Source organism: Pleurodeles waltl, chromosome 3_1 (genome assembly GCF_031143425.1).
Source record: "Pleurodeles waltl isolate 20211129_DDA chromosome 3_1, aPleWal1.hap1.20221129, whole genome shotgun sequence".
NCBI classification, from domain to species: domain Eukaryota; kingdom Metazoa; phylum Chordata; class Amphibia; order Caudata; family Salamandridae; genus Pleurodeles; species Pleurodeles waltl.
Genome location: NC_090440.1, coordinates 920,457,456 through 920,529,544, shown reverse-complemented (window position 1 = coordinate 920,529,544; position 72,089 = coordinate 920,457,456).

Here is a 72,089-nt window from a genome sequence, read left to right as displayed (position 1 = left end):
ATGCAGCGTTTCGTCCTCCTGGTCGCCTGGTACAGGGGCTTCCGTCACACATATCCAGCCTTCTCCTCAAGTGCAATACTGGTTCCGCTGTCTCCAGATCCTGTTCGGGCTCTGCTCTTTGTCTTCCTCGTTCGCCTCTCTCTCTCCAGTTTCCTCCTCCGAGGGGTGGTTCACGGGTGCTTTCTCGCCTCCAACTTCTTCCTCACAGCCTCCGAACGCCGTATGTTCTGACAGTGGCGCTTTTGACCTCCCGGCGTCCCGCCACTGCCGATCTTCCCACAAATCATGGGATGGGAGGCCAAGAAGCCTGGGATTACCAGTGGCAGTGTCAGCAAAAGTGAGGGCCATGTGCAGGCGAACGGGTTCCAGCCCGCCACAGTGCGCGATTCATTCCTTACATTTAACTCTTGCAGTTCAGATCGGCAGAACGTGCAATTGTAATCTTGGCATTTAAACTTTGATGTTCGAATTGGCAGCAGTGTGCATGATTCATTCCTGGCATTTAACTCTTGCAGTTCAGATCGGCAGAACGCTCAATCATAATCTTGCCATTTAAACTTCGATGTTCGAATTGGCAGCAGTGTGCATGATTCATTCCTGGCACTTAACTCTTGCAGCTCAGATTGGCAGAGCGCGCAATTGTAAGCTTGGCATTGATACCTTGATGTTCGAATTGGCAGCAGTGTGCGCGATTCATTCCTGGCATTTAACTCTTGCAGTACAGATCGGCAGAACGCGCAATCGTAATCATTGTATTTAAACTTTGGTGTTTGAATTGCCAGCAGTGTGCACAATTCATTCCTGGCATTTAACTCTTGCAGTTCAGTGTGTGCAATCAGTGTGTGCGATCATTCCCTGGCATTAAAACATTGATGGTTGAATCGGCAAAAGTGTGCGTGATTCATTCTTGGCCATTAATCCTTGTAGATTAGATCGGCAGATTGTGCGATCATTTCTAGGCATTGAAAATCTGGATGCACAGTTTTGTATTGAAGTAATTAATAATTTCGAGTCAATTGAATCGTGAAATTCAAGACAGAGTTTGACCTTGCAGTATCATTCATGAGTCTATCGCAGTTCATTTATGAAAATTAATGTGATTATTGATTCTTGTTATAATGTAGTCTCTACTCTGAGAACTAACTTGAGACAGTTTAATGTTCAAAGCATAATATGGTATTCTAAGAACGTTCATAGAAAAGTTTGCATAATCCTTCTTCATTTTCCAGGTATCCAGAACTATTAATGTCATGTTAAAGAAAAGCTTTTGATTATTCATGGTATCAATATATAAATATTTAGGAACAAAGTTTATGAAAGTCAATGTGCATACTTTTGCTATTGTGCTCTTAACTCTTGCTTCCGCACTTCTCCTTCCCCGGTGTTCCCAACCTAAAACCCCACCCCCCACTTGGCCATTGTTTAACTCTGTGCTATAATAGCAAGTAGACTTTGGAGCTGCCAGGAGGTGGACATAATGGGATCAGGCGCAAACCCAAAGGATCCGGTCTCCCTGACAATTCTTTGGAACATAACAGGTAAGAAGGGGTGTAAATGTTGAATTTTGTTCTCAAATATACTGGTGCTTCTCCATAAACAGCCTTAAACATGTTGCACAGAGATTTAAAAATACTTTTCTTATGCACGGGTATCCAATGTAGATGTTCAAGGGCCTTGATAGATTAAACAAATCTTGGGAGACCTAAGGTCATGGTTTGAGTCTTCTGCAACATCTTAAGAAAACCCACTGGAAGTGCCAGATAGAGCGAGCTTCAATAATCTAAACAACTGAAAATGGCAGTCTGAATAACAAAACGATGAGCAGATCTGGGTAAAAATGGTTGGATCATTTTTGTAGTCCTTAACAGGTGAAAACAAGTGGATGCACAGTGATTAATTTGCCTTGCAAGGAACAGTTTTGACTCTAAATAAATACCAATTTTTTAACTGCTTTAGTGGAGCATGGAGAGGAATTCACTAAGAAAGGCCAGAAGTCAGCAGGGAGAAAACAGGGTATTTTAGAATGGTATTTTCAGAGGACTAGTCTTATTTCAATCACATTTTAAGGTGTTGCCTCTGAAGGAGAAACTGGGCCACTCTTCTATATTCGGTCAGCCGATGGACTTTTTTTAGACGATCTGAATGATGTTGGGAGCTAGCATCAGTCAAAATAATTTCCATTTAACAGTGTAACACATTTGGCTACACAATGAGTACCAGAAATTGGGAATAAATGAATTGTATTACACGTTAACAGTCAGGCTAATGTAACCCAATCTCCAAAACATGCTGTAAAGGTACAAGACCACAACAGGATAACCTTCTGAAGAAGTTTAGGCACAGCAGCATAAGGCATACAAAATGTTTAATCACAACAATACAGAAAAGTAGCAATGAGATTTGGTGTTCAGAGAACAGTCTTCGATTATCGATCCTCAACATGAGTAACATCCAAGATTCTCTAGCTAAGGACCTAGATTAGTTAGAATTCCTAAGTCTAGGGAAAGATCTTCAATGCCTGAAAAAGGCAAAGACTGAAAAAAATATGCTCACGCATATTGGGAAGATGTCGGCATTTAGGAAGCACGGTGAGGAGTCTTCTTAAATCAGAAATTAAGTGTTAGCCTATGCCACACTTAGCAAAAAGGGGACAGAACAAAGGGGAAAGGACAGCGGTCTGTACCTCTCAAAGCCCAAGGAGATCTGCCTAACAATATATGTGAACACTAATTAATATCACTCAAATCCTTCTAAGCAACACCCTTTGTTCCCACCATCAGGGACTCCATTGTCTTTTCCATTCTCACGTTGTAAGCTGAAACATCTACAGTTTCTCTCAGAGCAGTCCTGAGAAAGATATTGTCATTGAGCACCTGCAGCATTACTGAAGAGAGACTGTCAGCTCATGCCCTGTTTCTCGTTGTTCCTCCATCAAGGTCTTTTTCACAAGCTCTCTATTACTAAGACAGTGTAACATCTACAGTATTCCCAAGCTAGGCTTTCATGTGAACATTTCTGCTAAGAAAACGACATGCCAGCAGAAGTGACAAACAGCATTTAGGTCGAGAGAAATGCAAGCCTAGTCCATTCAATTTAAACACATGATTCAATAGTGCACATTTAATATGTGTGTTAACTGTGCACATGTAACTACAACTAAATAAGAATGTCAGTATATAAGTTCAAATTAATGTAAATTTTCATCATAGTAAATGCAATGCAAATCGAAACACATCAGTATAGATGCAACTAGGAACTACAGTTTACATATGAAAACATTAGTACACATGTTTCCATTACGGTTTCTTGTTTCTGATGTTATTACACAACATTGTTTAATTTCATCTCTAAAGAATACATCTAATTTAATAAGGTTAAGGCACACAATATATATGAACCTCTAATCCTACAGTGAAGTAACTTCAGTATTGGATTCAAGTGCAACACTTTACATTAATAAATTTAGAACGTATGTAGTGCTAAGTGCACATACATGTTGCTTATTTGTAACGTGTAGGGGTGGAGTCAAATTCTAAGTTTCTCCAACTCTAAGCCAGGCAGGAACTGTGGCTATGTATTGGTTAAAGCCCTCATAAGGAATGGAGCTCAGCTTATCCATGGCAATGACCGCTTGAGTGTCGTCAGCGTAATTCATACAACTGAGGCCAAATGATTGAATTCATTGTTCCAATGGGTGACTATAAGTATTAAAGCTAAGTTGAGCTTAGCACCAAACCTTGGTGTGCACCTTGATTTAGAGGTTTAAAATCAGACCTACTAGTGGGCAAATTATCTGCTTGGCACCAATCTAGGATTAACACCACTAGACGACCACCTCACAAATCACAGTTTTTCTTGCATCCTGAATGGTATGAGACACCACATCAAAGCCCAAGAAGCCCAAATCCCAGTGCCATATTAACAAAGTGGTGCAATGCATGCATTGAGACACTTTGTAACCCTTTGCACAACTTTATGCCGTACCAGGCATAATATATGCAAAGGGTGCTTTCCCTCTTTAGGGGGCCCGAAGATTTTTTGCAAGGAAATCTAACAGATTTCCTTGCATCATTTTTTTCAGCACTTTTAATTAATGCCTGTTCAGAGCAGGCATTAACAAGGGGCACACCATTGTTTACAGTGGGCCCCTATGTACTCTGCAGTAGTAGCACCAACATTTTGGCGCTAGTCCTGGTGAGTACATCAATAGCGTCATACAAAATGACGCTATTGCCTCACCCCTGCGCCATAGTGCGTCGTATTTTAAATACGGCACACATATGGTGGTGGTAGGGAAGTGGTAAACGGTGCAAGAAAAGTGGCACTGCACTAGGTGCAGTGCCACATTTCTTAAATTTGCCCCCAAATGTGGCAGATGGGCCCAACAGCACCAGTGCTGGGGCTACAGAGCTGTCTGTCAACCTTAGTAGACCATGCTCCACTGACACTCAAGCTGTATCAGTACTGTGATGTGGTCAGAAACCTGACTGAACCAGATTTAGAATCAGATTTTGGTTCAGGAAAGAGAAAATAAGTTTATTTACGTGTTTCGACAATATCTTAACTGGAAAGGGCAGGAGCAAAATGGGCTTCAAATTAGACATCATCTTTGGGTTAGTGTTTGATTTCTTCAACAAAGGAAATAATAATGCTTTTTTTCCACTCAGGTGTAACAAGTTTCTTTATTAAGGACTCATTTCAAAAGTCCAGCAATGGAGGGCAAGAACACTCAAAATCTTCTTCCGCTGATCCAGAGGAAGGGAACTGATAGGAGGACCTGGCGAGATAGATGCAATATTATTTGTAAATTAAACTAATGTAAAGGTTCCACCTGCTTCAGCTTATGGAGAGCAGTGGTCGGTCCCTTGACTGCTGTAGCTTTCAAAAATGGCAAGATTGAACCATACCCTTAGCCTGAATTGTTAGTCATCAGCAGGGGTTGGACCTGCAGAATGGCATCCATACAAGTATTCGTCAAAGACTTCCAAATGATTGTAATTTTCTCCTCAAAGTAAGAAGAAAGTATATTGCACATTTAGGAGAGGAGAGTGAGTGGACAATCTTAAAGATCATTTTGGAATAATTTTCTGCCTAGCAGATCTTATAAGAATAAAATTCCTTTTATGTTTCAATGATCATTTTTTTGTAGTTTGCACATCCCTTTTTCAATTCTAATTTGGCTATGCAAGAATAGTCCTTTTTTCAGGTTCTTTCAAGCTTTTTACTGCCCAGTGTATCATCCTTTAGCACGAATGAATGCCATTGGGCGGAAGAGCTCTTCATGCTTGGTTTAAAAAATTTCCTTGCAATCACTGCTTCAAGAGAAGATGCAATCCATTGAGTATGTCTTGTAGCTCACAGAGCCAGTGATTTGGCTATTTATATTGGTCTTAGTATGAAGACTACATGCTAGATATAATGCGTCTAATTTAGATTACGGATGCCTTTTCTATTACATCCCTCAATTGCATTCACTGTGAGAAGTAGTGGGCCAGGGACATAGACTGAACTTACTGAAGAAGTGGTCCATCCACACTGTATGGTTTCCACCTAGTAGATGGTGTCAGTGGCACAGAAGATTTTTGCCCTCATTATAACATTGGTGGTAAAAACCGCCTACTGCTGCGGCGACGGCCACCAAAAGACCGTCGCCGCAGCTACCAGCCGTCCGCCATATTATGACCACAGCCACGTTTCCGCCACAAAAATGGCGGAAATCTGGCTGTGGCCATACCGGCGGGTAGCAGTAAGGTGGCGTTGCTGCCACCAGCAGCGCCACACCAGTAGACGCCACCAGCCGTTTTATGACAAATAATATGGGCTGGCTGTGTTCTGCCGGTGGGCACTGCTGGCGGTAGCAGTGCCCCGTCCTGTCTCCTGCCGGAGGACCCCCTGGATCCAGGTAAGTCGGGTCTCCGACAGGGGAGGAGGGTGGGGAGTGTTGTGTGTGTGTGGGGGGGTGTGCATGTATGTGTGTGCGTGAATGCGGGTGTGTGATGAGTGTTGAATGCGTGTGTGCATGTACGGACGTGTGAGTGCATGTATGTTGTGAAATGTGAATGCGTGTCTGCATGTATGTTTGGAAGTGTGTGTGGATGTGTGCATGATTTGATGTATGCATGCGTGTATGTATGTGTGAATGAGTGTGTGTATGCGTGTGTGTGTGTAAAGGGGATGTGAATGTGGGGGGGCAACTAGAGAGGTGTGGGGGAGAAACATATCAGTGACAGGGAAAGAATTCCCTGTCACTGATATGGCCTGCCACCATGGTTTTCATGGCGTTACGAATGCCACGAAAGACATGGCGGTAGGTGGGGTCATAATCCCGCAGGTGGAACAATGGCGGCCGCCGGGCTGGAAACGGATATCTCCAGCCTGGCGGCTGTTACCACAGTGGCGGTCGGAGTGGTACATTGGCGGTTTGGCTCCAGCCAACCCACCAATGTGGCGATGAGTACCGCCAGCCTGTTGGCGGGACTTAACCCCACATTATAGCTGAGCGCCGGGTTCGTAATCTCTTATGTGGCCTTTTTAGTGAGTTTGAGTGTAGACTTTCTGAAGCAATCCTAAAGCTTTTATGCCCTGACAAATCTACTACACATTAAGTTTTTGAGCTGGTCAGCCCAGATTTTAACGTTAGCCACTACCATAAAATAGGCATACTCCAAGGGCAGAGGAAGTGCACTGTCTAGGAAAGGAACAATTAATTTTTCCACCAGGGTTCTTGGCTGAAAGCAAACAATGCCACTTAAAGTAAGAGTTCCAGGGGATGAAATTACAAAACCCATTAGCGTTGCTAAGGAGAACTCTGGAATTGCTAATTCCTTAATAGAAAATGTGTAATTTATGATTGCTGCTACTCCCCCTACCATCACCCTTGTTGTTGCAAGTGGTAGATGATCTTAAAATCTACAGGGCTGCCCCAAGACCTCATGATCTAGATGTCATTATAAAACCGGCAGACATAGGTGGTGCAGTGGTTGCCATGAAAGTATGTGAATATATTGAGGAGGGAATGAGACAACTGATGGATACCAACACTTACAAACCATTAGTAACTGATCCCACAGAAGACTTGAACAAAGAAATCAAGAACATGGTTGCAAAGTACAGGAGCTTAAACCTCATTGATGAAACAGCAGATATAATTGTCCACCCTAAACCAAGACCTGGAAGATTTTATATGCTTCCCAAAATTCACAAAATGAACAATCCTGGCCGCCCCATCATCTCTGGCAATGATACAGCCACTGAGAGACTATCTTTATTTGTTGACCTTCACCTCCAGCCCATTGTCCAACAACTTCCATAATTTGTTAAGGACACCAGTCACTTTCTTCAGATTATTGAAAAATTAAACCAAACCTATACTTTTGATGATGACACTCTTCTAGCTACATTTGATGTTACATCATTATACACCAATATACCACATGATGATGGGCTTATGGCATTATCTGACGCTCTTAATAAAAGAACTGTGAAAAAAACATCAACAAATGTGCTTACCAACTGTTAGAAATGGGGTTTTTGGTTGGCAGTCAGGTTGCCCTCTGTCCAAGCAAGAACCCTCACTCTAGTCAGGATAAGTCACACACAATCCAAATTATCCTGTGCCCACCCCCTGGTAGCTTGGCACGAGCAGTCAGGCTTAACTTAGAAGGCAATGGGTAAAGTATTTGTGCAATAAATCATACAATAACACCATATAGTACCACAAAAATACACCACACAGTGTTTAGAAAAATGTAGAATATTTGTCTGGATATTTGTAGATCAACACAATAAAAGATGCAATAAGAATTTGTAGGAATATCACTGAAAAGTGACATAAAGGGGGTCATTCTGACCCTGGCGGCCGGTGACCGCCAGGGTCACCGACCACGGGAGCACCGCCAACAGGCTGGCGGTGCTCCCGAGGGCATTCTGACCGCGGCGGTTCAGCCGCGGCCAGAAAGGGTAAACCGGCGGTCTCCCGCCGGTTTACCACTGCCCTTGTGAATCCTCCATGGCTGCGGAGCGCGCTCCGCAGCCATGGGGATTCTGACACCCCCTACCGCCATCCTGTTCCTGGCGGGTCTCCTGCCAGGAACAGGATGGCGGTAGGGGGTGCCGCGGGGCCCCTGGGGGCCCCTGCAGTGCCCATGCCCATGGCATGGGCACTGCAGGGGCCCCCGTAAGAGGGCCCGCAAAGTATTTTTACTGTCTGCTAAGCAGACACTGAAATACGCGACGGGTGCAACTGCACCCGTCGCACCCCTGCAACTACGCCGGCTCAATTCTGAGCCGGCGTCCTCGTTGCAGGGGCATTTCCTCTGGGCCGGCGGGCGCTCTTTTGGAGAGCGCCCGCCGGCCCAGAGGAAATGTCTGAATGGCCGCCGCGGTCTTTTGACCGCGGTGCGGTCATTCAGCGGCGGTACCTTGGCGGACGGCCTCCGCCGTCTGCCAAGGTCAAAATGACCCCCAAAGTGTCTTAAGTCTTTAAAAAGCAAACAAAGTCTCTTTCAAGCACAAAGTACCTGGTTTGGAGTGGAAAATCTCCGCAGAGGGCCGCAGAGGAGGAGATGCCTGGAAAAATGGTGTGTGCGTCGGTTTCGCCCCTTCACACACGGACTTGCACCGTTATTTCTCAGGCGGGGAGACGTGCGTCGTTCTGCGGGAAGAAAAATGGTGTGTGCGTCGGTTTCGCCCCTTCACACACGGACTTGCGGTGTTATTTTTCACTCGCGGAAGACGTGCGTCGTTTTCCAGCACACGGGCCGACTCCTTCTATGGTTCGCGGTATTACCAGATGTCCCAGGGTCTGTGCGTGGATTCCTCGGCTTGATATCCGGCTGCGCGTCATTCCGGGAGGCTGTGCGTGGAATTTTCTTTCTCACCGCAGGCGTTGTGTCGATTTCCTCTCTGGAAGCAGGGCGTCATTGTCCATGCAAGGCCGTGCGTCAAAGTTCCGGTCGCCCTGTAGGTGTCGCGTCGGGCAGCGTCGGCGTGCGGCGATTTTCTCACCGTGGAGCAAACTGTGCGTCAAATTTTTCGGTGCACGAGGAGTCCAAATGAAAAAGAGAAGTCTTTTTGATCCTGAGACTTCACGGAACAGGAGGCAAGCTCTATCCAAGCACTTGGAGAGCACTTTGGCAGCCAGACAAGAGTTCATCAAGGCAGCAGGCCAACAGCAAGGCAGCAGTCCTTTGTAGAAAGCAGACAGGTGAGTCCTTTGAGCAGCCAGGCAGTTCTTCTTGGCAAGATGCAGGTTCTGGTTCAGGTTTCTTCTCCAGCAAGTGTCTGAGGTGGTAGGGCAGAGGCCCTGTTTTATACCCAAATGTGCCTTTGAAGTGTGGGAGACTTCAAAGAGTGGCTTAGAAGTGCACCAGGTCCCCTTTCAGTTCAATCCTGTCTGCCAGGGTCCCAGTAGGGGGTGTGGCAGTCCTTTGTGTGAGAGCAGGCCCTCCACCCTCCCAGCCCAGGAAGACCCATTCAAAATGCAGATGTATGCAAGTGAGGCTGAGTACCCTGTGTTTGGGGTGTGTCTGAGTGAATGCACAAGGAGCTGTCAACTAAACCTAGCCAGACGTGGATTGTAAGGCACAGAAAGATTTAAGTGCAGAGAAATTCTCACTTTCTAAAAGTGGCATTTCTAAAATAGTAATATTAAATCCAACTTCACCAGTCAGCAGGATTTTGTATTACCATTCTGGCCATACTAAATATGACCTTCCTACTCCCTTCAGATCAGCAGCTGCCACTTCAACAATGTGTGAGGGCAGCCCCAATGTTAGCCTATGAAGGGAGCAGTCCTCTCAGTAGTGTAAAAACGAATTTAGGAGTTTCACACTACCAGGACATGTAACTACACAGGTACATGTCCTGCCTTTTACCCACACAGCACCCTGCTCTAGGGGTTACCTAGGGCACACATTAGAGGTGACTTATGTGTAGAAAAAGGGGAGCTTGAGGTTTGGCAAGTACTGTTAAATGCCAAGTCGAAGTGGCAGTGAAACTGCACACACAGGCCTTGCAATGGCAGGCCTGGGACAAGGTAAAGGGGCTACTTGAGTGGGTGGCACAACCAGTGCTTCAGGCCCACTAGTAGCATGTAATCTACAGGCCCTAGGCACATACAGTGCACATTACTAGGGACTTATAAGTATATTAAATAGTCCAATTGGGTATGATCCAAAGTTACCATGTTTAAAGGGAGAGAGCATATGCACTTTAGCACTGGTTAGCAGTGGTAAAGTGGGCAGAGTCTAAGAGCCAGCAATAACAGAGTGCAAAAAGCGGAGGGAGGCAGGCAAAAAGTTAGGGGTGACCACCCTAAAGCATGTCAGGTCTAACACCAACTTTGCAAGAGTTATCCTTAAATCCAACAATTTTACCTTTAATGGTAAACACTATTTGCAGATACAAGGGACATCAATGGGTACTCGGATGGCTCTTTCCTATGCAAATATCTTCATGGGAAAACTGGAGGACTATATACTTGCGAGTTCTAACATCAAACCACTGGTATGGCTACAATACATTGATGACATATTTATAATATGGAATGCAGGAAGCAGAACACTTGAGCAATTTACAGCTTTTATCAACAGTATCCATCCTACCATCAAATTCACTGGCAGCAATACTAAACAGAAGAGTCATCTCCCTTTTCTGGATGTGTTACTCACCATTCATGAACAAAAAATTATAACTGTTCTTTACCACAAGCCTACAGATGCTCATTTGTATCTAAACTGGACTTCATGTCACCCAAGCCACACCAAACTCAGCATCATCTACAGCCAAGCACTCAGAATAAGACGCACCTGCAGCAATGAAGACACTTGTAAAGGCCATCTACAGGAGCTTGTTAGATTATTTAAAAAGCGAGGCTATCCTCTGCTTATCATTCTGCAAAAAATTGACAAGTCTTTGCAGTTACCCAGGGAAGCACTTATGTGGAATAACAACAGAAGAAACAAAAATGACAGAATCCCTTTTGTGGTTGACTATCATCCATCAGCTCCCAACTACAGAAATATAATACAAACAACTTTTCCCTTACTATCTACTTGTGAAAAATTGCAAAAGCTTTTTCCAAAACCGCCAGTCATTGCTTACCGCAGGCCTCCCAATTTACGATCACTTATTGTGAGAGCTGAACTTAAGCAAGCTGTAACAAATGCAGGAGTTCATTGCTGTGATTCCAAAAGGTGCATCACATGTGAATACATTTTACAAACATCATCAGTAACTAGCTCTGTTACAAAAAGGACCTATGGAATAAGACAGCATCTTACATGTCGCTCAACATGCATTATTTATGTGATTCAGTGCCAACGTCAAAGCTGTAAAAAACAATATGTAAGTCAAACTGTGAATCACCTCCGTACACGATTCAGGAACCACAAATCAGCAATAATTAACAAGAAACTTGACCAGCCTGTAGCCAACCATTTTAACCTTGTGGACCATTTATTATCAGATTTGAAGATTTTCCCTGTGGAACATGTTTTAAAGGAAGAACTACTGGACATCAGAGAAAATTTCTGGATGTACCGTAAAATCACTGCATCCGGATGGACTGAACATCACTGACAATACCACTTGATTTCTGCATATCTGAAGAGTTCTCAGGACTGCATTGATTCCACATTCCAATTGGAATCTTCACTCATGATGCTTTTTTAAAATCCACCAGTGTCAGCTGTGCAGCCACCGAGCAAACAATCTTGTACTACTTGAGGAAGGTGGAAGCTGAAACGTAGTAGAAATATATTTTTGTTCTTTAGTGAGATCATCTGTTTGAGTCACTTCTTTCTTGGATATATATATATATATATATATATATATATATATGTATATATATATCTTTATCTATCTATCTATCTATCATCTATCTATCTATCTACCTAGCTATCTATCTATCTATCTATCTATCTATCTATCTATCTATCTATCTATCATCTATCTATCTATCTATCTATCTATCTATCTGTCTATATTATATATATATATATATATATATATATATATATATATATATATATATATATATATATATATATATATATATATATATATTACCTATTGTCAGTCACCACTAGGTAGCCATAGTTAGGACCTAGTTTCCATAGACAGAGTGTTTTTTGTTTCTGCCAATGACTTTGATGCCTCTTGATGAATCTTTATGAAATTTTCAAAACTCATACTACTTTGGTCAGTTTAGTTGCAGTCTTGAAAGTTTTGGGGTGGTCCTTCAAGAGCGGGCTGACAAAAAGGGGAATCCCAAAGCATGTTTTCCCCATTCATTTTTCCATAGGGTATTTAGACACACCTACAGCACAAATCACTAAACAGAATTACACCACATTTGGAATGAAGCTAGATCACTTTTGTGGTTTGGTGCAAATCCATTCATTAGTTGTGGAGTAATTTAAGTCCAAAATATATAGATATCTAGGGAGACTGATCTTCCGCATGTCCACCGAGGATCAATAGGTAGATCCACGCACCACAGGAAAATTCTGATTGGCTGGTCACAACCTCACTGAAATGTTCTGACCGCCATTTTATTTTATCGGGAAACGGTCCCCGGGGCTGAAATGTGAGGGAGCAATAGAGCAGATGGGGTCAGGGTAGAGGTTCCTTGAAACCATTGGGGTGATAAAGTTGTAATGATGCACCAAATAATGGGCTTGAAATGTCCAAAAACATTTTTTGGGATATTGTGCGAGCTCCATGGATCCACACACGGGGCTCAGCGTGTCTCCCGGTATAAATCCGTGGGTGGATCTGCAAATAGCATGAAATGTAAAAAAAAGTCAATATATATTCATATGCCCATTGAACCGCTCAGACAAACACCATCACATCCACTCTTACAATCAGGGAGACGCTGTCACATCCTGTCTCACACTCACACAGACACTCTCACAGTCAGAGAGACACTCTCACACCCACTCTTACATCCAGGCAGACACTGTTACACCCACTCTCACAGCAAGGTAGACATTGTCACACTGACTCTCACACCTAGAGAGATGTTGTCACATCTACTCTTACACCCACACAGACACTCTCATGCTCACTCTCAAACTCAGAGAGACTCTCACACCCACTCTCACATCCAGGCAGGAATTGTCACACTCCCTCTGACACCCAGACAGAGACTCCCACACTCACTCTCACACCCAGATACACATTCTCATATGTAGTCTCACACCCAGACACACACCCTGACACTCATTCACACATCCAGACAGACACTCTAACACCCACTCTCACAGCAAGATAGACACCGTCACACCCACTCTCACATCTAGAGAGATGCTGTCAATCCCACTCTCACACCCTCACAGACACTCTCATGCTCATTCTCACACTCATAGAGACTCTCACACCCGCTCTCACATCCAGGTAGACACTGTGACACTCCCTCTTACACCCAGACAGAGACTCTTACAGTCACTCTCACACCCAGAGAGATGGTCTCACACTCAGAGACACACTCTGACACTCATTCCCTTACACCCTGACAGACACTCTCACACCCACTCTTGCAGCAGGATAGACACTATCACACCCAGTCTCACTTCAAGAGAGATGTTGTCACACTGACTCTCACATCCAGATGGACACTCTCACGATCATTCTCACACTGAGAGAGACACTCTCAAACCCACTCTCACATCCAGACAGACACTGCCACACCCATTCTCAGACCCAGAAACTCTCACACTTAGCCTTACACCCAGATACATACTGTGACACTCAATATTGCACCTAGACAGATACTCCCACACCCAGTCTCACAGCAAGATAGACACTATTATAGCCACTTTCATTTTGAGGTAGACACTCACACACACAGCCTCACACTAAGGAACACTCTTAGACACATTCTCACCCCCAGATAGGCACTCTCACAACCACTGATATACCCGGAGAGACAGTCAGTGGAAAAGAGTCCTGATGCCAATATGTGAGCACTGATGCATATGAAGGAGCTAGGATAGGAGTTCCATTGCTACATACATTTATATAAATATTGAATATTGAACAAAATGTGTACAGAATGTTAGAAGCAGTTTTTTTGTTTTCGAGATCTGTGGGTGGATTCTCGGATCCGAATGACATTTTAAAAAAAATGAGTACATAAAAATAGATAAATATTTGTATGGTAAATGGATTGGCTCTAAAAAGAGCCTTTGTGTTTATGATGTGTAGGTGATTAATACAGATGAAAGTGGATGCAGTCTCTCAAGTTAGGCAGAAACAGCGTGTTACCTTTGTCTGTTAGGTGAACTCCACCATTTCTGTATATACCATCCATATCAAATCGAAAGTTATTGTGTTATATAGAGCCCATGTTATGGTCCCCAAGGAATGCAGAAACAGTTTTACTACCATATTTCCTGGATTTGTATATTTGTGGGCAGAATTGAGTTGACCACGTCCACTTGTTCCTTTGGCAAAGGTGTGAAAAAACAAAGGCAGTATGTGGGAAAAGTGTCATTCATTTTCCACATGTATCTTTCATTAGGATTTCCAGATCAACCCCTGTAACTCTGCCCAGGTCATTGTCACCACAGTGCACAATCATAAGGTCTGGATGTTGGCAATCATTAATGGATTCAACCAAAGAGTGTAATTGATGACACTTTAACACTCTCTGGCCAATCCAAGTAATATCCTCAGAAAAACCCAGGTTCCTCTCAATACCACTTCTTTTGCAGTCTCTCTGGCCCAAAACGTAAAGCTGTGTCCCGCAATCCGCACTTTGAGCATCTTGGAAGTAATCTGGAGTAGCACCCAGGAGAAGGCTGCAGCTGAATGAGGCAGGTTTGAAATGAAATTCAGTTCAATTGAAGGGTAGAAGGTAGAATCTGAAAGAACATATTTAATTGGCTTTTGTTGATATGTTTGTCAGTGGAGGTAGGTAGTGAGGTTACATGAATTGTAAATAAATGTTGGATTGGCTTTAAAAAAATTGGAAAACAGTATTATTACCCATAATATGTTTACTGTGAAAGGTTCAACCACACCTGCTAAAGATGGTTTAAAAGTGGGCATGCTCCACTCAGAAAGTGCTATGAACTTGTGACCAGCTGCAGCAGAATGTTGCAGACTGTGTCACCATGGTAACACAGCTATAAGACCATGATGGGGAAGGGAATACAAAAAAGGCTAGAATATGACTTCTTTGCTGCAAACGAAGAGGCAATGATGATTTCCAATGATTATTTGGTGGTGAGATTTGCTTTTGTGTGAAAAAAGGCATACATATGGATGTGTGTTTTTTAATATGTTGAAAAAATAATTTCCAAACTTCCTCGTGGATCTGCAGATCCACTTTCGGACTTACACAAGGGAGGACGGGGGGCCGTGCTGAGTCCCTGGGATCTACTTGCGGATTTACATGGGAGCCATGCCGAGCCCAGCAGATGGATCCGGGGATCTGAAAAAAACTCCCACCAAATTGGACTATCTTTTGAGGAGTGTTGGTGTGGGTTAACGATATACGCCAGTCATAAGTGGTAGAACATAGGTTTAACATGAAAGTGAACTTGTGATTGATTTTCTGATTCAGTAACCTTCAAAGCAAAGTTGAAAATGTTGTCATTAATGGTTGCTTGCTGTGAGAGTGGATTTCCGTTCTTGTGGTTGGTTTTTTTAACATTTTCCAGTGAGAAGAAATTCTAAGTGATACTGAAGGATGAAAATACACTCCAACAACCACATGTATCAGGTATGTATAGTGCATTGCAATTTATTTTATAAAGTATTAGTAAGGAAATGAATGAATATTAGGTGAAAGAAACAGAGTGGTGGGTGGGTGTCTGTCTGTTGGGGTATTGACTACAGGTATGGTGGATGTGCTGCATGTAGATTGCAGTGTCTATGGGTGTGGTGCCTGTGGTGGATGTCTGAGGGTCTGCAGGTGTGCTGTCTGCAGTTAGGATGGATGTGGTGGCTACAACTGTGAATGTTGGTTTGGTGTTTGCAGGTCTGTGATGCTGGGGGTGATGGTGTGTCAGGGCAGGTTGTGACTGTTGCAGGTGTATGTTGCTTGTGTGCATGCCGGTGGTGTGTCTTGGGGTGTTTTGGTTGGTCTGCACTACCCTTGGATGCTAAGGTGGATGTATGCCTGTCTGTTTGTGTGCTTTGGCTGGGTTGGGGAAGGGGGATTTGGGATTGGGAAGAGGAAGGTGGAGGTGGGACGGTAGACAAAGGGTGACTGGCTGCCGTCAGTATGGAGGCCAGAGCCTGAAATTATCTCTGTAGGCCAGCCAGTGCACCATGAATGCCCTCCAGGAATGCATTCCTCTGCTGTATCAGAGTTGCCAGTCCCTGGATGGCATACATGATGGTTGACTGCCCACAGAGATGGACCTCAAGAGGTCAATAGCCTCCACACTGAGGGCAGCAGGGCTAAAAGGGGCTGGGGCAGTGGTGCCTGTGGCAAGTGAGACGCCCACCCTCTTGGATGGGCGGGCACGGCCAACTGGGTTGGGAGCTACAGGGAGGGCTGTGATAGAAAGAGAGGTGGTGGAGAGAGATGGTGCTGGGGAGAGCCCAGATGAGTCTGCCACCGGCAGGGACTGTCCACTGGAGGAGGATTTCAAGCATGATGAGGTGGATCCTGTCTACCCCGTGGCTCTCCCCTCGCCCTCTAGGCCACTGGGTCCTTTGCTGTCAGTGGTATCATGACTTGAGGTCCCGTGGCCAGAAGCTTCCCCACTCGGCTGTACCCCATCTCCTTTGCCTGTCAATGCTGATGCTGGAAAACAGAAAGAGAGGTAGGGTCATCACATTCTTTTAATACACTAACATCACACTGTAAACATCTTCAACATTTTATCTAGTGGCACTACACCCGCAGGTAGAACCAGGTTAGTGCCAACATCATGTCGCAACAAGATACAATCTACACCCCTAAATAACAATAATGTCACACACCAGCTAAGCAACCCATCTCTCACCTGCAATACCATCATACCCTTAGAGCTATGACACTAATCATTACCACACAATGGCTAAGGAAATAGCTATGTTGCGACTTGTCATCCACAGAACATGAACATAGTACTAACATTCATAGCTCTGACATCAATGCATGTGATCCAATAGGAGTCAGACAATACCTCCATGGTTACCTACATGTAGGATGTCTACTCAGATGGCACATAACAGGGGCCAATGTACAGCCGTCACTTACCAAAAGAGTTCAGCTCCTTACAGCTCTGAGTAAGTTTAGCAAGTATTCCATGGGAAATGACAGATGGGCATCACAGCCTCACATGAAGTTGTCACTCATCAGAAATCTTTAGAAAGGTAGGAATTACTTTAAATTGTCAGACTTCATGTTGTACACAGACATCATGGGATGTTAAAATGGACAGATGGCAAAGACATGGACAACTTACCATCATAATATTGGGAGTATAGATCAGTAGGTGGGAAGGAACAATCAGCAGGGTATGAAAAGCTGTATAGTGGTACACATATGACACAGTAACATGTGCATCATCAAATGCTTCTGTACAGAGAGGATAACATAGGAGAGTAATATGTCCCTATACAGAATAGAATGTGCACACCTGTGTACCAATGTTGAGGAAAATACATCCATGTGTTCCTTGGAGACATTTGGCCCTTTGGACCCACATTGTCACAACTTAGATTCTATCACTTCATACACTTACCTGGAAGACAAATGAAAATGTGTTAGGTCTGTACTTACCCCCTTATGGCTGCTGTGCTGCCCTCAAATGCCCATACAACTCAGGGTTCGCCATCACCAATGTGAGGGCCATTAGGGGGGTCAAGGTCCACGGGCACCCCTTCCTCCTTGGGAGGACATCCCCAGCTTGGCCTCTGCAGTCTTCCGGGCCCAGCGTCTCAGGTCCTCCCACTGCTTCCTACAGTGGGTGGTCTGGCGGCTGTGGACCCAGGGTCTGTACTTTCTTGGCAATAGCATGCCAAATTCTATTTTTCTGATTGGCGTTGAACTGCATGGATGACACAGACAAGAGGAGAAAGTCATGTCCACATGCACCACACCGAAATAACAAGGGTGAAACAAAAGTTAGTGAAAGTAGCCATGCACACACTTCCTCCAACATACCCTTCTGTGGGGAATGTCAATCTGCAGTCAGGCCATGTGTGAAGTTGAGTCAGGCATACAACATGCATATTCAGCACCATGTATCGGGTAGAATCATATGACCAGATCACAAGCATGTCTTAAACTAAAACATGGTACACGTGTTCAAGTATTTATGACACCACCTTCAATTTTCTAGCTTTACAGTTTGTAGGTGGGTCAGGGTACGTACATCACACACTCTCTACTATGTATCAGGCCTCAAAATCCATCTAAGCAACTGTGCACATGTCCATCTACCCACACATATTATCCCAAACCTTCATGCAACCACATTTCCAGAACATCAACACTGCTATTGCATTGCATTTACCTGCTCCTCTGGTGCACCATAGAGCTGGTCATACAGTGGTAGGACCTCTTCCACAAGTTTGTCTAGCTATTCCACTGAGAAGGCAGGTGCCATATCACCTGCAGGACGTGGTATGATTGCTCCCAGAGGCAGTACACAGCATTCAGGTCGTGGAGGTCCTGCTGGCAGCAGTGTCAGGAATCAAGTGAGGGATGAAGTATGATATGGCGGTCACGTCTGCCACGTACAGGACCATCATCCCCAGCAGACGTTGCCATTCGCCCAAGTCCACCAAAGGCAGCAATATGTTCCCATGGCAATGTCAACTGCGGTTGTGTCCGCCTACTGCCATGATGACATACGCTGGCGAAGTTAGGTCACTTCTTGATGTCCAGTACAGTAGGTCAGGCAACTGTCTTTTTGAGTCTCATATATGTACGTTAATCTTATGAAAAGTGCGTCATTGACTATGAAACACATTTATGACATTGTGTTATCTGCTGGGGTTATACGAACATGTATAAATGTGCATGTATTATGTAGAGGATGTTAAATTGGTGTATCCTGAGTCATGTACATGAAAAATATATTGTCAGCAGAATAATGACAATCAGTAGAGAGTATGAAATTATGAAGCATGTTCAACATGTTAAGTTTGTTGATGTCACATTTACTTTCAGTGACATGTTTCTCCATCTAAAGAACATGCTAGAGGTTAAGGGATCTGAATGCAGTTATTAGCCAAATGTTGCCTAGATGTGTTCTTAATACAATGTTTTCACTGTTTAATGTGACAAAATGAAGCTTCATGTGTGAAGTTGGTGTGATCATACTTATGATGCATAGAATGAGTCATACACATACATACTGGTGTTGTTCCACATAGTTACCGTAGCATGAGAAGAGCAAGACAACCTCCAGTGTACCATCCACTAGCAGACCTGCAAACCAGGGAGGAGCGACATGAGATACAAATATACCACCTGAATTGGCATACAATCATAGATCTCTGTCATCAGCTGGAACCAGATCTGATACCCGACATTTATAATCCCAATAGCTTACCTCTCATTATCCAAACCATGTCAGTGCTACACTTCCTTGCCACTCGGTCCTTTCAAAATACAGTGGCTCTAACTGCGGGGATGTCTCAGCCCATGATCAGTCTGGTTTTGAAGGCTGTGCTGTCTGCGTTGTTGAAACACCTAGACAGCTACATCAGATTTCCACAACATGAGGATTTGGCCCATGTAAAAGCTGATTTTTATGCTTTGGGACACATTCCACATGTGATTGGAGACATAGTTGGCACCCATGTAGTCCTGGCTCCCCCAAATGCCATTGAACAGGTACATAGGAACAGGAAAAACGTCTACTCCATCAACGTCCAAGTGGTGTTTGGCTGACCTCTACATATCACAAGTTTGTGCAAAGTATCCTGTGTCAGTCCATGATTAGGTCATCACGCGGAACAGCAATATCCCACTGCTACTGACACAACAATACACAGAGAGGGCCTGGCAGGCTGGTAAGTCATATATGTCATGTGTGTCTGTATGTTTTATCTGCTACCATATATGTGGATGTCCAAGATTAATGTTTGGCTTGTTGCAACTATTCCCTATATGAGACGCTGGCTACCCAAACAGTCCTTGGTTCTTGACACCAGTCTGGTACCAAACCACGCATGGGAAGTCCGCTTCAATGTGGGCCACGGAAGGACAAGGCATATCATGGAGTTAACTTTTGGGCTCCTGAAGGCAAGATTTTGCAGCATTGATAAAACTGGAGGATCCTTCCTCTACTCACACAACAAGGTTTGTCAAATTATTGTTGCCTGCTGCATGCTCCACAACCTCGCCCTGAGACGGCAGATATAATTCATACCAGATGAGGGGGAGCCATCAGATCCTGTGGGTGGAAATGCAGATTTGCCAAGTGCGGATGAGCGTGATGAGGATGAAGCTGGAGACATCAGGGCTGATCTCATCAATCAGTACTTCATCTGACTTAAGGTATGTGATGTAATGTAATTAAAGTGATTTAGTGGGGTGTTGGTCAGGTTAGGAATGCAAGATATGGTTCTTATAATGAGCGTCAGATAGGTCATAAGTGGATCCAAAGCCCATGACTCCGATACACATGCAGATTGTTACTTGGAGTTGTGTACAGGCATGTAATGTTAATTGTCTAATGTTTTCACAAAGCACAATCAAAGTCACATTTTTACATATGAATGTTGTAATGTTTATGTATCAATGTGCCCTATACTTTATGTTTGTCAATTACAGATTGCAGATTGACTGTTTGGCTCATCCTCATTTGGCAATATCAGACAGTGTCATAGGCAGATTGGATTTGCAGACTGACAAGTAAAGTGAACATGGATTAAACTAGGTACTGTTTGGCGTGAGATTTGTGGTGTGTGAATTCTATGCCCAGACTGTCAGGAGAGTGGGATGGTAGTCTCCTTTTCCAAACTCAAGACCTGTTTGGTATTGGAGGTGGGCCAATGGTGCCATGTGTGTGTTCATTTGTCTCTGGCACGTCATAATGTGGTATCCAGACCCTCAAACTTCATAATGGTTTGTGTTGGATGATAACTAACTTATACATAGCAGTCAGTGTGTTTCCACTTAGCAGACCAATGTGCATGTGTCTGAGGACTGACATAAGTGAATGGCAAGCCTACAGATACCTGACCATGGTAAGTGCAAGGTTCCATGACTGGGAACAGTAGTACTGACCTGTGTCTGTTGCATGGGATATTGGGTATTTGGGAGCTATGGTATGGGTATGTGATAAGGCTTTAGCTGATGAGGCATTGAACGGATATGTTTGCCTCCTGGTATAGTGAAACACTGACATGTCCCTAACTTCAGAAGTATGTGGATTTGTAGTGTATGACACCTATGCTGAAACTCAGATGTTAGCAGCAATATTTCACTATGTGTCATTGGAATTCTCCAAATCAATCTGGCAAAGGTTTTACATTAGAGAGAAACATTTTAATACCAGAGTTGTTATACATGGCGATTATGTATTGTTTATAACTCACACTAACACATGATCTTTGGTTAAGTGGTATTTTTTTAGGGAGTGCACAGCAAACAGAGGGATTAGAAACCGGAATAACACAAGTAAACAGTGAATGATTCAGTCATGGTGGATGAAATCATTAGGGTAGCTGCTACACCATTTGGAAACACATGTTCAGTGTCCTTGTACCAGAGAGTAATAGAGACAGGTTTCAGAACAGTCAACAGGTTGTATCTGTGGCACACAAGGTGAACCAATCAGTAGAGGTTCACTTCCTGGCAGTGCTTTTAGTCTTGGCATCTGCTCCTCCAGGATGTCTGGGTGGATGTCCATGCTTGCGGGGGGTTCTTCAGCTACATAGGAAGGGGTGTCTGAGGCATTCCCTTCACCTGGCAGGGCCTCCATTCACCTAGCTGCCACAGATGTAGAAGTGTTAGACTTTTCATCCTTGGCATGGTCTCCCTTAACTTTTGGCCTCTGTTTCCCAGGTTGTTGATGTGTGCTGGACTCTGTTTTTGTAACTCTGGGCACTTAACCACTGCTAACCAGTGCTAAAGTGCAAGTGCTCCTACACAAAATGTGTATGTAATTGGTTCATCCATGATTGGCATATTTGATTTACTGGTAAGTCCCTAGTACAGTGCACTAGAGGTGCCCAGGGCCTGTAAATCAAATGCTACTAGTGGGTCTGAAGCACTAGTAGTGCCACCCACAAAAGTATCTCTGTAAACATGGCTCAGACCTGCCACTGCAGTGTCTGTGGGTGCAGTTTTAAACTGCCAACTCAAATTGGCAAGTGTACTCACTTGCCAGGCCTAAACCTTCCCTTTTCTTACATGTAAGGCACCCCTAAGGTAGGCCCTAGGCAGCCCCATGGGCAGGGTGCAGTGTATATTTAAGGTAGGGCATCTACTAATGTGTTTTATTTGTCCTAACAGTGAAATACTGCTAAATTCGTTTTTCACTTTTGCAAGGCCTATCCCTCTCATAGGTTAACATGGGGGCTGCCTTTAAATATGATTAAAGTGTAGATTCCCTTTGGGAGCGGATAGATATGTGGCGTTTAGGGTCTCTGGGCTCACAATTTAAAAATACATATTTTAGTAAAGTTGATTTTAAGATTGTGTGTTTGAAAATGCCACTTTTAGAAAGTGAGCATTTTCTTGCTTAAACCATTCTGTGACTCTGCCTGTTTGTGGATTCCCTGTCTGGGTCAGTTTGACAGTTGGGCTGGTTGCCCCTCTCTCTAGACAGTGACACAAAGGGCGCTGGGGTGTAGCTTGCATATCCTAATGAGCCATCGTGCTAGGAGGGAGGGGAGGAGTGGTGACTCACACCTGAAAGGGCTGTGCCTGCCCTCACACAATGCACTCTCCAACCCCCTGGTGAGTGTCTGGGGCCTGGGCTGGCCAAGGCAGGATTTCACAAACAAGAGGGACTTTTCTTTGAAGTAAGCCTACTTTAAAGGGCAAAATGGTCATAAGAAGGGCACCCAAAACCACAGACTTCCGATCACTTCTGGAAACCAAGAGGAACCTCTGCCAGGAGAAGAGCTGAAGAGCTGAAGAGCTGAGGAAGAAGAGTTGCCCTGCCTGTGACTGTACTTTATGGAGCTATCCTGAAGTTGCTGCTTCTGCCTGTGCAAGAAGACAAAGACTGGACTTTGTGTGCCTTCCTGCTTGTGAAGAACTCTCCAAGTGCTTGAAACTGAGCTTGCCTCCTGTTGTTAAAGTCTCAGGGACAGCAAAGACTTCTCTCTGCTAGCCCTGGAGCCTCTGCTGAGACTCCTGCCCTGCCAAATGGTGTCCTATCCACTTCCTGGGGCCTTGACAGGTGAAGCTGGTGGACCAAGGTTGGAAATCCAGGCACAGATCGCGTGTGGGGAAATATCCGATACACCCTCTGAGAGAAGCTAAAGAAACGATGTGCCGCAGGCTTCGCGGCTGAAATCGACGCAGCACGGCTGGGAAATCAACGCAAGCGTTTGGAGAAACGACCATTGGCATCACTGACGGAGTCTGCAACAACGCAACATCACTGGGTGTGGAAAAACAACACAAGCCTGCCCGGACCCTAGGTGTTTTGTCTGGATTGACGCATCTCTATCCTGCAGGGAAAGAATCGGCGCACGGCAATCGGACTGGAGAAGGAGAAACGACGCACGACACCGCTTGCGGGTGAGAAATTGACACACTGCTTACCTTTTTTGACGCACACTCGCCCGTGTGGGTTATTTTGATGCGACCCAGGTACATTTTCACGCTAACAACGTTAGCGTTGTGTTTAAAAGAACATGAAGACTCTTTTTGCATTTTAATTAATAACTTGACTTGTGTATGGTTTATTTTTGTTGTTTTGGTCTTGTTTTGTTTAGATAAATATTTCCTATTTTTCTAAACTTGTCTTGTGTAATTTTGTAGTGTTTTCATTAAGTTACTGTGTGTGTTGGTACAAATACTTTAACCTAGCACTCTGAAGTTAAGCCTTCCTGCTTGAGCCAAGCTGGCAACGTGGTGAGTGGGGGTTAGCTGAGGATGATTCTCTTTTACCCTGACTAGAGTGAGGGTCCTTGCTTGGACATGAGGTAACCTAACTGCCAACCAAAGACCCCATTTCTAACAAGAAGGGTCTTATGTTTCATTGCTAGTGGAAATGGCCTGATGTTGAGTTCAAAACCTACACAGGGTATACTCATGTCTCTCAGCACCCCAGCAATGAAGCCAGAATGGCATTTTGTGCCTGTCACTGCTGAATAGCTTCTTGGTGGTTGTCCCTCTGCAGTTGTCTGATCTCACCTACCATGGTCAATACCTGCAGCATCATACCCTGAGAATGTTGGTAGGCTGCCAAGATTTGGGAGATAGTGCTCTGGCCAGTCGCATCCCTTGGAGTCCCCATCCTCTGGCCCACACCCTCCCACCCACACACCCTACCCCCACGGCCTGTGCCTCTTGCACAGTGTGCCCACTCCCACTGGTTGCAGGTCCATCATTGTCGGGGGTGACAACAGGAGACTCAGGCACCTGTACTGGGGGGCACACGATGGAAGACACTGTCTTTGTGACACAGGTTTGGGGGTGAATGCTTGCCTGTGATGTGGATACCACAGGGCTGGAAGGAGTGGAAGTGGGCATGGTGAGGCTTACAGTTCTTGGCTGACCTGGTGTCCCTGACATCCCAGCTTCGTCCTCAGTGTCCAAACATCCAGGGTTGTTTTTCTCACTGGGGCCTTCATCCAGAAGGGTAGTGGCAGTCCCTGGTGTCATTTCCCTGGTCAGAATGGCAAGGTTACCTGTAAGAGAAGTAGAACACACAGTTGCTGTAAGTGATGCAACAAGTGTTGTTTAACTTTGACCATTAGACATTCTATAGGACATACACACAATGCCTTTACATGATCCACCGATATGACAATGACCGCTGCTTCCAAATCTGGGTTAGAGCAATGAGGGACACAGAGATTTGCAATTGCATACACCGTGCTCCAAGCTCTTGGAGTATGTTGGTGGTTAGATGACTGCTGCTGCCCTCATATCTTATCTGAGTAAAGAAATGACAATGTACATTTATCTCCTAGTAAGGTGTATCATTGATTACACTAATAGCTAGACAATGCACAATGGTGACAGAGCTGGCCAAGAGTATGGGTGTTACCATTTGACCTGGGCCTCTGTATGGGTGTACTGCAGCTACATTCAGTTTGCCGTATATTTTCACCCTGGGTAAGTATATGACATAGTTTGGAAGGTTTTCTCAAAGGCTAGTTTAGTAGGGAACCCAGCTGAAGCTCTGTTCTGCTTCTAATTGCACTGGTAGTGGGCCATAGCATTGCTGTCATTGCCTTCAACTGTTAAATAATAGAGCTTTCAGGATGTGTTAAATTGATTGTTAGTTTTGTTAGTTTCACATGCAAGACTATTTAAAATGTAGTACACTGTCCTTGTTTTCTTACAGGTGGGGCAGTGCCTGCTGGGAGTTTTAATGCCGTCAGACCCTGTACTTCACATGCCATACACAAACACTGTGGCCTCAGGTGAGTTTAGTAGACATTTGGCATGCCAGAGAGGGGTGTTTAGACATTTGGGCACAAGGGTAGTGTGTGGTTTGGTCATTGTGATGGAGAAAGGTGATCAGGGAGCATGCAAGTCAAAACTTTATGGTGACATTATTGGTGTAGTGACTTACCAGAGTCCACTCCCCCAGGTATACCTGTCAGGCCCTCAGGATGCCAGAGGTCCAAGACCTTCTCTTCCCATGATGTGAAAGTAGGGGAAGGAGGTGGTGGTCCATCGCCAGACTTGATGACCGCCAGATGGTGCCTGGCGGACATGGAATGTACCTTCCCCCTGAGGTCATTCCATCTCTTCCTGATGTACTCCCTTGTGCATAGGTAACTGCCTACAGAATTCACCCTTTCAACTATCCTTTGCCACAACTCCATTTTCCTGGATATTGATGTTTGCTCAACCTGTGCTCCAAAAAGGTATGGCTGTACTCTGCTAATTTCGTCCACCATGACTCTCAACTCATCATCAGTGAAACATGGACATTTGTGTGGGGACATGGTAGTGGTGGACAAGACAGTGAGGTAGTAAAAAATAGGGAAAACATCAACAATTGGTGATGAGGTGTGGGTGCTGTGATGTGAGTGGGTGATGGTTGTTGTGTATTGTGTGGGGTACTAACTTGTGTGTTGTGTATATTGTGCAAGTGTGGACTGAGTGCTGAGTGAAATGTGTAGGGGTGCCTTTTGAGGGATTTGGTATAACTTTAATTTTTGGCTTGTCTGTGGCTGTGTGTGGTGTTCTGGTTGCGAAGGATTGTGGGTTTGTAGGGGTGTGTTATATAGTGCAGTTAGTATGTGTGTCGGGTGTGTGGATGTGTGTCAGGGGTGGGATTTTCAAACTATCCAATGTGGTGTGGTGTATTACTGATGTGACTGTCGCGTTTCGCACCAACAAGTGTTTTCCACCATGGAAAAAACGCTCTCATGATTTGTGGATCGTACTATGATTGGAGGTTTTTTAGCTGGCTGGTGGTGGAACTGCCTCCTTCCTGCCCTGCAGTGTCCTGACGGTTTTGGAAATTTGGGTGTTTTTTGGCAGACTTAGCTGTGTGACTCTTAATACAGCAGTCAGATCACCACCAACATGGCGGTCTTTTGGTGGCTGCCACAGCAGCGGTCTTGTTAGAAGACTGCCAAACTTGTAATGACCCCTATAGTGTTATAGTGTAGGTGTGCAGATTCACTATGAACTCAACTTTGTATTAGAAAAAAAAGATTCTTAGGTTTTTGTCCTGTATGTCTAAATGTATTCTTTATTTATTTTCTAGATATCTATTCTAGCTAAATAAGAAGATTCACAATGCCTAACAAAACAGAAAGAAGAAAAAAAACAGGAACAACTATACTATCTGCTTAAAACTGACAGTAAAATACAAGATAAGGTGGAAAATGTCCAGAGAAAGAAAACTGTGACTGGTAAGAGTCCTAGCTATTTAAAAACAAAATGCTGTAAAATGCAAAATAAGACGAAGGCGTCAATTAAAAGTAGAAGCTTAGAATGTTGTAATAAAGATGAACAAATGGATGTTATGAGAATTAGGAAATCCAATATCAAACCACAGAGTTTCAGACAGCAGCACTTTAAAGAATTAAGAGTAAAAAAATTTGAAACAGAGTAGTTCAAAATTTGTTAAACAAGATGTAGAAGTATAAAAGGAGCAGTGTGCTCATAAAGCAAAATCATCATATTGAGAATAAAGATGACAAAGCATTTGTTGTAAAGAGGAAAACATTTATTTTAATATTGAACAGAATGACAACACTAGATAAAACAGTTATATCCATGAGGAAAAGAACATTAAGAAAGAGAGTTATTAAAAAAAGTACTTTTTCAAGCTTTTTAAAGGTGAATGGGTGCACTCATCTAACACAAAACAATTTTTAATGAAGAGAGTTATTTCCAGGAGAATACATTAGTGCATGCATTTGACACAACTAGTCGTTGCTATGAAGTAAAATATGGTTATCCTGTAGTAAAAGAAAATATAATTACTAGAAATGTAGAAGAAGTGATAGCTGAAGAAGTACAAGGAAGGTGTAAACAGGCTTGATAAATTGAAAACTTTATTGAGTGAATTTTCATGGAAAAGCATCATACAGAAAATTAAAATGCTTCAACAATTAGATCCACGCAGAGCTAGAAAATACTCTAACTTACAAAGCCATTCATCGGCATATCTTTCAAAGAAAGTGTGTCAACACACTTTTCATCACTTTAGAATTCTATTTGTGCATCATTCAAGAATGTGAAATTTGGTAGGGAGAATTTATCATGTGAAAACTCCAGCTATATATTTAGGAGATTTGAAAAGAGCTCACTTACATGTGGCAGAGGTTGAAAAAGATTGTGAAGACATTCATTTCCGTTTCTTTGGCCCTGAAGAAGAGAACAGAGAGAACAAACAGGTACTGATTGGAGGTGTAGAGGAAATAGACACAGAAATTAGTATTGAAATATTTAGAAAAGAAATAGACAAGTTCAGTTCAGTGTCTTCTGAGAAACTGGAGTATATTTATGTTAGCTGTAGCCTCACTCACAATACAAACCAAACTTGTAATGTAGTTGTATTTTCTAAAACTGAAGAAGACAACAAAGATAAGTGGTAGGAATTTGGTGCACATCTATTTGTATGAGAATGCTTTGATTTAGCCACAAAGCAAATAATATGTAAATGTTGTTATAACATATTCAAAGATAATAGAATTCCAGCTAGAACAATACATAATCGATTAGAATTTGCACCCATGCCATATGAACATAATGAATTAAATGTGTATGAATCAATTTTAATGCAAACCATACATCCGATTCAAGCAATTGCTTGAATGGAGCCAAAAACAGGGTAACTGCCAGCAACAGAACTACATAAATGACTTAAGGGAAGAGTTGTGTATTTATCTCTAGATTAAAAAAAAAAAAAAACTATTGATAATGTGGGTGTCATAAAGATGTAAATGAACCACTGATTATTCTAGTAAATGGAGTTCCCACAAAAAGTAAAAAAAATCTGTCAAGAATTAGAGGACGTAAAAAAAGCTACAATATGTTTGAAAGAAAATAATTTTTTTAAATAAAAATATTGATATTACTGCAGATGTAAGCTGTTTTGATGATGAAGTACTACAATCGAGTAGACAAATACAAAAAGTGGATAAGAAGTCAGAAGAAATATATGAACACTATAGTATTCATTTACTACATTCAAAGGATGTTGTTCCAGATGCTATTGATTTGTTTGAACATGAAACAGACTAGAGAAGCTCCACTGAGTGTCTGGGAAAAACGTTTAGAGGCTCATTCCTTTCCACACCTATTTACCATAGGAGTAGGTGGCTGTTATGATGATTGACCTGTATGAATACGAGCAGCTAAAGACAGGTCAACAAGACTATATTCAGAGGACCCTATCTTTCAACAAAGTATTCCGTATATATTCCGTCTGTTATTTGAGAGTGACTTATCTGGACTCTCATATTCTTAAAACAGTTAATCTCCAAAATCTTTCTGCAAGAGATTTTGTTGATAAGCTACAAGGTAAGGATGAACATCTCAAGTACAACTTAATCAATTTAATGGCATGTCAACATGGGACTAAAGAATACTGGTACCGTCATCATGGAGAACTTAAATGTATGCTCCTCAATTTAAGTCCACCTACTTGGTTTTTAACACTTAGAGGCGCGGAGTATGCATGGGATGATTTACTAGAATTTCTAAGAGAAGCAACCTCTAACATAAAGGATATACATTTGAAGACAACAGGAGAACTTTGCTCTTTGGATCCTGCTGATGTATGTAGATATTTGAATCACAAGTGTCAAGCAATGCTGGCTTTTGTATACAATAAAACAAATCCTCCTCTTGGAGAAGTTACAGATTTTTTTGAGAGAAAAAATACTAGGCAAGAGGTGCTCCTCATATAAACATGCTCTTATGGATAAAGGCTGCACCTACATTTTTAACAAACACTGATGGCTCTGTAATGTCTTTCATAGAGCAGTATGCTTCATGCACCATCCCAGATGAGAATAATAACAAACCCTTAAGACAGCAAGCCCTACTTTTTCAAACACAATGATGTGGCTAGTATTGCAGATGAAGATATAGATGTAAAGGAAAGTTTTGGCTTTCCAAGGCCTATCCTCTCTAAGGGAAGAGTGAACATCTTTTTCTCTGCAGTGAGGCACACACTGACAATCAAATCACCAAAAAATACATATAATCTCAAAAGATCAGAGGCTTCCAAATGTATTAACGATTATTATCCTGATTTCCAGAAATTATGGAATGCAAATATGGACATACAGGTAGTCATTATGACAATGGCGGTGACTGTGAAAGTGGCGGTAATACCGCCAACAGGCTGATGGTAATTACCACGAAATTATGACCATGGCAGTCATAACTCCAATAGACAGCCAATGTACCACACCAACCTCCAGGGCATTAACACCACTGACCACGGTGGCATCCATCAACAGCCAGGTGGAAGACAAGGTACCACCCACCATATTATGACATAGCAAACCGCCACGATTTCCGGGGTGGTACCAGCGCCATCAAAAGCCTGGCGGAAACACTGCACAGAAGACGAAGGACTCACCATCAGAGACACAGAGAAGATTAACGCCGCCATGGAACCGGAACTGCAAGACTTCCCGAAGCTCTTCTACCCCATGCTCCACCTGGAACACCAACGCCGAAGAAGACAATGGTGTTGAGTACAGCCGCCTAGCACACAAGGGAGGGAGTGAGGAAAAGGAGAGTGACACACACTCTCATAACACACACCATTCACACACACACCATACACACAAGCAGCTGCAGAGGAAAACCAATGTCACAGGACACACGTCATAATAATGTGAGGACAACATATAGGTGTAACTAATATTGTACTTTGATGACAACAGCCACCATATTGTCCATGTAATAAAAGAAATGGGGATAAATGTTCAGAAAGGCCAACGGGCAGTCCAAAGTACAAAAGACCCACATGGCCACAGGCCACAGTCCAAGCCCCAACTTGTTCCCTGACAATACCTGCACTACACTGTGCAGGGGCATCATGCTGGAAAAGGGCAGGCATCTCAAGGGGAAGTGGGGTGCGAGAAACCTCAGCTGGAGTGGGGAACTTGCTAGAGGGGGCTCCATGCCCATTTTCCTTTGCTGGGAAGTGCAAGCTCACAGTCCCTGAGGTGGGGAACGTGCCCACTGGCTCTGGAGGGGGCTCCATGCCTATTTTGCTTTGCTGGGGAGTGCAAGGTCACAGTCCCTGAGGTGGAGAACTTGTCCACTGGTTCTGGGGGGGCTCCTTCTACCACAGCCCCTTGAAGGTGGGCTACATGCCCTCTGCTGGAGGTGAGGGCTGCTGTCTCCCAGCTGGAGGTGAGGGCCGCTGTCTCCCAGGAGGTGAGGGCTGCTGTGTTACAGCTGGAGGTGACTTGGCCACTGCTGTAGGAGGGGACCTTGCCTCCTTTTAGTTGGTGGAGTGGGAACCTTCCCTTTCCTGGGTGGTGGAGTGAGATCATTCCCTTTCCTGGGTGGTGGAGTGGGATCTTTATCTTTCTTGGGTGGTGGAGTGGGATCCTTCCCTTTCTTGGGTGGTGGAGTGGGATCCTTCCCTTTCTTGCCTCCATGACTAGGAGATGCCTCCACTGTCCCTGTGGACTGTTTGGGGGAGGTGCTGGGCTGGGTCATTGAGACCCTGTTCTTACAGGCAGGACGGGGGTGGAGGGAAGAGGTCAAGTTGGGCAAGGAAATGCTTCTTAGGGACGGTGGGCCGGGATAAGGGAGGAGAGATGGGAGTGGAGGTTGAGGGAGTGGTTGTTGGACATGTACGTCTGCTGGACTTTGGTGCAGGTGCATGGGCAGTGTGCGGATGTGAGGTGGATGGCTGTTGGTAGTCTGAGTGCGTGCATTTGTGTATCTTAGGGGGGCAGACAGGGTGGGAGAGGACACAGGGGACACATGGATGGATGTTGTGGAGGTGTCTGCCAGTGAGGTGTGTGTGCTGCTTGGTATGGTGATGGTGGTGGTGGCTGTTGATATGCAGTGTGCAGTGCATGCAGGTGTGAGTGCGGATGTGACTGTGAGGGAGGAGGAGGAGGGGGAGACAGTGGAGGCAGTGGATGTTGTGTGTGTAACTGTCTGTTGTTTGTGTGAGTGCTTGTGGCCTTAAATGTGCTGCCTGTGTTTGTCTGCTCTACTCTTGTGTTGATGTTTTGTGTGCATGCTTCTCTGTATCTGTGCATGGGATGGGTTGGGGGTTGATGAGGCTGGGACTGGGAAGTGGTAGTTGGATTGGGGACGGTAGGAACAGGGACGATGGCTGCCATCAGAGAGGAGGCCAGAGCCTGAAATGATCTCTGTCGGGCTGCCAATCCACTGTGGATGCCCTCCAGGAATGCATTTCATTGCTGCATCTGGGATGCCATCCCCTGGATGGCATTCACAATGGTTAACTGCCCTACAGAGATGGATCTCAGGAGGTCAATAGCCTCCTCACTGAGGGAAGCAGGGCTGACTGGGGCAGGGCCTGAGATGTCTAGGGTGAAGGAGATGCCCACCCTCCTGGGTGAGCGGGCTCGGGCAACTCCGTGAAGGGCTACAGGGAAGGCGGTGCTGGTACGGGGGTGGCAGGTGTACCTGTAGCTGGGGTGGTCACAGAGGTGTCCGCCACCACCACGGAGCTTCCATCAAAGGAGAAATCAGAGTCAGTGTTGTCACCTCCTGGCTACGCTGTGGCGCTCCCCTCCCCCTCTGTTCCACTGGTTACCTCGGCGTCTGTGGACTCTGCCTCCTGAGTCCTGTGGGATGCAGCTCCCTTTGTCGCCATTGCCCTTGCTCCTTCGTCAGATGATGCTAATGCACACATGGACAGGATGACAGAAGAAAAAAGTGGGGAGAGAGAGAAAGGGAGCACTGGGTCAATTACAGCACCAACACCACAGATGGCATGCACATTACCGGCACACACAGGGATCAGGATTGAGTACCATGCATCTAACATGCATCTCCCTGCATCTCACTGCCATTCCATTGGCTAGGTACCACAGTAAGATGAGAACCAAACACTGCCAACTGCACCCCTTCTGGGACCCCCTAAGCCTTGTCTGACATGGAATGAAACCTAGCTAGGTTACCAGATTTTGCAATACACCCATTACCCTTGAACTGGATCACGCTGAAATGGCATTAAGGGGCACCCACTAACGGACACCCATTACCAGGATCCCATGCCACTTACCAATTATAGTTGTGACACCCACTGTACTCACCGCCTTGTGTTTGCTGTGATGCCCTCAAGCACCCACCCAGCTCTGCGTAGGCCACCGCCAGTATGCGGGCCATCAGGAGGGTCAGGTTCCAATAGGCACCCCACCCTCGTTGGGAGGCCATCCCCAGCTGGGTCTCCGCAGTCTTCCGGGCCCAGCGTCTCAGGTCCTCCTACCTTTTCCTACAGTGGGTGCTCCACCTGCTGTAGACCCCCAGGGTTGGCACGTCCTTGGCAATGGCACACCACAATCCCTTCTTCTGACAGGTGCTGACCTGCAGAGGTAATACAGACAGGAGAACACCATTACACATACAATCCAGCCTGTCACACATATGCCCCACAAATCCCATTTCCATCTCCATTGGCACGCATCACCCATCGCCCACCATGTACATTGCCACCAGACACACCACCCTCCCAAATGACACGATTCTTGCACACACATCTCCATGCAACCTTGTGACATGCATCATGCCCATGGTGTACTCACCTGTTGGTCTGGAGGCCCATACAGCTGTCCATACTGGGGTCGGACCCCATCCACCAAGTGCTCCAACTCCTCCGAAGTAAAGGCAGGGGCCCTTTCCCTGGTAACACGGGCCATGGCAGGATCCAGACACAGGTCACAGCAGCACATTAAGTGTAGATGTTGTCCTGTGGAACGTCAGTAACCAAGTGAGGTCATAGATAGACAATGGCAGTCATGTCTGCGGAGGTGTACACTGTCACTGCTGCCGGTGAACCTCATTGGCCACTGTACTCCACATTAGCCAATAAGGAATAGCACGGCAGTGCAAGACCGCTTTCTGCCATGATGCCCAACATTGGCGGCGTTACCTCACCTCCACCTGTTCGCCATTTTATGGTGGTGGACAACATTCAGATAATCTAGAACTGCGTCATTACTATGATTTGCACATACATTTCCATTCCCATAGTGCCAACACATTTATGCCCAATGTAGACTGAGGTGGCAGTTCTATTGTTCAAATTGTGACATCCTACTCACTCTTGTGTCATTTAGATACCTACTACTGCAAATGAAGAGGAGGAGGAGACAAGACTCCGTGCACAGACCTCTTGTGGACTTGGCTACACTGGAGGACAAGCACAAAATACCGACCCATAGACTGGACAGGGCCACAATCACAGAGCTGTGTGCTCAATTGGAGCCTGATCTGATATCAGCTATCCGTCATCCCACTGGGATCCCCTCTCTTGTGCAAGTTCCATCTGTGCTCATTTCATGGCAACTGGTTCTTTCCAAGTGACAATGGGCTTGGCAGCAGGAATGTCACAGCCAAAGTTCTCAATCACGCTGGCAAGAGTTTTGTCTGCCTTGGTCAGACACATGTGAAGCTATATTGCTTTCTCCCAGGTGGAAGATTTGGCCACTGTGAAGGCAGGATTCTATGCAATGGGACATATACCTAATATTATTGGGGCGATTGACGGAACAAATATAGGCCCGCATTACAACCCTGGCTGTCGGTGTTAAAGCGGCGGTAACACTGCAAACAGGCCAGCGGTAAAAAAATGGGATCATGACCACGGCGGAAACCGCCAACACAGACAGCCACTTTAACACACCGACTACCACGGTGGTAGCAACAAACACCGCGGAGGTAACCGCCAACAGCCAAGTAGAAGACAATGTACCTCCCACCACATCACAACATGCCTATTCGCCAGCTTTTCCGGGGCGGTACCAACGCCATCAAAAGCACGGCAGAAACAGTACACAGAAGGGAAACCACTCACCTCTTGACACTCAACGAAGAACCAAGACGCCAAGGAGCCCGAGTTACAGGTCCTGCTGATGCTGGTCTACCTCCTCATCTACCAGGAACATCAAAGACAGTGGCGCTGACGACGGTGAGTACTGCACCTAGTACACGGGGGGAGGAAAAAGAGAGTGACACACACACACGCAACACGCAACACCCCCACCCCACCCACAACACCATACACACAAACAGATCCAACTACATTACAGATACACCCCGTAACCCACTGGAAGAACTCAAGGACCAAAGGAATTGAGTCAAATTAGTGATATTTTAGAAATAGGCAGATATACTATAGCTTTTGAAAAACATATTTACACAAATATACAATATGTACAGAAGTTCGTACATTGTCCATCCACAAATGTCCGTGGGCCACTGGGCCAAAATTCATGGGCCAAACCCACACTTGACTCCTGCCTCAATACGGAGAGAACACTGCAGGGGCATCAGGTCGTAAACACACAGGCACCTCAGGCGGATGGGGAAGGGGGGGCACCTCAGCCGGAAGATGGGACAACCCCACTGCTCCTCGTGGGGGCTCCATGCCCACAGCAATGTCCTGGGGAGTGCAAGGCCACAGTCTCTCAAGTGGGTGGTCTGCCCAGAGCGATGTCCTGGGGAGTGCAAGGCCACAGTCTCTCAAGTGGGTGGTGTGCCCACTGCTTGCCCCTGGGGCAGTGTCTCAAGTGGGTGGTCTGCCAACTGCTTGGTCCTGGGAAGTGCAAAGCCACAGTCTCTTAAGTGGGTGGCTTCTCCACTGCTTCTGGAGGGGGCTTGGTGCCCAGAGTGCTTCATCCTGACAAGGAGGGGGTGAGTGGATGCCTTCTTCCACTGGTTCTGGAGGGGGCTTTGTGCCAAGTGTGCTTCATCCTGTCAAGGATAGAGTGAGTGGATGCATCTCTCTACTGGTTCTGGAGGGGGCTTGGTGCCCAGAGTGCTTCATCTTGCCAAGGATAGAGTGAGTGTATGCATCTCTCCACTGGTTCTGGAGGGGGCTTCGTGCCCAGAGAGCTTCATCCTGCCAAGGGCAGAGTGAGTGTATGCATCTCTCCACTGGTTCTGAAGGGGCCTTGGTGCCCAGTGTTCTTCATACTGCCAGGGATAGAGTGAGTGGATGCATCTCTCCACTGGTTCTGGAGGGGGGCTTGGTGCCCAGAGTGCTTCATCCTCCCAAGGATGGGGTGTCTGGATGCCTTCTTCCACTGGTTCTGGAGGGGCTTGGTGCCCAGAGTGCTTCATCCTGTCAAGGAGGGGGTAATTGAATGCATCTCTCCACTGGTTCTGGAGAGGGCTTGGGGCTCAGTGATGCAGTACTTGGGGTGTGCCAGTACACATTCGCCCACTTGGGTGTCTGAGGCACAAGATTTGCAGGGAACAGGTAGCATGATAGTTCATGGAGGCAAGGCTAGACTCCATCCTGCGGCGGCTAAGGCTACTAAGTGGTGGTAGTTCCGGTGCATGTGGGGGTGCTGCCAGTGGTGGTGGGGGGCTTCAGCCCATCTACTGCAGCCTCGGACGGCCGCCCACTGGGGCTGCTGGTGTTGGTAGTGGTGCTACTGTCAGCTGTGCAGGTGGCGGTGCTTGCGGCAGTGCTTGCGGTGGGGCTACTGGTGGTGCTGGCCGTGGTGCAGGTGCTGCCAGTGTTGGAGGGAGGCCCCAGCCCTTCTCCTTCAGCCTCGGACAGCTGCACACTGGGGATGCTGAGGCTGACAGTAGTGGTGGCAGCGGCGGTGCAGGTGGCGGAGCTTGCGGCGGGGCTGCTGGCGGTGCTGCACGCAGTGCAGGTGGCGGGGCTGGCGGTTCTGCTGGTGGGCACCAGGGCTTCACCTGCATCCTCCGTCAGCTGAAGTGCCTTGCCTTTGGTTATCTACCCCTTCCTCACCTTGGCTGATGCTGTTTTGCTCTTGGCTCTGTCAGCTGGAGGTTTGGAGGAGTCCGTGCTGGGTGGGTCGTGATCCTTGCCCCTCCTGCATGCTGGCCCCTTCTTCACCTTGGCAGGTGGCGGTATGGTTTGGTCCTTTGCAGGGGTTGTTGGTACACTGGCTTTCCTGACGGATGCCCCCTTTGAGCCTCTGGGAGCTGCAGGTTCCACATTGGACGACTACTTGGTGGCTGAGGTGCAGGGCTGGGTTCTGGACACCCTGGCCCGAGGGGAATGGCGGGGGGGGGTAGGGAACAGGTCAATGTTAGCTAGGAAAAGTTTTTTAGACACACTGGGGCGGGAAGAGGGAGAGGATTTGGGAGTGGAGGAAGAGGGAGTGGTTGTAGGAGGTGTCTGTCTGCTGAGTTTGAGTGAAGGTGCATGTGCTAGATGCTATTGTGAGGTGGATGGCTGTTGGGTGGGTGGGTGCTTGCGTTTGTGTACTTTGGAAGGAGGGGTCACAGACACACTGGGAGAGGACACAGGGGACGTGTGTATGGTTGTGGGGGTGGTGACTGCTCATGAGGGGTGTGTTGTGATGGGCGTGCTGGTGATGGAGGTAGTGGATGAGGATGTAGTGCATGCAGGTGTGAGTTGAGACGATACTGGGAGAGATGTGGACGAGGAGGAGGAGGGGACACAGTGGAGGCAGTGGATGTTGGTATGTCTGCATGGGGATGGTGCTTGTGTGAGTGCCTGTGTAATGATGTGTGGTGCTTGTGTTTGCCTGAACCACTCCTGTGTGTTGTCTTGTGTGCATGCTGGTCTGAAGATGTGCTTGGGATAGGCTGGGGTTGAGGGGATTGGGACTGGGTAGAGGAAGTTGGAGGGGGGAGGCTAGACACAGGGACAATGGCTGCCATCAGTGCTGAGGCCAGAGCCTGAAATACTCTCTGTTGGGCTGCCACGCCAGCGTGAATGCCCTCCAGGTATGCATTTGTTTGTTGCAAGTGCCTCTCGACACCCTGGATGGCATTCAGAATGGTTGACTGCCCAACAGTGAGGGATCTCAGGAGGTCAATATCCTCCTTACTGAGGGCAGCAGGGCTGACTGGGGCAGGGCTTGAGGTGCCTGGGGCGAAGGAGATGTCCACCCTCCTGGGTGAGCGGGAATGGGAAACATGCTGAGGGGCTGCTGGGAGGGCGGTGCTGGTAGGGGGGGTGGCAGCTGTTCCTGTTGTTGCGGTAGGCACAGAGGTGTCTGCCACCGCCAGGGAGCTTCCATCAGAGGAGGAGTAGATGTCTGTGGTCTCCCCTCCTGTCCCCGCCGTGGTGCTCCCCTTGCCCTCCATCCCACTGGTGCCCTCACCCTCTGTGGATTCGGCCTCCAGGCCCATGTGGGATGCGGCTCCCTCCGTCACTGGTGCCTCTTCTCCTCTGCCAGATGATGCTTATGCACATAAGGTCAGAGTGATAAAACAAAAAGGGTGGCTAAGAGTCAGAGGATGCACTTGGTCAATGCCAGCAACACCACTACAGTTGGTGTACACAACACCCAGGGAGCAGCCCTATCACTAGGACATGCCCAACCAGTTCCTAAGATAGTCACCAGCCCATGGGGTACAATGCTTAACGCCATCAGCTGCTCCCCAGAAACCTAAAAGACACGGCCCAGTAGTAGATGCCCACTAACACTATTGGTGTAGGTGTGCCTCAGACCCTGCCCAACAAGGGACCTACCCTGCCATTTTCGCCCTGACCTAGGGGCACCCATAGCCCCCACCCAGGTAACTCTTAAGGTGTGCACAGCAGGAGTCAGATTCAGTACTCACCCCCTTGTGGCTGCTGTGATGCCTTAAAGCGCCCATCCAACTCCGGATAGGCCACTGCCAGGATGCAGAACATCAGGGGGGTCATGGTGCGATGGGCACCCCTTTCTTGTTGGGAGGCCAGTCCCAGCTGGGCCTCCGCTGTCTTCTTTGCCCAGTGGTGCAGGTCCTCCCACCTCTTGCGGCAGTGGGTGCTCCACCTGTCAAAGACCCCCAGGGTCCGCACCTCCTTGGCGATGGCACGCCAGAAACCCTTTTACTGGTGGGCGCTGACCTGCAGGGAAAAGACAGCAGAAAAGGGAATTAGTCACCCGTCCAGTCTGTCACACTCATTGCCCACCAGATCCCACCCATCCCCTGACGCACATACATTGACCACCTTACATGCTGCACTCTGGGCAGGACTCCTCAGCTCCCCCCTACACGTGGCTTATACACACAGCACTCCAGACATTCATGGTCCATGCATCATGCTCACAGTGTACTCACCTGTTTGTCTGGAGGACCGTAGAGTAATGTGTACTGGGGTAGAACCCCATCCACCAGTTTCTCCAATTCCTCCGCAGTGAAGGCAGGGGCCCTTCCCCCAGACACTCGAGCCATTGTCGCTTCCAGCCAGAGGTCACAGCAGCACTTGCAATGTAGGTCCTCTCCTGTTGATGGCCAGGTAGCAAGTGAGTGGATAGATAGAAAATGGCGGTCATGTCTGCGGCGGTGCGTACCGTCACCGCCGGCGTACATCGCCATTGGCTTCTGGAACTCATAGGGCCCAGTGATAACCAATGCGAAGTTGCGCGGCGGCCATTGACCACCTACCACGACGGAGCACAACGCTAGTGCAATTACCTCATTTCTGTAGGAAAGTCCTCCTTTTTTGCCTGATCACCCCCACTCTTTTTGGATAGGTACTGGTGGTTACTGACTCTTGGCTGTGCCCTGGGTACTGCTAACCAGTCCCAGGGCCTGTGCTCTATGTAAAATGGATATGCAAATTAGGCTAATTATAAGTGGCTAAGTTAACCTACCTATAAGTCCCTAGTATATGGTAGGGCATGTAGGTTTAGGGACCACAGCATAGGTGGTGCACACCTAGGTGCATTGCTGAGGTGCCCAGTGTCATTTTAAAAGCAAGCCTGCCTTGCTGGCTGCTTTTAAATTAAAGTTATATGCAAATTCGACTTTGGAATTAAAGGTACTTCCAAAGTCTTAAACTACCTTATTGTTACATATAAGTCACCCCTAAGGTGTGCCCTATGTGCCCCTAGGGCTGGGTGCCATGTAACTATAAGCAGGGACTTTATAAAAATAGATTTATAAGCCCTGGTGAGGTAAAAACAGCCAAATTTGTTTTTCCCTCATTGAAGTAAATGGCCTTCATAGGCTAGAATGGGCAGACTTTATTTTAAATTTTAAAGTCTCCTTAAATGTTGCATACCAAGAATTTGGTATCAAATTAATTGTTGTAATAAATCCCACAACTTCCAGTTGTTGGATTTAATATAACTTGTTCAGGTAAAAAGTTTAGACTTTACCTAAAAAGTTGCCAATTTCAGCTCTGCATTGTTTTTGCTGCTGTGCTCTGATTGGCCAGCCTGCAGCAGCTTCTGCCAGGCTGCCTTGATGAGGTGTGAAGTGGCCTGGCTTCACACAAAGGAATGTGCTTGGGGGAGAGAATCTCCCCTCAGCAGATGGTGAGACAGGAAGGGGGAGGGCGGCCAAACTGGTCTTCAAAGGCAGAGAAGGACATTTGGAGCACCCAGCAACACCCCCACATCCTGCAACCCCAGACAATTAGGTGCCCCCTTGATTAGATTAGGAGAGGGCAGGAGAGGGGTGTGTTTATGATTTTTAGCCACACCAGTGGGTGGGCTCAGCCAGATGTAACCTCCAAAAATCAGATTCAGCCATGTTGGATTTTTAGAGACTGTTGCCTTTTGGGATGGATTTTTGCCACACTTCCCAGGAAGTGGTCATCACAGGGGGACGACCCTGTACCTGATTGGAGGACCAGGACCCCCCTGCTTTTCACCCAGGAGCAAGGATAAAACTGGCAGACCTGCCCCCACACCTCAGATCCCCGCCAACTTTCAAGAAGAAGGAACTTAAGGAGAAGAAGGACTGCCCTGCTGGACCCCTGGCCTGCACCTGGACCCTGCACTCAGAAGGACTGCACCAGCTGCACACTTGGGCTTCACCACAAGAAGGACTTTGCCTGGCTTCAACTGGTTCAAGGAGGGACTCCCTGTTTGCTACAGGTGAAAAATTGCTATCCAGAGTCCCCTGCACCAACTCCTAAAAAAAGAGACCAGTTGACCACTGCCCAGTGGCCCAAAAGGAGTTTGCGCCAGGTGCATTCTGGGAGTTGAAGTCCGCACCCCCCAAGGACCATCACAGAACTTCTGGACCCTTGGGGTGAGCTGTGGACCCCAAAAGAACCTTAAAAGAACATCTGGGTGAAGCCCCAGAATTTTGGAGAAGATTTGACAAATTTAGTAAAAAAGCTCCAGAGAGGGACCGACCCGCCGCGGAAATTCTAGCCGGCTTGCCTCAACCGCGACCCGGCCTGACTTCGTGGTTCGTCCCAGTAAAGAAAAACATCCGAAAAAGAGACTAAGTCCGAACGTAAAAAGTTGACCGGGACCTCCCAGCCATCGTATCCGAGAAGGGCTCCACGGAAGTCGGATCAAGATCCAGGTTTACCCCGGTCGAAGGATTTTCATCTCGAAAAAACGACTAAGTCCGAAGGTAAAAATCACCACCGAGGAAACCCACATCGCGTATCCGGACAAGGGCTCCAGGAGGTCGGATTCAACTGGCAGGTTCGTCCCGGTGAAGAAAAACTTCAAAATAAAGACTAAGTCAGAAGGTAACTTTTTAACCGAGGCCTCCCGCGACTTGTAGCCGAGCAGGGCTCCATCGCGGTCGGCCTGAAACTTTGACTTTGCCCCGGTCCTGGTGCAACCAGATGACCCGATTGGCGCTTTTTGTTTCTAAGCGCTAGAAAAATAATAATTCTTTAAAAATTCATATCTCCGGTTCCCCTGAACCGATTTTAATCATTTTTGTGTCATTTTAAAGATAAAAATATAAACTATTTTTATAAATTGGTTTTGGATTTTTAAACTGTTTCCTGTGTTTTATTTAATTACTGTTTTGTGATATTTGAATGCTTTACACACTGTCTCCTAAGTTAAGCCTTGACGCTTGTTGCCAAGTTACCAAGGGTTGAGCTGGGACTAATTTACTGAGACCTAACTGTACCTAGGTGGAGGTTAGTGGCTTGTTGCTAGGTGTAGGTACCTACCTGCCCTTACCAATAACCCATTTTCCAACATTTTTGGTGGCAGCGGTGGGATCCTGTACTTGTGTTCAGTATCACGTTACAGTTTAAGTAAAACAAGTTAAAAATCCTTTAAATTGTCTTGTCTTTTGTTTTTAATTTTTAATTTTTAATTTTTTTATTAATTATTAATTTGGATTAATTTCAATTATTGAATTTTTGTAATTTTTCTAAATTCTTGTTTCCAATTTTTGCAAAAAGTTTTTGTTGACACAAAACTAGGGAACCATGGAGCTTGATCTGGCTAGCCTACCCACACTGACAGTAGTCCAGCTTAGGGGGTTGTGTATTGATAGAGGGTTGCCTGCAACCACTGATCTCAGGAAGCAAATCCTGATTAAATCCCTGACAGCATGGGCTGAGGCCCAAGAGGTAGAGACAGAGGAAGCTCCAGAGGGGGAAGAAAAAGGGGAAGATGCTAACTCTAACCACTCAGGGGAGGGAAGGCATCCGAGCCTAAGTGAGGAAGAGGAAGAACGGTCCTCAATAGATATAGGTGGTCATTCCAACCCTGGCGGTCCATGACCGCCGGGTTGGAGGACCGCGGGAGCACCGCCGACAGGCCGGCGGTGCTCCAATGGGCATTCCGACCGCGGCGGTAAAGCCGCGGTCGGACCGGCAACACTGGCGGTCTCCCGCCAGTGTACCGCCGCCCATTGGAATCCTCCAAGGCGGCGCAGCTAGCTGCGCCGCCGAGGGGATTCCGACCCCCCCTACCGCCATCCAGTTCCCGGTGGTCCGCCCGCCGGGAACCGGATGGCGGTAGGGGGGGTCGCGGGGCCCCAGGGGGCCCCTGCAGTGCCCATGCCACTGGCATGGGCACTGCAGGGGCCCCCGTAAGAGGGCCCCTAAATGTATTTCACTGTCTGCTGCGCAGACAGTGAAATACGCGACGGGTGCAACTGCACCCGTCGCACAGCTTTCACTCCGCCGGCTCGATTCCGAGCCGGCTTCATCGTGGAAGCCTCTTTCCCGCTGGGCTGGCGGGCGGCCTGAAGGCGGCCGCCCGCCAGCCCAGCGGGAATGTCAGAATTACCGCCGCGGTCTTTCGACCGCGGAACGGTAACCTGACGGCGGGACTTTGGCGGGCGGCCTCCGCCGCCCGCCAAGGTCAGAATGAGGGCCATAGTCACTAGGGGCAGACCCAAAGCTAGTGGTAGGAAGGGGGTCCCTTCAGGAGGAGAGAACCCATCCATCAGAGAAAGAGAGCTGGAGGCCCAGCTAGCATACATAGCTTTGGAAGCAGAGAAGCTGGCCCTAGAAAAGAAAAAGTGGGCAAGCAAAGAGAAAAGAGATGGTGGCAGCGATAAAGAGGTTGAGGTGTCCCTGGGTGGGGGTTTTGCCCCCAGATTACCCAAAGGGGTGGTTCCTGCCTATGTAGAGGGGGATGACATAGATAAGTGGCTGGGGGCCTTTGACAGGGCCCTCCAGATGAGGAAAGTCAAGCCTCAGTACTGGGGTTCACTTCTTTGGGAGTTAGTTTCCAACTCTGGGAGGGATAGGCTCCTAACCATGAGTGGGGAGGATGCAGACTCATACCCCAGTATGAAGAGTTGCTTGACTAAAAAGTTTGGTCTGACCCCAGAGCAGTATAGGCTCAAGTTTAGGGACACCCAAAAGACAAGCACCCAGTCCTGGGTGGACTTTGTGGACATTTCAGTAAAGGCACTGGAGGGCTGGATACAGGGCAACAGGGTAAGTACCTTTGAGGGGCTGTACAATTTGATTATGAGGGAGCACCTTCTAACTAATTGTGTCCAAGAGAGGCTCCGCCAGTATCTAGTAGACTCTAGGTTGACCAACCCCAGAGAGCTGGGGGAGGCAGCAGATGACTGGTTAAGAACTAGGGTTAACCAGAAACCCCCAGGGGGTGATCAGAAAAAGGGAGGACATGGTTCTTCTCAGGGGAAGAACCAAGGGAAAGATGATAAAAAACCCAAAGAGTCCTCACAAGAGTCCCCAAAAACTTCTCAGGGAGGGGGAGCCCCGGGCCAATTCACTTTTAAAGGGAAAGGGTATCAGGGAAAGAATTTTGATCCTGCTAAAGCAGGAAGGTTTCAGGAGCTTGCTAAGGCCGGCAAGTGTTTTGATTGTCATCAACCTGGACATAAAAGAGGAGATGCTATCTGCTCCAAGAAGCCCCCCACTGGTGGGCAATCCCAGGGGATTGCTAGTGTAGGGTTGGGGGTGGAAGTTGGCCCAGGGGTGGAATCAGGGTACACTGAAGTCACCTTAGTATCAGTGGGTGGGGTGGACATTGCAACTATGGCCACCTTACCTCCCATCATGGAGAGGTATAGGCAGAGGCCTAAAGTCAATGGGACTGAAGTGGAAGCTCTGAGAAATACAGGAGCCAGTGTGACAATGGTCACAGAAAAGCTGGTTTCTCCAGAGCAGGTCTTACCTGGTGTCTTCCACCAGGTGACTTATGCAGATACTAGAACCAAACTCCATCCCATGGCTATGGTAAGTCTGGAATGGGGAGGTGTGACTGGCCCTAAAAAAGTAGCTGTAGCTCCTGCCCTCCCAGTAGAGTGTCTGCTGGGAAATTATCTTGAAGCATCTGAATGGTCAGAAGTGGAGAGAAGGGTCCATGCACAGATGCTGGACCTCCCTGAATGGGTGTGTGCTGTGACCAGGTCACAGGCAGCACAACAGGGAAATGCTGGACACTTGGACCCTGGAACAATGGGCCAAGCCTCCAAGAAAAAGAGAAAGGGCACTGGGTCTGGATTGTCAGCCCCAACAAGTACAGAGGGTCAGGAAGAATCCAACCCTGAGGGGGAGGATCTGAACTCTGAGGGAGGGACACTTTCCCTGCAAACTATGCCTGATTTGGCAGAACTGCAAGGGGCAGGTGGGCCCACCAGAGAAGATTTGTGCCAGGGACAAAGAGAGTGTCCCACTCTTGAGAGCCTGAGGCAGACTGCTGCCAGGCAAGAACAAGGGGATACCAGTGGGTCCCACAAGGTTTACTGGGAGGATGGAGTTCTCTACACTGAGGCAAGGGCCCTCAAACCAGGGGCCACTCGGAGAGTAGTGGTCCCCCAGAAGTATAGAGAATTCCTCCTTACCTTAAGCCATGATATCCCCTTAGCTGGTCATTTGGGACAGACCAAGACCTGGAACAGGCTGGTCAACCATTTTTATTGGCCCCAAATGTCAGAAAAAGTCAGGGAGTTTTGCAGCTCCTGTGTCACCTGTCAAGCCAGTGGCAAGACAGGAGGCAAACCAAAGGCTCCCCTGATACCACTGCCAGTGGTTGGGACTCCCTTTGAGCGGGTGGGGATTGACATTGTTGGTTCCCTAGACCCACCAACTGCTTCAGGTAACAGGTACATTGTGGTGGTAGTGGACCATGCCACCAGGTACCCTGAGGCAATACCCCTACGGACAGTCACTGCTCCCACAGTGGCTAGGGCCCTACTTGGTGTGTTCACCAGAGTGGGATTCCCAAAGGAGGTGGTCTCAGATAGGGGCACAAACTTTATGTCAGCCTATCTGAAAGCCATGTGGGATGAGTGTGGTGTTACTTATAAGTTCACCACCCCCTACCACCCACAGACCAATGGTCTCGTAGAAAGATTTAATAAGACCCTGAAGGGCATGATCATGGGTTTGTCTGACAAACTCAGGAGGAGATGGGATGTCCTCCTCCCATGCCTGCTGTTTGCCTACAGAGAGGTGCCACAGAAGGGGGTTGGATTCAGCCCCTTTGAGTTACTGTTTGGGCACCCTGTAAGAGGCCCATTGTGCTTGGTGAGAGAGTCTTGGGAAAAGCCTCTCAAAGAATCCAGGGAGAATGTGCTAGATTATGTAATGGGCCTGCGGTCACGCATGGCTGAGTATATGAAGAAGGCAAGCAGAAACCTGGAAGCCAGCCAGGAGCTCATGAAGCTCTGGCATGATCAAAAGGCTACCCTGCCTGAGTATCACCCAGGACAGCTGGTGTGGGTTTTGGAGCCCATGGCTCCTAGGGCACTACAGGCCAAGTGGACTGGGCCCTATCCAATTCTGGAGAAAAAAGGAGAGGTCACATACTTGGTGGACCTTGGCACCCCCAGGAATCCTCACAGGATCCTGCATGTTAATAGGATGAAACCCCACCAGGACAGGGCAGACATGACCATGCTAATGGTCACTGATGAAGGGAAGGAGGAGGAGGGTGTACCTCTGCCAGACCTCCTGTCCTCAAAGGCAAAAGATGGGTCAGTGGAGGGAGTGGTACTCTCTCCCAAATTGACAGACCAGCAACAAAAAGATTGTAAGCAAGTTTTGGGACAGTTTGCTAGTCTGTTCTCCCTGACCCCAGGACTCACCAATTGGTGTGTCCATGATGTTGACACTGGTGACAGCTTGCCTGTCAAGAACATGCTGTACAGGCTGTCTGACCAGGTCAAGGCCAACATCAAAGCTGAAGTGGCTAAGATGTTGGACCTCAAGGTAATTGAGCCCTCTGATAGTCCTTGGTCCAGTCCAGTGGTACTGGTGCCCAAAGCTAATCCCCAAGGTGGGAAGAAAGAATTGAGATTCTGTGTGGACTACAGAGGTCTAAACGCAGTCACTAGGACTGATGCTCACCCCATACCTAGAGCTGATGAGCTCATTGACAGGCTGGGGGCTGCCAAATTCCTGAGCACATTTGATCTGACCTCAGGATATTGGCAGATTGCATTAAGTCCAAGAGCTAAGGAGAGGTCAGCATTTTCCACACCAGAGGGCCACTTTCAGTTCAAGGTGATGCCCTTTGGCATGAAAAATGCTCCTGCCACCTTCCAACGGTTGGTGAACAGAGTCCTATCTGGGTTGGAATCTTTCAGTGCAGCTTATCTGGAAGATATAGCTGTATTTAGTTCCACCTGGAAGGACCACCTGGTCCACCTGAAGGAAGTGCTTCAGGCCCTGCTTCAAGCAGGCCTGACTATCAAGGCAAGCAAGTGCCAGATAGGGCAAAGCTCTGTTGTGTACCTGGGCCACCTTGTTGGTGGAGGCCATGTACAACCTCTCCAGCCCAAGATCCAGACTATCCTGGATTGGGAGGCTCCAAAAACCCAGACTCAGGTCAGGGCCTTTCTTGGCCTGACTGGGTACTACAGGAGGTTTGTTCAGAATTTTGGGACCATAGTGGCCCCTCTGACTGAGCTTACCTCCAAGAAACAGCCCAAGAAGGTCATTTGGACCCCAGAGTGTCAGAAAGCTTTTGACACCCTAAAGCAGGCTATGTGTTCAGCACCAGTGTTACTGGCCCCTGACTATAGCAAGGAGTTTGTAGTACAAACAGATGCTTCAGAGGAAGGGATTGGGGCAGTGTTAGCACAAGTTAATGAAGAGGGCCATGATCACCCAGTTGCCTTCATCAGCAGGCGACTACTCCCCAGAGAGAAAAAATGGAGTGCCATTGAGAGGGAGGCCTTTGCTGTGGTCTGGTCCCTGAAGAAGTTGAGGCCTTACTTGTTTGGCACTCACTTCCGTGTACAAACTGACCACAGACCTCTCAGATGGTTAATGCAGATGAGGGGGGAAAACCCAAAACTGTTAAGGTGGTCCATTTCCCTACAGGGGATGGACTTCACAGTGGAGCACAGACCTGGGACTGCCTATGCAGATGGCCTTTCCAGGTTTTTCCACTTAGCTGATGAGGACTACCAGGGTGTAGGTTAATACCCATCACCTTTCATCTGGGGGGGGGCAGTGTAGGAAAGTCCTCCTTTTTTGCCTGATCACCCCCACTCTTTTTGGATAGGTATGGTGGTTACTGACTCTTGGCTGTGCCCTGGGTACTGCTAACCAGTCCCAGGGCCTGTGCTCTGTGTAAAATGGATATGCAAATTAGGCTAATTATAAGTGGCTAAGTTAACCTACCTATAATTCCCTAGTATATGGTAGGGCATGTAGGTTTAGGGACCACAGCATAGGTGGTGCACACCTAGGTGCATTGCTGAGGTGCCCAGTGTCATTTTAAAAGCAAGCCTGCCTTGCTGGCTGCTTTTAAATTAAAGTTATATGCAAATTCGACTTTGGAATTAAAGGAACTTCCAAAGTCTTAAACTACCTTATTTTTACATATAAGTCACCCCTAAGGTGTGCCCTATGTGCCCCTAGGGCTGGGTGCCATGTAACTATAAGCAGGGACTTTATAAAAATAGATTTATAAGCCCTGGTGAGGTAAAAACAGCCAAATTCGTTTTTCCCTCTTTGAAGTAAATGGCCTTCATAGGCTAGAATGGGCAGACTTTATTTTACATTTTAAAGTCTCCTTAAATGTTGCATACCAAGAATTTGGTATCAAATTAATTGTTGTAATAAATCCCACAACTTCCAGTTGTTGGATTTAATATAACTTGTTCAGGTAAAAAGTTTAGACTTTACCTAAAAAGTTGCCAATTTCAGCTCTGCATTGTTTTTGCTGCTGTGCTCTGATTGGCCAGCCTGCAGCAGCTTCTGCCAGGCTGCCTTGATGAGGTGTGAAGTGGCCTGGCTTCACACAAAGGAATGTGCTTGGGGGAGAGAATCTCCCCTCAGCAGATGGTGAGACAGGAAGGGGGAGGGCGGCCAAACTGGTCTTCAAAGGCAGAGAAGGACATTTGGAGCACCCAGCAACACCCCCACATCCTGCAACCCCAGACAATTAGGTGCCACCTTGATTAGATTAGGAGAGGGCAGGAGAGGGGTGTGTTTATGATTTTTAGCCACACCAGTGGGTGGGCTCAGCCAGATGTAACCTCCAAAAATCAGATTCAGCCATGTTGGATTTTTAGAGACTGTTGCCTTTTGGGATGGATTTTTGCCACACTTCCCAGGAAGTGGTCATCACAGGGGGACGACCCTGTACCTGATTGGAGGAACAGGACCCCCCTGCTTTTCACCCAGGAGCAAGGATAAAACTGGCAGACCTGCCCCCACACCTCAGATCCCCGCCAACTTTCAAGAAGAAGGAACTTAAGGAGAAGAAGGACTGCCCTGCTGGACCCCTGGCCTGCACCTGGACCCTGCACTCAGAAGGACTGCACCAGCTGCACACTTGGGCTTCACCACAAGAAGGACTTTGCCTGGCTTCAACTGGTTCAAGGAGGGACTCCCTGTTTGCTACAGGTGAAAAATTGCTATCCAGAGTCCCCTGCACCAACTCCTAAAAAAAGAGACCAGTTGACCACTGCCCAGTGGCCCAAAAGGAGTTTGCGCCAGGTGCATTCTGGGAGTTGAAGTCCGCACCCCCCAAGGACCATCACAGAACTTCTGGACCCTTGGGGTGAGCTGTGGACCCCAAAAGAACCTTAAAAGAACATCTGGGTGAAGCCCCAGAAGTTTGGAGAAGATTTGACAAATTTTGTAAAAAAGCTCCAGAGAGGGACCGACCCGCCGCGGAAATTCTAGCCGGCTTGCCTCAACCGCGACCCGGCCTGACTTCGTGGTTCGTCCCGGTAAAGAAAAACATCCGAAAAAGAGACTAAGTCCGAACGTAAAAAGTTGACCGGGACCTACCAGCCATCGTATCCGAGAAGGGCTCCACGGACGTCGGATCAAGATCCAGGTTTACCCCGGTCGAAGGATTTTCATCTCGAAAAAACGACTAAGTCCGAAGGTAGAAATCACCACAGAGGAAACCCACATCGCGTGTCCGGACAAGGGCTCCAGGAGGTCGGATTCAACTGGCAGGTTCGTCCCGGTGAAGAAAAACTTCAAAATAAAGACTAAGTCAGAAGGTAACTTTTTAACCGAGGCCTCCCGCGACTTGTAGCCGAGCAGGGCTCCATCGCGGTCGGCCTGAAACTTTGACTTTGCCCCGGTCCTGGTGCAACCAGATGACCCGATTGGCGCTTTTTGTTTCTAAGCGCTAGAAAAATAATAATTCTTTAAAAATTCATATCTCCGGTTCCCCTGGACCGATTTTAATTGTTTTTGTGTCATTTTAAAGATAAAAATATAAACTATTTTCATAAATTGGTTTTGGATTTTTAAACTGTTTCCTGTGTTTTATTTAATTACTGTTTTGTGATATTTGAATGCTTTACACACTGTCTCCTAAGTTAAGCCTTGACGCTCGTTGCCAAGCTACCAAGGGTTGAGCTGGGACTAATTTACTGAGACCTAACTGTACCTAGGTGGAGGTTAGTGGCTTGTTGCTAGGTGTAGGTACCTACCTGCTCTTACCAATAACCCATTTTCCAACAATTTCCACTTGTCACTCCTCACAGGTCAGGCATCTGCCATTTCATGGGGCCAGATGGCAAGGCACCTAACTGCATCACAGCAGACATTGGCACGGCAACTGATTTTCAGATTCACATTTTGTTTCTGTAAAGCAAAAGAAACAGCATTAGTGCAATAGATGTGGGAATGTGACCCTCTGCTCACCGTTCTCTTCCATAGGCTCCAACCGCTGAGGCTGAATATGAGATGGCGGCATCCTCCGATGTACAGACCCCAGTGGACCTTGCAACAATGGAGGACCGACACATTATCATTACCTACAGACTTGATCGTGCCACAATCCAGGAACTGTGTGTCCAATTGGAGCCAGACCTGATCTCAGCTATCCGGCAGCCCACTGGTAAACCCTTTCTAGTGCAAGTCCTGTCAGTGCTCCCTTTCCTGGCAAGTGGTTCCTTCCAAACAACAGTGGCCATGGCATCAGAGATGTCTCAGCCAATGTTCTTTAACGTGTTGTTCGGAGTGTTGTCAGCCCTGCTGAAACACATGCGCAGCTACATCGTGTTCCCCCAGGTGGAGGATATGGCCACAGTGAAGCTGGCTTTTATGCCCTGGGACATATCCCCAACATCACAGGTGCCATTGATGGTACACATGTGGCATTTGTCTCCCCACCCTGCAGAAATGAGCAAGTTTTCAGGAATAGAAAAAGCTATCACTCTATGAACGTGCAGATGGTGTGTCTGGCGGACTAGTACATCTCCCATGTGAGTGCCAAATAGCCTGGCTCTGTGCATGACGCCTTTATCTTGAGGAATAGCAGCATCCCATATGTGATGGGCCAACTCCAGAGGCACCGGGTGTAGCTAATAGGTGAGCCCAAGATCCCCACCCAGTACATATTGGTCTATGGGTATAGGGTTGTCACTAAGGGTGAGTGTGTGTCTAACAGGTATCCCTCGATATTTTCAGGTGACTCTGATTACCCCAACCTCTCATGGCTACTGACCCCAGTGCGGAATGCCAAGACAAGGGCAGAGGAACGTTACAATGAGGCACATGGGTGTACAAGGAGGACTGTAGAACGGACCTTCGGCCTTCTGAAGGCCAGATTCCGGTGCCTTCATCTGACAGGTAGATCCCTGTACCACTCACCCAAGAAGGTGTGCCAGATCATCATTGCATGTTGCATGTTGCACAACCTGGCCTTGAGACGCCAGGTGCCTCTTCTGCAGGAGGATAAGCCTGGAGATGGTCTTGTCGCAGCGGTGGATCCTGTGGACAGTGAGGAAGAGGAGGCAGAGGAAGAAGATGTTGACAACAGGAGCAACATTATTCCACAATACTTCCAGTGACACACAGGTAAGATATTGTACGTTCAATTTACATTTCAGTTAACTGTTGGACATTGTACAAGACAGCCTCTTACCCTATGTCTCTGGCCACTGACCTTACCCTTTGCCATCTCTATTTTCAGATTTCTGTGCCCCACTGTGGCTCCTGCTATGTGTACTGCTGCCCACTAGCGGTCATATCAATTTGTATATAACTGGACAAATGGATTGAAATGTTCACAGCTTGTTAACCTAATACATATTGCAATCAATTGACAGACTCCGTATTTGTATTTGATCCAGGGTGTAGATTTCAGTGCTCATAAGTAGAGGGGGATGTGCAATGGGCAGGTGTGATGGTGTAGGAATGTCCAGTTAGAGTCCAATCTCTTGGAATCACAGTTGCATTGTCCAAGGAGGCATAGGAAGGGGAGTAATGGCAGTTCAAGGTGGACAGGGTGACATAGTGGGACAGAAGGGTGACAATCAGGAGAGTCTTATTTCCTGGCGGGGGTCTTGGCAATGTTCTCTGTCTTCTGCCTGGATCGCAGGGACCGTTTGCGGGGTGGTTCTCCTTCTGCAGGGGGTAGGGTGCTGGTGGCCTGTTGGTCCTGTGGCGGTGCCTCCTGTCCTCTAGCGCCATGCAAAGATGTTGCATGCAGGGCTTGGTATTGGGATGGGTGGGTTGTGATAGTGGGGTATATGTGAGGTGGTGGAGTGATGGGGTGAGGGTAGGGGTAGGAGTTTGTGATGGCATGCAGGTAGGGTGGGGGATATAGTAGTAAAGATATGACTTACCAGAGTCCAGTCCTCCTGCTACTCCTGCCAGGCCCTCAGGATGCATGATTGCCAATACTTGCTCCTCCCATGTTGTTAGTTGTGAGGGAGGAGGTGGGGGTCCACTGCCAGTCCTCTGTGCAGCTACCTGATGTCTAGCAACCACAGAACGCACCTTCCCCTGTAGGTCATTCCACCTCTTCTGGATGTCATCCCTTGTTCTTGGGTTCTGTCCCAGGGCGTTGACCCTGTCCACGACTCTCTGCCATAGCTCCATCTTCATAGCAATGGACGTCTGCTGCACCTGTGATCCGAATAGCTGTGGCTCTACCCGGATGATTTCCTCCACCATGACCCTTAGCTCCCCCTCTGAAAACCTGGGGTGTCTTTGGGGTGCCATGGATGTTGTGTGAGTGGTATGTGTGAGGGTGTGTGGGGTGATGTGTTGGGGTGTGTTCTGTGAGGTGCGTGGATGGTGTAAGGGGGATGGTGTTTTGTGCCTCTGATTGAGTGGGTGATCCTGCCTTGTGTCTCTCTCTCTCTGTTTGCAATCTTTTTTTCATTGAAAGGGTTGTGGGTGATGTGGGTGTGTGTTTTATAGTGTTGTGGGTGTGTGGGTGTGGTGTGTGTATGTGTGTCAGGTGTGTATAGCTTGAATTGTCCAATGTGGTGTAGTTTTGTAAGTGTGTGTGTATTTGTGCGTGGCAATGTGTACCGCCAATGGTTTACCGCAGTTGAAAGACCGCTGCAGTGATTCGTGGGTCGTGATACTGCGGGCGTGTTCCTGTTGGGGTATCGATGTGGGTTTTGCTATCGCCAGTTTATCACTGACCTTTGGTGTGGTGGACTTGTATGGGTGTCTGTATAATAGCGGATTTCTCTGTGTGGGTCATAATACCCGTAGCGCATTACTGCCGCTGTCACGGTATGTTGGCGGCCGTCAGCATGCTGGTAGGCGGCATTTACCACCAGGGTTGTAATGAGGGCCTTAGTGTCTGTCCCCCCGCCACAATTAACAGGTGTTGAGGAATCAGAAGAGTTTCCACTCACTCAAGGTGCAAATGGTGTGCCTGGCTGACCAGTACATCTTCCACGTTACTGCCACATATTCTGGGTCGGTGCATGACGCCTTCATCCAGGAATAGCAGCATCCCAAATGTGATTGCACAACTACAGAGGCACAGGGTGTGGCTAATAGGTGTGCCTGAGTCTACACCCAATGCATGTCAGTGCATGCCTTCAGGAGTTAACCCAATACCATTGTGTAAGGCTAATGTTTGTCCCTCAATATTTGCAGGTGACTCAGGCTACTCAAACCTACTGTGACTCCTGACCCCTGTGAGGAATGCCAGGACAGGGGATGAAAATCTGTATAATGATGCACATGGGTGAACCAGAAGAATTATTGAAAACACCTTTGGTCTCCTGAAGGCCAGGTTCAGATGCCTCGATCTGACAGGTGGATCCCTGTGCTACTCACCCGAGAAGGTCTACCAGATAGAAGTAGCATGCTGCATGCTGCTCAACCTGGCTCTCAGACGACATGTGCCTTATCAGTTATAGGTCTATACTTCCAATGACACACAGGTGAAACAGTGTAACTGACCATTCCTCCGACTATTGATGTTTTCTGTGTGGCTGTAGCAGGATGGCATTCACTTCCTTTGTATCTCAACTGACTGCCACCTATGCCTTCCAATTTTGCAGATGTTGGTGTTATAACAACTGTGTACTGATGTGATGCTTACAGATGGCTACCAGGTCTTCATTTGTATGCTATCACAGTTTTCAGATCATTTGCACAAGATATGACTGTTTCCATAATTGAACATTTCATAACATAAAACACTATCACTCATGTTGTGTTCAAGGGTGTTTATTGTAGTGCAAATTATAGATGGTAAGGTGCAATGGAGTGGGGTGATGGCAGAGGTAAGTCTAGGGTATTGGTCCAGTCTGTTTGTTTGTAGCAGAGGTCCAGTGTCCAAGGGGCCATAGGAAGGGGAACAAAAGCAGTTCAGAGTGGACAAGGTGACAGAGTGGGATACAAGGGGGACAATCAGGAGAGTCTCATTTCCTGGTGGTGGTCTTGGTAAGTGTCTCTGGCTTCTGTCAGGGTCACAGGGAACATTTGCGGGGTGGTTCACCGTCTAAAGGGGGTGGGGTGCTAGTGGTCAGTGGGTCCTGTGGCAGGGGCTTCTGTCCACGAGCTGCAGCAGCAGTGGAGGGCTGATCCGTAGACTGGCTAGTGGTAGGGGCCCGCCGGTGTGCTGTCCATTCCCTCATGATGTTGTGCATATCTGTCAGCACCCCTGCTATGAAGACCATGGTGGTGTTGAGGGCCTGCAAATCTTCCCTGATCTAATGGTGTACCTCCTGCAGCTGCTTGTTCTCCTGCATGTCGGTAAGGATCTGACCCATCTTGTCCTGGGATTGTTGGTAAGCCCCCAGGAAATTAGTGAGTGCCTCCTGGAGAGTCGATTCCCTGGGCCTGTCCTCCCCTTGCACACAGCTGTCTTTCCAGTGTCCCTGCTCCCCTGTGCCTGTGTCCCCTGAACGGTGTGCCCACTGCCACTGACCCCGGGTGCCTGATTGTCTTGGGGGTGAGGTGTGGACTGGGGAACCTGTACAGATGGGCACACTGCTGATTGACGTGCCCTGGGGACAGAGTTGTGGGGACATTGGGTGGGTGCTGTGGTGTTGGATACTGATGGGGGAGGCTCCATGGTGGAATATGAGTGGGATGGGGTGGCCGACTGACCAGTGGTCCCTGATGGGCCAGGTAGCTCATCCAGATCCTGAAGTCCAGAGTTACTGTCATCATTGGGGGCGTCTTCTGTTGGGGGTCTGGATAGTCATGGCACCTCCTCGCCGCGGGAATTGGCTGGGGCAACTGTGGGGATGTAAGTGATGTATTATGCTTCATGTCTGTGACATGTTGTACATCCCTAGCTTCCCCTCTATCTTTGCTGTTGCCCTGCCACCTTTGTTTGTGTATGGTGATGTTTTATGTGATTGTTAGTTCACCATGCTGTGCATGCTTTTGTGATGGGTATACATGCAGGGGTGGGAGGGCTGTGCATGCATTGGTATGGCATGTAGGGCTTGGCACTGGGGTTAGTCATATGTGTAGGTGCTCTGTGTGGGATGTAGTGGAGTGAAGGGTTTCAGGGTGAGGGGGTGAGATGACATGCAGGTATGGGGGGTTTTAAGTAGTAAATATTGATTCACCAGTGACCAGTCCTCCGGTTACTCCAGTGAGTCCCTCAGGATGCTGGATTGCCAAGACTTGCTCCTCCCATGCTGTGAGCTGTGGAGGAGGAGGCGGAGGTCTACTGTCAGTCCTCTGGATGGCAAGCTGGTGCCTTGCTGCCACGGAACGTACCTTCCCCCGTAGATCGTTCCACCTCTTCCTGATGTCGTCTCTTGTTCTTGGATGCTGTCCCATGGTGTTCACCGTGTCCACGATCCTCCGCCATAGCTTGATCTTCCTGGCAATGGATATTTGCTGTACCTGTGGTCCAAACAGCTGTGGCTCTACCCTGACTATTTCTTCCACCATGACCCGCAACTCCTCATCTGTAAATCGAGGGTGCCTTAGTGGGGACATGGGTGTTGTTTGGTGTGTGTTGTGCAGAGGGTGTTGAGTAATGTGGTGCGGTGTGGGATGTGGGGTGCGTGACGGATGAATGGGTGTTTGTGGATTGTCTGTGTAGTTGTCTCTGTGATTTTCGTGTCTGTCTCGTGACAATTTTTGGTGTTTGTAAAAGGTTGTGGGTAATGGGAGTATGTGTTTTATAGTGCTGTGGGTGGGTATGTATGGTGTGTGTATGAATGGCAGGTGTGTGATTTTTGTTTTGGACAATGTTGTGTTGTTTTGTATTTAGGTGGCAATTCTGAGAGCAACGGTGTGTACCGCCAATGGTTTACTGCCATTGAACGTCCGCGGTGGTGATTCATGGCTCATAATGTGGTGGGCATTGTTTTGTTGGCGTAACGGTATGGCTGTTCGTACCAACACTTTAACACTGACCTTTGGGCTGCCGGATATATGTTTGTAGCAGTATTCTGTCGGTTTGGTGTGTTCGTCTCATAATATAGTGACGGTATGTTGACGGCTGTCACCGCCGCGGTAAGTAGCATTTACCGCCAATGTCATACTTAGGGACACAGTTTGTTGCTGACAATTCAATTGCTGCTGATCGCTATGTGACTTCATATATCAGAAAGCCCGAAAAAACATAAATGAAGGAAACATGGGATGAGATTTCTGAAGAAAAATCACTATCAAAGAAATTATACAGTTTCAGCTTAAAAATGCTGTCTCTAAGAGAGATAAGCTCATTTGAGTGCTGTGATAGGTTGAGTTCAGCTAGCTTGTTCTCAAAGTCTAGAGGAATTATTTGGGCTAGCCTAGGCCTTGCCAATACACGAAACAGAAACATGAAATCTTTCCCAGAAATTCAGTACTTACCAGAATTTGATCCAGAGAGTACAGATATTGTAAAAACAAATATGTTGGATATCTACTATTCAAAAATAAGTTGATTTCTTGAACACGTGTCTTTGCAAAGCTCCGCAACACTATAGGTATAGAAATAATGTCTCAGAAAACATTGATGAAGGCATATATGGTAACTGGTTGTGATGATTGTTGTGTTTGGCATGCAAAAGGTAACTTAATCAACCATAGAAAAGTTACTTGGCAAACTGCTGAGAAAAGAGATTTTTTTCAACTTGGCACTTCTCCAGCTATTTAAACCTTGATAATCAGAAACAGTTACTGTGACAGTTTGCTATGAAGACTCTTTCAATGCTGTGAAAGAAAGTATTCAGTGTCCAATCTTTTCAAACTATATAAAAATGTTAAACGAAGAAATGTAACAAGTAGAAACAATTACCACTGCGATTGCAAAGGAAAGTTCTCAAAGCAGTCAGTGTTCTGCACCTCTTAGTCAAGATCCTCTTGGACAACCAGTAATGGAGAACAAAGCTGCCATAGCAATGACTGAAGTGGAGACAGCAAATGCAACAAGTAAGGGAAGAAAATGTTAGCTTTGAAGAATTAGGAGAGCAACTCACTAATGAGGAAAAAGGAGGAAACATAGAAGTCGAAGAAAAAAGAGAGCACAGATTCCTGCATCAAAACAATCAATGTACCTGTAGCAGAGCACTGGAAAAAGTTTTCTATTGCAAGTTCAACTACATATGTACAGAAGATTACAGACTCAATTTTATTGTGTGTAGTAATAGCCCCTACAGGATTAGCTGCACACAGTATCAAAGGAACTACTTTGCATTATTTATTAACCCCTTAGGTGCCAAGGATGTAATGGTTACATCCAGTGGTGTGGCGCTTGTACTTGTACTGGCCCTCGGGGGAAGCACTAGCATTCCCCCATGAGGGCCGTGCCCCACTTCCCCAGGGCAGGGATGGAAGGGGAATCGGTCCCCTTCCACCACCGCCCCGGACCCCCCAGTGTCATCTGATGATGACAGTACACGATCGTGTGCTGACTTCATCAGAGGTCACCTCCCATCGCGCTGGAAGCATGCTTCCAGTGTTACGTGGAGGAGAAATGCTAAGCATTTCTCTTCCACTCGGGAGGAGGGGGCAGGCAGAGACATCAAAAGAAAGACTTTTCCTTTCTTTTAATGTCATTCTGAGCATTTCTGCAGCCCGATCGTAATCCCTAGGATGTTGGAAAAAAAGGATGCAAATTTGGCGTGGGTCGCTTATGTGGACCGAAAGTTATGAGGGTCTAAGCTCAAACTGCCCCAAATAGCCAAAAAAATGCCTGGCACCTGAGGGGGAAAAGGCCTGGCAGCGAAGGGGTTAATGGTCCCTGTTGAACGCAGTAATAAACTGGAATACCAAAAGTGATCTGGTGAAGTTTTCCATGAAGTTTCGAGAGTCTTGAAGAAATTAAAACTTTTAATTATTGATGAGGTGATCATGGTGTCAAGTGAAATGCCTGCTCTTGTACATTTGAGAATGCAACAGATATTAAAGACACACTATGACATACTTTTTTGGGGAAAATATGTAATTGTTTTTGGTGATTTACTACAACTTACCCCTGTGAAAGGACAACTTATATTTAGGATCCTATCACATGAAGAAATTCAGAATTCTTTAGGAAGCATTGGAAATGTGACCATTTGGTCAAATGTCCAATGAAAGAACTGATTACAAACATACATCAAGTCTCTGATATGTAATATGGAAGTATTTTGAAGGATATTAGAGTAGGAATAATGTCAAAAGAAGAGAAACATTGTTTGGAAACCTGACTTATAAAAAATATGTTTTCTTCAAAATAATCTGCAGCTGAGCTAATGTTTGAATCTATTCAACAGCAAACATCAGTTGCGTGTTTAATGCCTACTATTCAAGAATGCACACCATTTAATGAAAAATTACTACAACTGGAAAAGGACCAAATATTAGAATTAATGTCAATTGACAAATGAAACACCAAGGAGTAAAAAAAGCTACAATCCAAGCTGGATTCTTTGGAAAAGTCTGATTCTAAAACTGCTGGATTAGAAAAGTGTCTATGTGTTTGTAAGAACTGCAGAGTGATTTTGCATTGTAATTCAAATGTCAAGAAGGATTGGTTAATGGAGATATGTGAAAAATAATTGATTTTATTATTTATTCAAACCGAAATTAAGTTCAGTATCTAGCAATTAAATTTTATGAACTTGAAGGTTTAAAAGAGATAGCAAGGTCTGTTGCATGTTTCTTACCTAAGAAAGGCCTGTATGTACGTAGAAAACAGTTTACAATATCTCTAGCATATACTGTAACAAAACCTATGTCTCAAGGTTTAAGTGTAGATGCAGCATTTATTAATATTGGTAGCACTGTGTTTAAGAAAGGTATATCTTATGTAGCATTGTTACATATTAGAACGTTCTCTGCTTTACATCTGATAGAGATGATGACAGTAAAGTAAATGCTGATTCCAGTTGTGTACTGGAGTCCAACCGTTTGAGAAGCCTGTACGATGCATTTCTAGGACAGTACCCAGTTTGCAAAAAGCCTACTATCTTACCAAAACAAAAAAATTCAAAGGATCAGAGTGATGTGCCTGAGAAAAAGAAGAGAAAAGAAAAGAAAGAAGAATTTGAAAAAAGAATAGAAAAACAGATGGTACAATTGTAGGTTGCCAGTTATCGAATATATCTAGATTCAACTACTACACTAATATAGTTCTTAATGCATTATTCTGTTAACCTACTCTGGTGCATGAATTTAAACAGAGAAAGGAAAAATGATAAAGCTCTGCACTCTTGAGCTTGTTGAAACTGTTGTACAGTGATAGAACAAAAACATACTCTGCATCGTGCATTAGTGCTCCTGTAGATCTGTGCACTGGATCTGTAAACTTCACACAAAATACTCAAAAAGATGCACAATAATTTTTGATGCTCCTACTAGGTAATTTAGAAGAAAAGGCGGTACCTACTGATGACCCATTTGGACTAAGGTACTCATGGCATCATGACAGTGACAATTGTTCCTTTTCTTCAAAAAGAGAAATAGATTCAGAACGATTTATTAACCTAACTCTGCCAGATTCTAAAACTGTCAGTTTTGAAAAATTGTTTAAATATGTAGCACAGAATAATACTTGCACAAAGTGCAACTTAGACCTACTTTCAACTTTGAATATAACAAAGCAGGACAAATATCAACTTGTACTAAAACATATACCTGTACATCCGTTATTTTCCATGAAGGGGTAAGTGTTACATCTGGACATTACACCATCTACATAAAGAATACAACTGGATGGACACAGTGTAATGATAGTACACTTACACTTAGGCAGCGATTACTCTATAAATTACCAAATGCTTACCTTCTGTTTCTTGAACCAAAGTTCTAAGGAGGATTACTACTGCAGAAATGCAATACTACATCTGTGGGACTTTAGTACAACATAAGGCATCATAAGTCCTAACAAGGGTGATGTTTTGTAAATCTTCAAATATTCTTACCCTGCATGTAGACAGCAGACATGGTACTAAACTTGAAATGAAGACCAGAAACTTTGAACTACAACACACTTCTACAGAAAATACATACAAAGACTGGTAAACGTTCGGTTCTAGAACAGGTGACATACTATACTCCTCTTCAATGAGTTACTTGACTTTATGACATCATGTGGCCTACCAAGGGTGATGTCTTGAAATACTTTTTCAATTAGTACTATGATTACATATTAATTCTATCATAAAGCTGAAATAATATTTACATAATTTGATAAGTATAGTTAAATAAGTTTGGTTAATATTTATAGGGAGTGTAACACATAGTAATGTTAATTTAAAATAACGTGCTTAAATAATATTTGTGATTGCTACACCGAAATATAAATTTATTGTATCTTATAATTAACAATATAATTTTTATTACATATTGTGAACTTTTAATAGATAAGTTAATAATATGAAAGTGTAACTTTTATTTATGTGTTCTCTCTTTTTACACAGATTGAAGGAGCTATTTATTGCAGTAATGTAGGTAACTGGTTACGTATTTCTTCATTAAAATAAACATACAGAAAGGTAAATACTTAATTATACTAATAGACCAACACAGAAATCTCAATATAGCCATGTATACAGATAAGCATACATTAACACACTGAGGAAACACTGATTGATTCAATTTCATACCCAGGCAAACACTAATGCATATACTACCAGACAAGGACACATCCTGATGAATACACTGACACAAGCATGCACTCACTGATGCACACAGTGACATACCCAGGTACACACTGATGCATACACAAACATATCCAAGTATATACTCATACATACACTGACACCCCCATGCTCACGATGCATATACTGACACACCTAGGCACACTTTCATGCATACATTAACATACCTAGGCACACATTGCCACATACATTGAAACACCCAAACACACACTCCTGCATATACTAATATACCCAGCTATACACTTATACATACACTATCACACCCAGTCTCATAGTGATGTATACACTAAGATACCCAGGCAGACTCTCAACCATACACTAACATACCCAGACACACGTTAGTACATACAGTGAGAGACCCAGGCTCACTCTGATACATACACTGTCAGACTGATGCACACACAGATGCATACACTCACACAGCCAGTCATGCATTCATGCATAAACTGTCTCACACAGGCATACACTGATGCATACACCGACACACCCAGGCATACACTGATGCATACACTGACACATACACTAACACACCCACGCACACACTGACATATACAGTGACACACCCTAGCATGAACTCATGCATAAATGACACACCCAGGCACAGACTGATACATACACTAACACACCCAGTCACACACTGAGATATACACTGGTACACCCTGTCACACACTCATGCATATACTGAGACACCATGGCACACACGTATGCATACACTGTAGAAAAGTACCCTCTTTTTGGCATGTTGCCCCCCTTTTCTGCCTGATGTCAGTGTGTTTGACTGTGTTCACTGGGATTCTACTAACCAGGACCCCAGTGATTATGCTCTGTCTCCTCTAGATTGTGTCACTGCATACTGGTAACCAAGTATTTCACACAAAATTGGCATACTGCCCCCCCCCATTATAAGTCCCTAGTATATGGTACCTAGGTACCCAGGGCATTGGGGTTCTAGGGGATCCCTATGGCTGCAGCATTTCTTTTGCCACCCATAGGGAGCCCTTGCAAAGGCACAGGACTGCCATTGCAGCCTGTGTGAAAAGGTGCATGCACACTTTTACTGCCATTTACACTGCACCAAGTCACCCCTATTTCAGGCCTTCCATCCCTAAAGGCAGGGTGCAGAGTACCTGTGTGTGAGGGCACCCCTGCACTAGTAGAGGTACACCCACAACCTCCAGGACCATTTTCCCAGACTTTGTGCGTGCGGGGATGCCATTTTACGCATCCACAGGACAAAGGTCCACCTTTGTCCAGCTTCACAATGGTAACTCTGAATATGCTCATGTTTGGTATCCAACATGTTGGAGTCATACCCCAAAGCTTTTGGTTGTATGATTTCATGCACTCTGGGGGCTCCTTAGAGGACCCCCAGTGCTGCCATTGTAGGCTTCTGAGATTTTCCAGGCAGCCCCCGCTGCTGCAACCTCTCAGACAGTTCCTGCCCTCCTGTTGCTTGAAAACCTCAATCCCAGGAAGGCAGAACAAAGCATTTCCTTTGGGAGAAGGGTTTTACACTGCTTCCCGTTTGAAATAGGTGTTGCAGGCTTGGGATGGGTAGCCTCCCAGAGCCTCTTGAAATGCTTTGAAGGGCACAGATGGTGCCCTCTTTGCATAATCCAGTCTACACCAGTTCAGGGACCCCAGCCCCTGTTCTGGCGTGAAACTGGACAAAGGAAAGGGGAGTGACTACTCCCCTGTCCATCACCACCCAGGGGTGATGCTTAGAGCTCCTCCAGAGAGTCCCTGGGTTTTGCCATCTTGGATTCCAAGGTGGCAGGGTACTCTGGGAGTATCTGAGTGGCCAGTTCCAGCAGGTGACGTCAGAGCCCTCCCCTGTGTAGCTGACCAATCCCCCTTTCAGGGCTATTTAGGCTCTCTCTCTTGGATGGTTCTTCAGATTCGGATTGCAAGAATCCAGCATGAATCCTCTGCATCCTTTAATTCACCTAGTTAATGAAGAAACAGCATCTGGACCCCCCAGGAACTCTACAACTGCAACAAAGAAGTAAAGATGACTTCGGCAACATTGTATCTTCAGCTCCTGTCAGCAACTGCAACTGTTTCCCAGTCGTGCATCCTCAGAGGACAGCCTGTCTTCAGTCTAAACCAAAAGAACAAAGGAATCTCCCTTGGAGTGAAGGAGTCACTCTCCTGCTTCAGCAGGCACCTCTCTGCAATGACGACCGGTTGTGTGGGACCCCTCTCTTGACGAGCTGCGTGAATCCTGCATCATGGGTTGTGGGCTGAAGTAGTCCAGACGGTCCTGACGTCCAACTGTCCAACTTTGGAGGAGGTAAGAGTTTGCCTCCCCACGCAAGACCGTACCCTGTGCACCACGTGTTTTGCAGTTGTCAAGGCTTGTTGGTATCCTCCCATGAAGTTCATTGTGCACCGTGCAGCTCTGACCACCAGCACTCCTTCCTGCGACGCACAGATTCCTGTGTGGTTCTCCGGCAGTGTGGGACCCTTTGTTGTAGTGCTGCGTGGGCCTCCTTTTGCACCTTCTTTGTCCCTGTTCTGGGGACTCCTGTGTGCGCTGCCTGGTCTTCTGAGAGGTCTCTTTGTTGCTGAGAGCCACCACTGACTCCTCCTCCTGGGTAGAGTCCACCAGGGCCCTCCTGGCCCCGGGCAGCACCATTTTCCACTAACTGCAAGCTTTGCCAAGGCTTGTTGGCAGAATACAGCAACGCAAACCAGACTGCAATCATCCATCCGGCGTGGGACATCATCTGCACCAACCAGGAACCCGCATCCATCTTCTTGGGTGCAGTACTGACTGTTGTTCTTCACCAGTGGTTCTTCTTTTGCACCTTCATCAGGGTTAGCAGAGGCTTCTGTTCTCCCTCAACTCTTCAGCGCTTCTTGTACTTGGTCCTCTTCTTCCACAGGTCTTCAGGTCCAGGACTCATTCGTTGGTGTCTTGCAGTCTCTTCTGGTTCTTGCATAATCTTTCTCGTGTTCTTGTGTGTTCTAGGAAAGTTACTGTTATTTACTCCTGCTTTCTTGGACTGTGGGGTGGGTTCTATTACTTACCTTTGGTGTTTTCTAATACTCCAAGTGCCCTTCTACACACTACACTTGCCTTGGTGGGAAACCTACTTTCGCATTTCATGTTCTTAGTATACGGTTTGTGTTCCCCTTAGGCCCATTTCTAACTATTGTGATTTTCACTATTTGCACTGTTTTCTAACAGTTTTTTAAAGCACATTTCTGGATACTAGTGTATATAATTTGTGTGTTACTTACCTCCTAAGGGAGTATAGTTTCTATGGTATTTTTGGCATCTGTGTTACCAAAAAAAGAGCCTTTATTTTTGTAACACTGAGTATTTTCTTTCATGTGTGAGTAATGTGTGGCTACAGTGATATTGGATGAGCTTTGCATATCTCCTAGTTAGGCCTTGGCTGCTCATTCACAATACAACTAGAGAGCCTGGCTTCTAGACACTGACTACATTTCACTAATAAAGAATGCTGGACCTGGTATAAGATGTATGTATCTAAGGTACCCACTACAAACCGGGCCTGCCTCCTACATACACTGACACACCGAGACATACAATGATGAATACATTGACATAGCTGGTCACACACTAATGCACATATTCATACACCTAGGAACACACTGATGAATTCACTGGAACACCCAAGTGCACACTGATCCATACACTAAGACATCCAGGCAGACACTGATGCATACACTGACACAACCAGATACACACTGACGCATACACTGACACACCCATACACACACTAATACATACGCTGACACACCCAGGCATACTTTCATACATACACTGACACAGCCAGCCACACACTGGTACATACACTAACACACCCAGACAGATGCTGATGCACACAGTGATACATCCAGGCACATACTAATACATACACTGACACACCCATGCACACTCTAATGCATACACTAATATATCCTGGCATATACAGCCACATACACTAAGACACCCAAACACACACTCATGCACACACTAACATACCCAACTGTACACTCATACATACACTGATACACCCAGACTCATAGTGATATATACACTAAGACACCCAGGCACACTCTCATACATACACTAACATTCCCAGACACACACTAGTACATACATTGAAACACCCAGGCTCACTCTAATACATACATTATCACACTCAGGTACACACTGATGCATACACTGACACAGACAGTCACACGCTGATGCATAAACTGACATACCCAGGGATACACTGATGCATACACTGACACATCCAGGCACACACTGATACATACACTCACACACCCAGGCACACACTGACACATACAGTGACACTCCCAAGCACAAACTCATGCACACACTGACAGACCCAGCCACAGATAAATACATATACTAACACACCCAGTCACACACTAACACATACACTGACACACCCTGGTTTCACACTTTTGCATACACTGACACACCCAGGATCACACTGAGACATACACTGAAACAGCCTGTCACACACTAATGCATACACTGAGACATCCAAGCACACACTGATACATATACGGACACACCTAGGAACACACAGATGAATTCACTACCACACTGAAGCACATACTGATCCATACATATCTAACACATCCAGGCAGACACTGATGCATACACTGACACAAGCAGGCACACACTAATAGATACACTGAAACATCCAAACCTACTCTCATACATACACTGAAATGCCAGGGCACACACTGGTACATACTCTAACACACCCAGACAGATGCTGATGCACACAGTAATACACCCATGCATACACTGATGCATACACTCACACACACCCAGACACACACTGATAAATACACTGACACACCCAGGCACACACTGGTGCATTAAGTGAGACCGCCAGGCACACCACCGCACAGTCAGACAACCAAGCACACACTAATACATATGTTTATACACTTATCATTTCGAAAAAACACAGACACAGCTCTTCTTTGGATCAAGGGAGTAGTTCTAGCAGGAACCTTTTTTAACTTTTGTAAACTTTTCTTTCTTTTTTAAAACAACTAACTCTAAAACAAATAAGTTATAAAAGTAACAAATAAGGAACGTGTTTCAGTTTCGAAACAGTAACATGCTCTGAAACATATTTAAAAAAAGCTAGCAATGATGGTTGTGAATGCCTGCAAAAAAATTTGCAACAGATAAAACTTTTGCAGAGATGAGCACATGGCATTTTGCACAATAAGCAACTGTGCTTCCAGGTTCTTAGCTCATTGATGGAATTGTAACGGTTCCACCTGTCTCTGCTCCTGCACCAGTGGAAGTTGAAGCACCTTCTTCTGTTTCTCTCTCCCTCATCATCCTGTTGTAGGCTTGATCATGGATTGTTCTAAGGTGCTTTCAAATTGACCTAGTACAGTGAGAGTATTTTTTGGTGTTCAATGAGAAAGGTGCTTACTACAAATAGTACAAGTAACAAACTTTGTAGTTACTTTCTTCTCACAGGGAGCTAAAGTACAATACTTCCAGACGTCACTCTGCTTTGTTACACAAAATGTCGCTGGTTCCTCTTCTGTTGCAGGATTTTGCTCCTCCAGCCCGTGAGAACCACTTACCATATGATTACTTTCACCACAGCATTCTATGTAGAAATGATTAGTCGAGGGTGTGGCTATACCAGATATAGGGTGTGGTCCAAATGCAGCCAATGAAATGGAAAGGTTTACTTTTCATAGTGGGTTGATCTGCAATTCCCTTCAAGGATCCGCGGATTGAGTTACATCGCAAAATCACTTCTTTAAAGGTACTAGAACCATACAGTAACACATATATACCCACATATAGGTACATCATCATACCAATATCCAAAACAGAGATGCATATACAGTAAAAACAATTGCATACAAAAGTAGAGGAATCCCTGACTCTGGGCCAGATCTGCGGATCCCTCCTCTTCACATGATTAGAACAAAAACCATAGAGTTCTGCTGTTCCAATCTTTCAGGCACCGTGGTGGATCCGCAGATCCTCTAAAATCTTTTTTTTAAAATAATACAGCAAACATATGTATGCCCAAATTATTATTACTTTCTAACTGTTTTATCTACCTTATTCTGTTTTCTTTTTCTAAATCTTACTCTGATTCTATGAAGTACTTTCATCCGTTTTGTGCACACCACTCAAGCACTCAGTCAGTCAGTGATACACTAATGATGCAGTCAATCACACAACAGTTATACACTCACTCACGCACTCATACACTCAGTCACTGGTTAGATTAACGTAATTAAAATAACTTTACATTTAAAAAACATAGGAATTCACTGAAAAAAATAAAGGTTACAGAGACATTATCAATCAATCAATCAATTTATCAGCATTTATAAAGCGTGACCTATCACCCGGGGGGTTGGGGGACTCAAGGTGCTATCTGGGGGATGTGGGTCAATTGATGAGCCAGGCCTTGAGGTCCTTCTTGAACTGTGCCAGCTAGGAGGACTGCCTGAAGTGGATCGGCATTGTGCTCCAGGTCTTCATAGCAAGGTAGGAGGAGGATCTTCTCCAGCCGTGTTCTTCTGGATCATAGGGATGGTGGCGAGGGCCATTTGAGCAGAGCAGAGTTGCCTTGAGGGTGTGTAGAAGGAGTGGCGTTGGTTGAGGTTGGCAGGTTCGATTTTGTGAAGGGCCTTGTATGCGTGTGTCAGGAGCTTGAAGGTGATGCAATTGTTGACTGGCAGCCAGTGTAGGTCTCTCAGGTGGGCAGAGATGTGACTGTGGCGATGGATGTCCAGAATCAGTCTGGCCATGGCGTTCTGTATCCTCTGAAGTCTAGTTTGGAGTTTCTTGTTGATTCCGGTATTGAGTGCTTTGCTGTAGTCAAGGTTACTGCTGATGAGTGCATGAGTGACTGTCCTTCTTGCAATGATGGGTATCCACCTGAATATCTCCCGGCGTAGGCGAAGAGTGTGGAAGCATGAGGATGAGACGGTATTGACTTGGTGGGTCATGGATAGTGACAAGTCGAGGATGATGCCAAGGTTGCGTGCGTGGTTGGTAGGAGAAGGGGCAGTTTCAAGGGAGCTTGGCCACCAGGAGTCATCCCATGCAGTACTGGTGGGGCCCAGGATGAGGATCTCCGTCTTGTTGAAGTTGAGCTTGAGGCAGCTGTCTCTCATCCAGTCTGCGACTGCCTTCATTCAGTTGAGAAAGCTCCCTCAAGCTGTTGATGGCTGTTGAGGGAGAGAGCGAGCCATGTGTCTAGGCATCTGAGATGATGTTGAGCCCGTGGTGTTTGATGATCTTGGCGAGTGGGTCATGTAGAGGTTGAAGAGTGTGGGGCGCAGGGAGAATCCCTTTGGAACTCCGCATCTGGTTTCTGTTGACTTTGAGGTGAAAGGTGGGAGCCTGACTCTCCGGGTTCGTCCGATGAGGAAGGAGCGGATCCACTCCAGTGCTTTGCCGCGGATGCCGGCATTGTGTAGTCTGGTGCACAAGGTGGTGTGAGAGATGGTGTCGAAGGCAGAGAAAAGGTCATAGAGGATGAGGACTGCTGTTTCACCGCAGTCTAGTAGGGAGCGGATGTCATCTGTGGCAGCTGGGAGTGTGGTTTTGGTGCTGTGGTTGCTCATGAATCCAGACTGGGAAGGGTCAAGGATATGGTTGGCTTCAATGAAGTCAATGAGCTGTGCATTGATCACTTTTTCAATTACTTTGGCTGGAAAAGGGAGCAGTGACATCAGCCTGTAGTTTTTCTGTTCCATTGGGTCTGCGGAGGGCTTCTTCAGTAGGGGGCTTGTCTCTGCGTGTTTCCAGGTGTCTACGAAGGTAGCAATCTCAATAGAGCGGTAGTTGGTTCAGCATAGTTCTGGTGTGATGATGGTGGTGCCGGCTCAATTAAAGATGTAGTGGGGGCATGGGTCTGAGGGTGCTATAGTTTAGAAATAGAATTTTAAAAAACCTTAGAAATTCACTGAAAAAAATAAAGGTTACAGAGATGTTATAGTTAGGTTCACATTTCGTTTGTACAAAACCAAAGAAATTCAGCAGGTATAGTTACCTGAGCTAACTGTAACCTGTACCCCCATATTCCACTACACTGTTCCACTGCACTGACTTTCCACTGAATATATATATATATATATATATTGAAAAAAACAAAGGTTAGAGGGATGTTATAGTTAGGCTCACATTTTAAAAATACAAAACCATAGAAATTCACCTGTTATAGTTAGAGTTATCTCAAGTAACTATAACTAGTGCCCTGCATGGCCCCCTCTCTGGAATTATCTGGGCCTGGAGACCCCATCCCCCAGGGCTCGGCCATAACATTTTGTTTGTCTTTGGGGAGGGGGGCTGATCTCTGCTCCAGGGACCCCATCCCCCAGGGCTCAGGCTAAATATTTAATTTGTTTGTGGGGGTGAGGGACTTAGCTGCCCCCTCCCCATGCCAATCTTGGCCCCTGGGATCCCATACCCCATGGCCTGGTAATGTCTTTTGGGTGCCCCCTAGGGCACCCAATCAAATTGGTTGGGGGCCATGGGAGGAGCCTGAAGGCCCCCATGGTCCCAGCTGGCTTCCCTCCTCTGGCAGGAGCCAGCATTGCTGTTACAGACAGGGAGCTAAGGATGCAGCTCATTCTCTGTGGGAGCAATTGTTTCCTCTGGTTTCCTGCCTAAATCTCTGCAGGCAGAGAAACAGAGGAAATCTCTGCTTCCTGGCTGGAACCAGAGAGTTTGCTCTGACTTGGTGGGAGCTGTCAAAGCTTCCACCAAGTCTGAGCAAACAGCTGTGTCTTGAAGGTGGGTACCCTGGGACACAGCAGGAGCCAGCCTGGACGTGGCGGTCCCCAGGGCTATCACTGTCTTCTTGAGTGGGGGTCACACGGTCCTCTTTAACTTAAATTGCTACCCGGGATGTGGTGGTACCCAAGGCTGCGGGGGGCGTGCAACCCCCCTCATACAGATTGTTATTTGCCCCGGGAGGTGGTGGTTCTTCAAGCTGCGGGGAGCTGCACTGCCCCCTCCCACATACACAATCAACATACCTATCAATTTAGCCCTGGGGAGGTGGCGCTCCCTGGTGCTGCAGGAGGCCGTGCGGCCCCTTTTTTTTAATGAGTTTAGCCCTGGGGAGGAGGCGGTCCCCAGGGCTGAAGGGTGGCTGTGTGCCTCTGCATTCTTATTGAACTTAGCCCCAGGGAGATGGCAGTGCATGGGGCAGTAGGGGGGCTGTGCTGCACCCCCACATACATATTCTATTTTGCTCCGGGGTGGAGATGCCTAGGGCTGCGGTGGGGCTGTGCGCCCTTCCGTATTCTTAATTCATTTAGCCCCAGGGAGGTAGGGATCCCCAGGGCTGTGAGGGGCTGCCTGGCCCCCACACATTCTTAATCTATTTTGCCCGGGGGAGGTAGCAGTCCACAGGGCAGCCTCCAAGCATTTAATTGGATATTCGTCCCCGGAGAGTGGCAGTCCATGAGGCTGCAGGGTGCCTGGCAGGCCCCCTGCATTTAATTATAATTATTATAATATATATTAGTCCCTGGGAGGTGTCAGTTCCCGTGGCTGGGCGGGGAGCAGTCAGTTCCCCCGCATTAAACATTTGACATGCCCCCGGGACCTGGCCGACTCACAGGGTTCACTGAAACAACCGTGGCAGCCTGTGTTTTTATTTTTTATTTTTGGCGGATCCACCATGACTCCTGCGGAAAAGTTTTAAAAAACTATTATTTGCTCTGATGGTCCTTCTGGGATCCCAGCACCGGAGCTAAGGGGTCAGGGTCTACCACCCTAGCCCCTTTTCCTTTGTTTAGTCATTGTTCCTTCCTTATTGAAGTGTTGTCAGCCAATCAGATCTCAGCATGTGATCGGGAGGGTTTGCAGAGCCTTCTTGTCTCTATATATAAATTTGGATTTTCTTTAATTGTTCAAAAACTACTGAAAAGATTTACACCAAATAACAAAAAAGTCACTTTCTGGACCAAGAGCTACATTTCTGCCAAATTTGGTATAATTCTGTCCAGTTGGTCAGACGATATTCCTGTTCAATATCCCTATGGAAAAATTAATTGGGAAAAAGTGTTTTGGGACCCCCCATCTTTCTCTGCCCCTGCTTGAAGGATCACCCCACAAGTTCTAGACAGATGATGAAGAGAGCATCATATTTTTTGGGAACATTTTATGAAGATTCATCAAACAATGCCAAAGTTATTAGCAAAACAAAAAACGCTTTTTCTACCAAAACAAGGTCCTAATTATAACTACCCAGTAGTGACCGCCACTAAGTTATATATATATATGTATATATGTACATATATATATTTATAGAAGTAACTCAATAGTGAACTGGCACTCCAAACAACTTCAATGTTTAACTAAGGCTTGTGAAGTCTTTCAAAGAATAACATAGTATCGACTTGCAACGGCAACGCGTTTCAACCATTACGGTCTTCTTCATTGGCCCAAATCATTACAAAGGCCCCCTCTGCCACAGAAAATATACCATTGGCTATACTAAACATGAAAGACAGATTAATATATAGAAAAAATACCATATAAACCCAGCATAGAAATCTGAATAAACCAAGATAATGTGTGGGACAATAACATCTAAACCAAAATATTCTGAATTGAAACTTTCCATTTCCAAAACAACTAATAAATTTGATGGCATAACAAATCCAGTGGTGATCTGTTCATAATATTAACCCACCTTTAGTGGTCACCTCGCATTTAACCCACACTCTGTCTTTCAGACTTAATGAATATAATTAAGGTCTTGTCCATGTATCATTTCAGGAGTGCAGGCCAATGTTGAAATGCAAGTCAAAATTATTAATCCCAGAAACACAAAACAAATTCAAAATGATGTAATCCCATAAATAACCAGATGTGACACTGTCCATACGCTGTAAGAGTTAACCAATATGCACATAAAGTTCCTCATCCTGGTTCAATCCCCACGGATGTCTGCTATTTAATCAAATTATATACTCAGATTCCATTCTTCTGAGAATTCGCTCCCTTTCACCCTCCCTTGGGGTTAGTAGCACCCTATCAATTCCCAAAAATTTCATTTTTTAAATTTTCCCTTCATGTACCAAATTACAATGGCGGGCTACTGGATAAGTGACATCATTATTCTTGATGGCACACCAATGTTCTAAAATTCATTTCTCCATCGGAAAGATTGTACTGCCCACATATTGAAGCCCACATGGACAAGTGATGACACAAATAGCAAAATCAAAGTTACAATTGAAGAATTTTTTGATTTTAACTTCCTTTCCTGTGGGTGACAAGTACGTTTTGCAGCTCACACTGTATCTACAGGCCTTACATTTTGCACATTTGTAAAAGCCTTGTTGCTTACCTAGAAAGGGCTCCCTACTTTTAGTCAGATAACTATGCACTAGTATATCCTGTAAGGAGCTGCTTTTTCTCTATGTTATTTTTGGATGT